Source organism: Nelumbo nucifera, chromosome 5 (assembly GCF_055504915.1).
Source record: "Nelumbo nucifera cultivar China Antique chromosome 5, China Antique-T2T, whole genome shotgun sequence".
Lineage (NCBI taxonomy): Eukaryota > Viridiplantae > Streptophyta > Magnoliopsida > Proteales > Nelumbonaceae > Nelumbo > Nelumbo nucifera.
The window spans coordinates 36,921,732-36,993,820 of record NC_142653.1 but is presented as its reverse complement, the minus strand read 5'-3'; the positions used below and the strand labels follow the sequence as shown (position 1 = coordinate 36,993,820).

General features: G+C 36.1%; 1 protein-coding gene, 1 long non-coding RNA gene and 1 pseudogene across 2 annotated transcripts in view; all 3 read left to right on the top strand.

Moving 5' to 3' along the window:
- LOC148791421 (uncharacterized) overlaps window positions 1-2,382 on the top strand; it is a 4,742-nt gene extending 2,360 nt beyond the window's left edge. The window contains exon 2 of the long non-coding RNA XR_016075907.1: window positions 1,798-2,382. This is a non-coding gene — a long non-coding RNA (uncharacterized LOC148791421). The remainder of the gene's footprint in view (window positions 1-1,797) is intronic.
- A 10,010-nt stretch (window positions 2,383-12,392) lies between these two features.
- On the top strand, window positions 12,393-18,752 carry LOC104606789 (receptor-like protein 14). The gene is made up of 8 exons (XM_088888714.1): window positions 12,393-12,856; window positions 13,073-13,231; window positions 13,315-13,500; window positions 13,636-13,800; window positions 13,907-14,080; window positions 14,186-14,344; window positions 14,467-14,613; window positions 16,701-18,752. The coding sequence occupies exons 1-8, from the start codon at window positions 12,733-12,735 to the stop codon at window positions 18,506-18,508; spliced, it is 2,922 nt and encodes a 973-aa protein (XP_088744840.1). The 5' UTR covers window positions 12,393-12,732; the 3' UTR covers window positions 18,509-18,752.
- A 41,882-nt stretch (window positions 18,753-60,634) lies between these two features.
- LOC148791420 (transcription termination factor MTERF8, chloroplastic-like) lies at window positions 60,635-62,350 on the top strand (annotated as a pseudogene).
- The last annotated feature ends 9,739 nt before the right edge of the window (window positions 62,351-72,089 follow it).

Sequence of the window (72,089 nt, the reverse complement as noted above, 5' to 3'; positions counted from 1 at the left end):
TCCATTATCTGAATTAATGTTCATTTCACTTTTCACCATCTATGCATATGATCTTCAAAGAATTTGGGAGATGCCATCACTTTTGACCATAAACTAGGTTTGGGGTAAAACAAAACCAGTTGTCTAGATGATTTTCAAGTTGAACAGTCCGATCGTTCGGGTCAACGGTGGATTGAAATCCATGTCCTAAACAATGAATAGAAGAAGATGAACAGGGAAAAGGGGAATCTGAACGTCACCATTTTTGTAAGGCCGCGCTTGGTAAGTCTTTTCATGTGGGCTTCGGGCTGCTTAGAAGCCTAGAAGCCTGAATTCTAGCTTTTTCCGTTTGGAATAATGAGATCTATTCAGGAAAAGCTCCAATCCATAAAAGAAGCTAGAAGCCCGAATTTAGGCTTTTTATAGAAGCTTCAAATGAAGCTTTTACTATCTTTTAGTAACTTGTCTTCTTCGAACGTGTGGTACGATGCACACACTTGGGAGAAAATTGGGTTATTTTTTCACAAAACGTATTTGAATGTGTAAGTGGGACTTATCAATTGTATGTCAGGTGCACCTTGTAAAATGTATGTGGGCCCCACATACATGGACCCTACATTTATCAATTGTGTTGACACTGTATCAAGAGTATATCAATTGTGTTGACACTGTATCAAGAGTATATAGCAACTCTGTTTCTGTTCCCTACTTTTATGCTTTGAGAATTTGAGAATGTATAGCACTTCTTAATGATTAAAACTATTACAACCCCAAATTCGATTCTTACCATATGATACACACTGATATGTTAGCTATTTTAAACTTTGCAAAATATCATATATCTTGTCAAAAAATAAAACAAAAATTGGAAAGATGAATTATAGAAAGGCACACAAATTACAGAAAAAAATGCAAGATATCAACCAAAGCAGTGACATAAAGATTTATTGTTGCACGTCACTGTTTCTTTTTCTAAGAATCTCAATTCCCAAGTAATCAATAGGGCCAGGATAACTTTCACTCGGACAGCTGACACCTGAGGAAACTTGGTGGGCTCTCAGAGAGAGAGAGAGAACAAGCATACTTAGAAATGAAGGCACTGTAAGTAAATAAATGCACAGATACAAGAATGTGGTATACTTCTACCTGATACATCAATAATATAAACAAAATAACTAATCCTATCTGTGCAGTTTTAATACTGGTTTACACCAACTGCTTGAAGGTATTTTTGTTGCTTATTCATTTCAAATGGTGTGCCACATTTTGTCTTTAATGTGTATAAGAAGTGGAGTCTGGAGCATTCCAGTTAGCTAGGGTAGACCATGTCATTCTGAATTTCATTCCATTCTCTCAGCAAAAAGGCCATTACCCACTGCTGGTCCTAGAGATACAGGGCCTTGGGAGGGATGGAACTAGGAGTAGGAACAGTCAATCCCAACCTCTAGTCATTTTTTTTGTTCTCTTCCTTCTTTTTCTCAGAAAGTGGCTGCCCTTTAATCTGGAACCCCCATTCTCATGCTTTTCAGCCCAATATTTTCCAATGTTTTACCATCAGATCAAGCAATAATCAATCCCAAAAATTCCTCAGAAAATAGCCAATGAACAAGGAAAGCTACCTTAAAGATTTGAAGACTTTTAACTTAAGGTACTGCTGTTAAAAGGATAAAATGATCTTCACTTGAATAAAATATAAAAAGTTTTAGGAAGAACTGATTTAACTGATACTAAAGCATTCATCTCTGTTTCGAGATCTGCATAGCATAGTTCAAGTAGGTCAAGTGATTGAACGGCTTATGCATGAAATTCATTTTGCAGTTGATCCTCATAGCAGCTCGAAGAAAGAGGTGACTATCTCTATGTTACTCTAATTTTCTTTTCAACCCCCCTCAGTGAAGAGAAACTGCGAAAACATTGCTCTAGCAAAACTAAAGAACTTGTTCACCGAAAAAGAAAAATCCCCTGAGCTGTGTATATGGTTTTAAATGGAACGGATTGGTGAAACTAGATTCATGTATCCAACTCCATAATTGGGATAAGGCATGGATGATGATGATGATGATGATGATGGTTTTTCCAGATAACATGGTAATTCATTCTGAACCTCATTTATCAATATCTTGCCTTTAACAGATTACCTAGCTGATGCTGATCTAAAAAGGAAAAAATGAAGACTATCCAGATGAAATGAGTAAATAGAAAATAATCCATTCCCAATTTATGGTTCTTTCTACTGGCAAAAAGATGTGTGTGTAAAATATGTGCAATTTGTATAATCTTTTAATGGTAGTTACTTCTCTCTTTTTGTTTATGTTCTTTTGTCTTGTCACCTTAGTCATTGTAAATCTGATATCTTATTTTTATACATATTTATTTATAAAAAAGCATGATTCTTTTCTTGTATTCCCACTGCCTTATTCTCAGACGCTCTGTAGCATAAAACCAACTGGGATGAATGATTTTCCCCCATCCAGATACACTTCTGGAACACCATTATTAAACAACACCACCACTATCCTAAAACTGATTACATCTAAGTTTCAAACATTTATGTAGTACTATATTTTCAACTAGGGGATGATGAGTAGAAAGTTTTATTTCTTTGTTTATTTATTTGTGAGCAGAAGCATTGTTAACCCATCAGAACATTACACCACAATCCTTGACGAGGGATTCTATTAAAGATAGGTGCATCCATCACTGTCAGCTTGCTTATGTGGTCTTATGGTTATGTTTATTTGTTTCATTTTTTTAATGAAACTATTTTCTGTCCCTGAGGATACTACATATTCCTTTTGGAGCTGGAGTTCTGGTACATTCGAATTATTGTATTTTTTCCAGATAACATGGTAACTCATGAATCCTCTTTTTTTGGGTTCACTGAGTTGGACTCCAAATTCCGACTTCATTATATTTCTAAGTTTTACTTGTCTTTTTCTATTTCATCATCTTTACTATATTTTACACTTATAGCAATCTTCCATAGGCCCTAGAAGTTATCCATGAAGTTTTCAGAAGCACTTCCCCATTATCCCCAATGAGACTACGGCTCATAGTACCAGAGAAGAACTTTTCATATACTTTGTCTAATAAAACCAAACCCAAAGAGACCAAGCAAATACAAAACAGTTGGAATGGATCTTAAGACATCGGCAGAGTTCAGCTTTCTTATTGCATGTATCTTGCTTGATTTGTAGTACCATGTCAATTAGCTTGATCTTGTGAACAGCATGTTACAAAACCAAATTCTCTGATGGCTTTTATATCCATAGACCCACAATTTTTTGGTAGACATATTGGCCCACAGTTGAAGTTACGTGGATGGTGGTAGAGCTGTAACTTGGATTGGGTGGGTTGAGGCCGTGCCTAACTCAACCTAACTCAAACGTGACTTAATTTTATATGTGTAAATAACTAAAGATTATGATAACATTTATTTATGTATGTAAGTACTTGCATACATGTATGTATACACAAAGCATATATATAATTATGTCTCTCCATTAATGTATTTATTTAAAGGAAAATTTTTTCAAAAACATGATAACTATGTCCATTTGCATATACTAATGCCAAAACTAAATTGACCTAAAAGTAAGAACATTTAGAAAAAAGGAAATAGAGAAATCAGGCCAACCCAAGCCCAACCTGAAAATTTAACATTGGATTAGGGTTAGAGTTGAGGGTTATACAGTTTGAGTTGGGTTGGGATAAACCTCAACCACCTGACCTAATCCATCCCAATTTGCACTTAGATGGTGAGACTTGTGTCTTTGGGAAATGACTTCACTGAAGAAGTCAAGATCAGAAGCAATTTCATCTCCAAGAACTAATTTTTACTTTTTAGGAAAACTTTATTTTCCAGTGTAACTAAATACCGTAAAATAATATATTCTAATTCTATGAAAAGGTTGCAATCAAATGGAGCCTAAACGGAATATATAAAACTTTTAAATATACAGATATAAAGATAGCTGCACGGATAATGAATTCTTGTTCTCAAGCCAGTTGGCTTGCAAATTCATTTACCTGTCACTTGCCAATTTCTGGGCCCAACAACCCCTACATCCTTGTCTCAACTGTCCCGAGTCTATCACCTGCCGATCACTATCCACAATACACTAACCCCGTAAATTGGGAACATCTCCCCCTTCATACAATGAGATGTTCTTCATCTGTGACTGCAATAAACATGGACATCAAGGATTGGATCCAAATATACAACCGGGGCAAGTCTAATTTGTGCATACCCTTTGGCTAAGTGTCCCGTGTTACTCCCCCTTCCCTCCATTTCAAAATAACAAAAGGATTTGTCTACGTCTAATGTTCTAAAATCCAACCCCAAACCAGAACAGCTTTGGCCATTGGTTTCTGGGTTCAGATGGCCCATCACATTTTAAAAACTAAAATAATAAAACATAATTTAAACAAAAAGGTTAAAAACTATTAGTTTGATTGCCTGGATCATCAGGTCATTGATGGAGTTAATGTTTTTTGACATAATACCGGGTTAGGGGTGATACAGAACTGATTGCCTCGATGGTTTTCGGCTAAATGGTGCAGCTATCCAAATCAAAGACTGTTCAAAAACTATGCCCAAATCACTTTCAAAAAAATAAATAAATACACCCTGGTAATTTATCATAATCATAATATTACATTTTCTTAATTAGTAAAAACAAAACCAAATAATAATTGAAGTATTAAAAAAAACCGGGTAACTATTTTCAAACCACCTAAGGCCATAATGGTAAATCAGTAAATCTTCATAGAAGCAATGAAACTTGAACCAAGGTCCAAAGAGAAAATCTAAGATTTAATTGAAGTACATGTTTGGCATGAATTCATTTCACCCATAGTCCATTTCATTCATTTATCATATAAGAAAACAAAATGGAAATAATATTTAACTGCATTTGGTGATTTGTTTTTCTATGGCTTGGATTTGGCGAGAGAAAAAATTCATTAAATCTTTAAAATAACAATAATGTTTCTTTTAATCATTTAATTTGCTAGATATTATGCCTTTGTTATAATAAAAGTATAGGCAAATTTGTTAAACTACCCTTATGGTGTAGTCAATTGACTAATTCTATCCTTATTGTTTACATATTGTCTTAAAGTAATCCGTTTCTAATAATTGATATTGTCATAAAGTATAAACAGAAAACAACAGAATGTCTAATTTATCTTTCACTATTCTTCAAACTTTCAAAATAAAACTGATCTGATGAAAATTTTAAGGAAATTAAGAAAATGAAACAAATGCACTCAAATTTTTATAAATGCAACCCATCCTTAGTCTTTCTTGAGCATGGGTGTAATTTGGGCATTTTATGTTGCTATATATATTAGTAAGCATTAATTGTTTATGGATGGAGGAGAGATATCTTCTTGAAAAGAGATTCAAGAAAGCTTATGTGGAAAAGCAGTTGTCTTTATCACTTTGGCCGACATTCCAATCATTCATTTTCGAACCTTAAAAGGAAACTGGGTTGTCTATTGTAGAGGTGTCAATGGACCGGTTTTGGGTTGGACCATTCCAATCACTCTCTGATTTGATGCCTCCCCCTGTTGATTGTGGCTAACCTTTGAAACTATTATATCCCCGATGTGATTGCTACTTCTCTTTTTTTAGTTTAGATGAGTTTCATTTTCATCCTTTAAAGATATGAATATCAATAGAGAAAAATAGGGAAATTCTTTTTTATTTCTCTTGTTATATCTTGGAGAAATCTTTTTTATTTATTTTCTTTTTCTTAAATATAAATTCCCACTATCTAAGATGACCAAGTTCACTTATTTCTATTGTTGGACAGGGGAAGGAAGAAAAAATAAATGGTAAGAAAGTAACTTTGAATTCTATTTGACTTTAAAAGACTGTTTGTTTCACTGTTTTCAAAATCGGACCAGACTAGAAAAACTGGGAACCGGTCACTTGATTGGTTCTGTTTCCTCCAAAACCGATTTTTGCCCCAAAACTGTTGATTTTGGTCAGCAAACCACTGAATCAGCTGGTTAATCATTCGAACGATATTAATTGTTTTCCAATTTTTTAGATTTTTTATTTTTTCGTTAGAATGTTCCAGCCATTCGGGTCAAATGGTCGGACCATTCGAACTAGTAGCCAGACCCCTAACCGGTTCGATCATCGGTTCACTTTTAAAAACCATGGTTTGTTTTGCTTGTTTGCCATCAAGGGAAGGAGGGAAATTCAAACATTGTGCACTCCAACGAGGACCTTGGAATTGTCCAAATAAAGCTTGAACGTATTATAAAAAAATGTGTGTGAGCAAGTTGAATTTGACATCTTTCTATGTCTCGGTACCCTTTGGGGTCTAAAAAAATTCCACTTACAAAGAGAAAAGGCTGTTAGTGAGGAAAATCCTGTTAAAGTTGAAGCAACTAAAGCAGCTTAGGAAGGAGAATATGGGCATAATGATACCCCATCTATCAATATGGATTACTTTTTTTGTTTTCATCTCTAATCTAAAATTCCCCATTTACTCATTCATCAAGCCAATATTCGAGTTTGAACATTAACCAAAAGACCCGCGACATAAATTCCCAAAATTCCAACACCCTTAAAACCATCAGACACTCCTGTTAGACCACAAATATTCAAATTGATGATCCTCATTGGCCATCATTCTCTGAATAAAGATCTTCATCACAATACTCCATTCACATGGTAGGCATATTCCCTTTAAAGTTGTAGAGTAGACCCTAGTGCAACCCTTAGATGCATGTATCTATGGCAGATGATTGACTAATTTGTTCCTTACATTGAAGGGTGAGGTTTCTTCACCGCTCAATGTAGTTAATGATGGACTCATCATTTCTTTGCCTTATAATGGAGAGTTCTAGAAATCCAACCATTCGACATGTACAATAGAAGATTAGTTAGGAATTCCCTCTCAAGCTGATCCCAACTATCAATAAAGGCTGGTTGGAGGTCAGTGTATCAATCAAACATTGTAGATTTGATGGAGTGAACAAACTACTTCATCATTTGGTCATCATAGGTTCTTGTGCTGTTGCAAGTCTCGATGAAGTGGGATATGTGCTACTTCATATTGCCCTTCCCATTGAACTATTGGAACTTAGGAGGTTGGTAACCAATTGGCATTTGCATCTCATCAACGTGACGAGTGTATGGTTTAGAATAAACTAGAGAGGTTTGTGGAATTCCTCTATATTGAACCCTTTATGGTGTTAGTGATCATGTATTGGAGCTATTGCAGTGTTAGAGAAGCGATAGAGATTTGGGGTGATGTCTTGCATCATGTTCTGCACGGTGACCCGATCATGCTCTTCTTGTTATTGCTTTCATTACTCATGGGGGTTTGGAGTCTTTGGAGGAGTGAATCCTAAAGGGTGGAAAGTTCATTGACAGGACTCTGCTTGGCAGTTTTGTATCTCCAGTTTGTTTATCAAGAAGGCAATTTGGTGATCCTTCTAAGCATTAGAGCTCTTAACGTTGTCAATGGCTTCAACCATCTTTCGGAGTCATTCTTCCATCATTGTGGCTTCTGTCATTATCATCAATACAATGCCACTAGAAATGGAGTAGGAGTTGTATAATGGAGAGGAGTAAGATTCTGTCCTTGACACATTATTGGATTAGTTATACGAGAGAAAGTGTTTTTTCCCCTTCAAATCAAAGTGCAAAGAGTTGAAGAGCCTGTACTTTTATAGAATAGTCGCCTTGGTGATTTTTTGTGTTGGAAGCTCATCTAGGGATGTTAGTTGCACTTTGATGGATTTCGCCATGGCAAGTGTGATAGGATGGTTGTAGGAAGAATTGAAAGTGCCAAAGGTCTTGTTTCTTGAATTTGGTGCATTGGATGTTTTCTGAATTGAAAGCGCCATTGAAGGAAGTTGCAACCTTCTTGGTAGCCATTGGATGACTATTATAGTTTTCGACTAAAAAGATGAGAGGAAGAGAGTGTCCCATTGGGTGTGCCAAAAATTTGTCAAAACAAATTTTGTGTATTTGATTAATGCAAAAGATAAACACAAATTACAAAAAATAAATTTGTAATAAACAAAAATACAGGGACTTGGGCCTTAGGTCCATATTAAATTGTGAAGACTACCGTTTAAATTAGTCCTACTTATTTGGCTTAAAAATTCACATGTCTATAGTCACATCATGTTGGAAGCATGTTTGGTTTTGTGGGGAACAAACCAAAGTGTTGAGTTTGGATCTATTCCTCACAAAGCATGCCTCATACCAACCTCAACACATTTTGGTTGTGCATCCAAAACATCTTCACATGAATAAAAATTTACAAACATGGAAATGTTCTAGATGTATGACAAAAACATGCTGTAAGGTTGGTGTGAAGTGTGCTATCTGAAAAGCAGGTCCAAGCTCTCTTGCTGTATGACTGCAATGATTGGGATCGTGTGTTGGGACTAAATCCAAACTTGATTTATAGTGGTCTAGTGGATGACTAGACATGTTCATAGGTCGAGTTAAGTTTGGGTTGGGCATTGCTCCTTTTAAATAGAAAATGACTAGGCCTGAGCCCAAGCTTGAGATCGAGCCCGACCATATATGAAGTTTGAAGACCAATTTGGATAGATATTTTGCATCATATTAGTTATATATTATTAATAATACATTATTAGTGGTGTTCAAGTTTAGGTTAACCGAACCATGGACAATTTTTTGAAACTGAACTGGTCCTATTGATTTTGCAATTTCTCCAAACCAAAACTGAACTGGTACCACTAGTTAACCCGTCCATCGGTTTCGATTTTTGACTGGATCAGTTCTTTGGTATTTTTGGTTTTTTATATTTATAATATATATTATAAATATATGCACAATATTATGTTATAAATAATAAATGATATATAATATATTATAAATGTTATAAAAATATATAATATGTATAATATATTTATAAATATATTATTATAAATGTAATTTTTGTATTTATTTATATATATAATGCATATATATTTATATATAATATATAAAAAATATGTGACATATATTTAAAATATATATAAATATATACCGGTCTATTGTTTAACCATCAGTTTTTTTCTAGGGTAACCAAAAAGCAAACCGATTGGTTCGGTTAACTGCATCTTCCAGTTTGATTTTCTTGGTTCAGTTCAGCTTTTGAGTTTTTCGGTTTTTCATGGATACCCCTATATATATTATAATAGATAATATTTTTTCACTACTACATATATATTAGACTAGGCTCGAGCTCAAGATGGTCTAATTTGGAAAATTCCGAGCTAAGCCGGAAAAATAGTTAGACCCATTGTTTAGAGCCCAAACTTGAGCCCACAGGCTTAAAGTCTTGTCAAAGATTGAATTAGAACAGTTCAGATCAAGCTAGCCCGTTGGGCTACTTGTATGAACAGGAATATGGATGAGTCAACCACACATCGATATTTGTCTTTTGTGGAGAATTTGATTCTGGATCCAACGTGAATTACACGTTGATATCACTAGTCAATAGTCATTGCGCTTTCATAGTTTATTTTCTATTATCACTCTCATCCCCTGGAATTCTTTGACCCAACGTGAATTGCACGGAATCAAATGCATTTTCCTGTGCTCTCATCCTTTCTCCTTTATGCATAAATAATAAAAAAGATATAAATTGAGCCAAAATTTGTAGAAATTATTAAAAATACAAGTTCATCAGAAAGAAATAATAAAGAAAGACAATATATTCTACAGTATTTTAACCTTGCAAGATACCATGTAGTTTTTGTTAGAAGTAGCAAAAATTAGAAAAAAAAAAAAACACAGGAATTGTATAAAAGCACACAAATTGAAGAAAAAATTCTAGAATTAATAAAAACTTTAATTTTCAGTCAAAAAAGTATAATATATTTTTTATAAAGATAGCTGAGGAATATAGAAATTATAGAAAAAAAAACAAAAGTAAATTAAGACTTGGAATTGGATTTACCGGCTTGACCTTGACCTCCCCAAAGTCATTTGGAGTGAGAATTGGCCTGCAATAATTAATCATGGAGTTGGATTTACCGGCTTGACCTTGACTTCCCCAAAGTCATTTGGAGTGAGAATCGGTCTGTAATAATTAATCATGGAGTTGGATTTACCGGCTTGACCTTGACCTCCCCAAAGTCATTGGGAGTGAGAATTGGTCTGCAATAATTAATCATGGAGTTGGATTTACCGGCTTGACCTTGACCTCCCCAAAGTCATTTCATTTGGAGTGAGCATCGGTGTGCATTAATTAATCATGGAGTTGGATTTACGGACTTGACTTTGACTTCCCCAAGGTCCCATGCACTCTTGAAGACTTGGAATTGTTAATTTCTTCCAAAAGTCATTTGGAATGAGCATCGGTCTGCATTAATTAATCATGGAGTTGGATTTACCGGCTTGACCTTGACCTCCCCAAAGTCATTTGGAGTGAGAATCGGTCTGCAATAATTAATCATGGATTTGGATTTACCGGCTTGACCTTGACCTCCCCAAAGTCATTTGGAGTGAGAATTGGTCTGCAATAATTAATCAAGGAGTTGGATTTACCGGCTTGACCTTGACCTCCCCAAAGTCATTTGGAGTGAGAATTGGTCTGCAATAATTAATCATGGAGTTGGATTTACCGGCTTGACCTTGACCCCCCCAAAGTCATTTCATTTGGAGTGAGCATCGGTGTGCATTAATTAATCATGGAGTTGGATTTACCGGCTTGACCTTGACCTCCCCAAAGTCATTTCATTTGGAGTGAGCATCGGTCTGCATTAATTAATCATGGAGTTCGATTTACGGACTTGACTTTGACCTCCCCAAGGTCCCATGCACTCTTGAAGACTTGGAATTGTTAATTTCTTCCAAAAGTCATTTCAAATGAGCATCGGTCTGCATTAATTAATTAGGGAGTTGGATTTACCGGCTTGACCTTGACCTCCCCAAAGTCATTTGGAGTGAGAATCGGTCTGCAATAATTAGCCATGGAGTTGGATTTACCGGCTTGACCTTGACCTCCCCAAAGTCATTTGGAGTGATAATTGGTCTGCAATAATTAATCATGGAGTTGGATTTACCGGCTTGACCTTGACCTCCCCAAAGTCATTTCATTTGAAGTGAGCATCGGTGTGCATTAATTAATCATAGAGTTGGATTTACGGACTTGACTTTGACCTCCCCAAGGTCCCATGCACTCTTGAAGACTTGGAATTGTTAATTTCTTCCAAAAGTCATTTGGAATGAGCATCGGTCTGCATTAATTAATCATGGAGTTGGATTTACCGGCTTGACCTTGACCTCCCCAAAGTCATTTGGAGTGAGAATTGGTCTGCAATAATTAATCATAGAGTTGGATTTACCAGCTTGACCTTGACCTCCCCAAAGTCATTTCATTTGGAGTGAGCATCGGTATGCATTAATTAATCATGGAGTTGGATTTACGGACTTGACTTTGACCTCCCCAAGGTCCCATGCACTCTTGAAGACTTGGAATTGTTAATTTCTTCCAAAAGTCATTTGGAATGAGCATCGGTATGCATTAATTAATCAAGGTCCCATGCACTCTTGATTATTTTTTCAATCAGAACGGGTTCTTGTTGTTCTGAACCGGTTATTGAGTTGACTAGTTTTTCTTTGTTATTTTTATCGTATTTTATGTTTAAAAAGAATAAATTGAATAAGTTATATATAAGATAATTTTGATTAAAATTAAAACACTTGATTTATTAACATAAAACAAAATTTTCAATCATTTTTTGTTAAGATTGTATTATTAAAAATGGAGTTTTAAGTTATTACCAAGACAGATAATTATAGGTTTCACAATTCCTGTAAAAATTGATTATAGCTAATAGGGTTCAGACCCAATTATCTCAATTAATAATTGGGATGAATCTGGATCCAACGTGAATTACACGTTGATATCACTAGTCAATAGTCATTGCGCTTTCATAGTTTATTTTCTATTGTCACTCTCATCCCCTGGAATTCTTTGACCCAACGTGAATTGCACGGCATCAAATGCATTTTCCTGGGCTCTCATCCTTTCTCCTCTATGCATAAATAATAAAAAAGATATAAATTGAGCCAAAATTAGTAGAAATTACTAAAAATAAAAATTCATCAGAACCAAAAGAAATAATGAAAAAACAAAAGACAATATATTTTACAGTATTTTAACCTTGCAAAATACCATGTATTTTTTGTTAAAAGTAGCAAAAAGTCCCATGCACTCTTGAAGACTTGGAATTGTTAATTTCTTTCCAAAAGTCATTTGGAGTGAGCATCGGTCTGCAATAATTAATCTTGGAGTTGGATTTATCCGCTTGACCTTGACCTCCCCAAAGTCATTTGGAGTGATCATCGGTCTGCAATAATTAATGTTGGGATTGGAATTATCCCCTTGAGTAGGCTAATTCCCTCCTTTTTAATTTAACTGAAAGTGAAGGCGATCATCGAGTATGGAGATGAGGTGTTGGTGTTGGTGTAAGAAGATGGTGAGGTTGTATTCTGTCACCCTCCTTCTTCTTCTTCTTCTCTCTAATTACTTTGGTGGTGGATTATTATGCCAAGGCCAAGGCCACGAAGGCTACTCCTACTGTTTGGAGGAGGAAAGGATGGCTCTCTTACAACTCAGAGACTCGCTACTCAATAATAACCATCCTACAAATCCATTCTCCAAAATGTAAACGTGGGTTGGAGACAATTGTTGTGAATGGGGAGGGGTGGAATGTGATGAATCCTCGGTCGTGATTCGAATTGATATTTCTGGTGAAATGGTATACGCTACAGGTGTAGTAGGAAAATGGTACCCAAATGCTACCATTTTCACTCACTTCCAACACCTGCAATTCCTAGATCTATCTTACAACGACATTGGAGGTTGGATTATGCCACAAGGTAATTACTAATTAATATTATTTTGCTTCTCCTACTCCCAGTAAGTAATAGAATTAAAGTATACAATACTCTTGTGGGTTTAATTAATGATCGAATTTTCCATTACTTAAATTTTTATGGAGGCCAACTGTTGGTGGATTAGATACATATTCCATATTCCAGAACAAATAACGCTTAATTGAAGGGTATTTATAAATATTTGCATGGCTTGCACAGCATTGTGTCAACTACGCAATCTTAAAGAATGGGATCTGATGTGGAACGATCTTGACCATGATGGACTCCCTGGCTGTCTAGGGCGTGCTCTCCCTTCTTTAGAAGCAGTATACGTATCAATTATGCAACGTAATATGTCTTCATCATCACCATTAACAGGTAATTAATTATGCATTAATTAAGTATTGATACGCTTAATTAATTATATTTAATTTGTTTTTGGTGCATGGTGTATGTCTTAGCATTATGTGGAGCCAGGAATCTCTCGCTACATCTTTATGTAATGGAACCAAGAGGTAACAGCTTACCCGTCTGCCTTCTATCGAACAAGAATGTTGGTTCACCATCATCATCATCATCAATTCAAATTCATCTCATTTTATATATCACTTCCAATTACACCCAGGGCTGGTCCGGTGTCCTAAACGGTATGTTTATATATTTATATGTATAAAGAGGAATTATATAAGAAAAACACAATGATAATTGATGATAATCACAATTAATTAATGCTTTTCTCATATATATATATATATATATATATATATATATATTGCTTGCAGGTGTATGCAAAACCACCAATGTCAAAGGATTGTCGCTATTGGGATATGATGATTATATGGAAAGTGTACTACTTCTACTAGCAGGGTGCCCGTTGTTCCATAATCTTGAATCAGTTGATTTAGCAGATCTCGATCTCAATGCCTGGTCACCTGTTGTAAGTAATGGTATGGTATAAATTAAAATTTATATATTAATTTGATCTTAATTGTGGGTTCATATATGCATTGCATTGGGATATAACACTACTACTACTCATGTCTTTTATTGCAGCACTATGCCAAGCAACCAATCTTAAAGAGTTGTACCTCTCTGAAAACAATTTGGGTGATGACGATGATATTAGAAGTAATAGCAAAGCATTACTATGCCTACGTAATTTGACGTCGTTGGAAATGCTTGATGTATCATACAATAATCTCAATGCTTCCTCAGCATTTCTAAAGGGTATAATTAATACACGAACAAGCATGCATTCCCCTTCTTTATATATCTTGGATCCTTAATTACATATGAATTTAAATTTACCGGTGCATTCATGCTATACATCAGCAATATGTCAAATCAGCAACCTTAAAGAATTGAGATTGTATTCCAACAATCTGGGCGGCAATGGAGAACTCCCAAGGTGCCTACTACATAATCTCTCTTCATTGGAGACGCTAGATTTATCATTTAATAATCTCAAAGGCTTACCGGCTATTCCCAAAGGTACGTAATTAAATTTTCGGATGTGGATTGTTAATAAATAAATCCACTTATTTAATTAAGCCCTGTTTACGTAGTTACAATAATTAATGTTTAATATATATGTGGTGCATTTACATTTGCAGGATTGGGTGGACTCAAGAATCTCAAGGAATTGGATCTACACGATAACTCTCTAACCAATGAAGGCCTACCCTCAGGCCTTTTGAATAACCTCTCTTCACTGGAAGTACTCGGCATGTCAGGGAACAAGCTTACAAGTTTACCAACAGGTACCAATTATATCAATCTTACCTACTCTTTATTTGAAAGTTTCTTTTATATATGCAAATTGGTTTGAGTGAGACCAAGTTCGACCCAACCATTATCCTTTGGTTATGTATTGTAGGTAAATTTAATTTAACTTTATTATTTTTATCACCTTCTATTAATTTTAGTAATTAGTGCTATTAGTTTTTAACTAGTCTTTGTTATTTTATAATTGATTTTTAATTTTATTATTTTAGTGGATTTTATTAAATATTTCTCAAATATATTTAATGTTATTAATTATCATTCTATTTTATATTATTATTTTTATTATTTCAAATGAAATTAACTGATTTGAAATTGTAAAAACTAATTTTCAAACAAATAATTCTTACAATTTCAATAATTTCTAATAATTTACCCATAATTAAAAATGATTTACTGTTAATTATTGGAAATAATATAATGATGATGATTTACTGATAAATATTATCGTAAATTTTACACATTTTGAAATTTCTGTAAAAATTGATTATAGCTAATAGGGTTCAGACCCAATTATCTCAATTAATAATTGGGATGATTCTGGGTCCAACGTGATTTACAAGTTGATATCAGTAGTCAATAGTCATAGCGCTTTCATTGTTTATTTTCCAGTATCACTCTCATCCGCTGGAATTCTTTGGCCCAATATGAATTACACGGCATCAAATGCATTTTCCTGGGCTCTCATCCTTTCTCCTCTATGCATAAATAATAAAAAAGATATAATTTGAGCCAAATTTTGTAGAAATTATTAAATATAGAAGTTCATCAGAACCAAAAGAAATAAAAAAATACAAAAGACAATATATTTTACAGTATTTTAACCTTGCAAGATACCATGTATTTTTTGTTAAAAGTAGCAAAAATTAGAAAAAAAAAACACAGGAATTGTATAAAAGCACACAAATTGAAGAAAAAATGCTAGCTCCCCAAAGCCAAAAAAAGGGTATCACACAGTCCCACGAGCTGGATTCTGGATGAAATAAATAGCTCAAGAAGTGGATAAATAGAAGGTGATAATAATTGTGGGGCTGAGAACACAAATACCGTCCCATGCACTCTTGAAGACTTGGAATTGTTAATTTCTTCCCAAAAGTCATTTGGAGTGAGCATCGGTCTGCAATAACTAATCTAGGAGAGAGACGTCATTCCATTTACAAACCTCTTTTTCCCACCGAGTAGATTACAAACCACAAAAGAGGATTTGATGTTGCGTAGTCAAGCTAGGTTTATGCTGCTTCGTCTTTTTTTCCATTTTGAAAAAATAGAAATAGAGTGGTGGTTGTTTTTGTTTTGAAAATTTAAGGAGAATTGAAGGGTAAAATAGTCTTTTCAAATTTCTTGTTAGTGATAACCGACGATTGCCAATTGTCCAAAAACTTGGGGATAGGGGTGGGTGAGTAAACTGTCTAGACCGCAAGGGATAGTCCGATCACAATTGAAGACTGGATTTGGTTTTCAGATCTAGATTAGATTGTACAAAACCCAAGCATTTAATTAAAACCTTCTTCTTTACCCACTTAAAAGCTATACTGGTTTGAAATTTGAATGACCAAGGGAAATCCTATATAAGAACCATTAAAGAATTACAATTTCACTAAAAGTTTTAACTTGTCTCTTCACTAAAGTCCACAAAACAACAATTTTCACCTGGGCCTTCTTTTTACAGACAACTTCAGAGATCTCCTGTTCACCTCTTTGTAAAGCACCTATTTGTTGCAAAGTTTAATATATTATGGTGTCAAGCATAGGAAGAAAGGGAAAATGGATTATTGATAACTATAAATTTCAGATAATATCCCTTTAACAAACATCCTTTCTAAAATAACTTCTTTTGTCTTTTAAACTAGAACTTCTTCTAGTTTCAGGTATATTATGGTATCATCTTTTTTTAAACAAAAACTTCTTCTAGGTTCAATTAATAGTACTCAGTAATGAATGCCATGCCATTTAGCGAAAGAAAAGATCTAACTCATAGTTGATTGAGAAATGCAAGCTTTTTATATGAAATATAGTATAATACATCTTCATACTTATGGATACGTCTCTTATATTCTCTTTACAGGGCTCTATCAATTGAGGAACTTACAAGAATTGGATCTTTCTTATAATCAAATTACAAGCAATATTGCTTCTTTGATTTTCGATAACCTAACTTCACTAGAGTCCCTTGTTCTTTCAAATAACCAGTTTTTTGGAGAGCTCTCCTTCTCTATCTTTGCTAATCTCTCCCAATTAACAGAAATTGATCTTTCCAACAATTATAACTTGGATGTTGATACTGAGTCACCATCTTGGATTCCATCTTTCCAACTAAATTATTTAAATCTAGACAATTGCAACCTCAATAGGAAGAGTCATAATGTCATTCCAAATTTCCTCTCCACTCAATATAACTTAAGGGTAGTGTCTTTAGTTCATACCTCTCTTCAAGGAATCATTTCTCCCTCATTGTTGTACAATAATACTTCACCAAAACACTTGTCCTTAAGGGGTAACCATTTAGTTGGCCAATTTCCAAAAATGCCTTTCCAAAATGAAACAACAAGATTGACCTTTCTTGACATTTCTGACAACCAAATTGAAGGGCAGCTTCCTACAAATATCGGTGACTTCTTTCCCAGCCTACATTTTCTTAACATGTCAATGAATGAACTTGAAGGCAAGATTCCGTCTTCGTTCAATAGGATGTGGCAATTAGGAGTTCTAGACTTGTCTAACAACTTCCTAATAGGAGAAGTGCCTAGTGGATTATCCCAAAACAAAACCCTCTTGTCACAAATAATCTTATCAAACAACAAGTTGCATGGTATGCCAATATTTACCAAAATGGATAGACTAGCCAATTTACGTCTTGAAGGAAACTGTTTCACAAAACCAATCATAATCAATGCGTCAAGTGTCCGATCTCTTTTCATGTTGGATCTAAGTGAAAACTATTTGCTTGGCTATCTTCCAAATCATCTGCCTATTCTTCCAAATTTGCGTGTTCTTCACTTAAGAGGAAACCATTTTTTTGGCCAAATACCAGAGTCATTATGCCAAATGACAAAGTTGCACACATTAGATCTTTCAAATAACCATTTGTCAGGGAGCATACCTTCTTGTCTCAACAGCATTACATCATGGAAGAAAAAATCTGAACTTCAAGAGTTTCTCCCTTATTTTGATCAAGGCTTTCGAAGGAGTAGTGAAGTCAAAATCAATTTTGCTACCAAGGGTCACATGCACACTTACAAGGGTGAGCCTCTGCGATACATGACTGGGATTGATTTGTCAAAGAACCAATTAACAGGTCAAATTCCAATAGAAATAGGAGACCTGAGAGAACTCCACTCATTGAACCTTTCTAATAATTTTTTGGTCGGCCATATCCCTGAATCCTTTCAAAATCTAGAACAATTGGAAAGTTTGGATCTTTCTCACAACAAACTTGAAGGAAGGATCCCACATCAAATAACCAAACTCAATTTTCTTTCTACCTTCAGCGTGGCCTTCAATAACCTCTCAGGCAGGATCCCTTATGAAGATCACTTCATTACTTTTGACAACAATAGTTATATTGGTAATGATGAACTCTGTGGACCACCGCTGCAAATGAATTGTTCTTTGTTTGAGAACCAGCCACCAAGGCCTAAAGGCAATGATTTTGGAGGTGGGAAGAAGAAATTGTTAGCCAAGGTCATGGACGAAGACTTGTTTTTCTATTCATACGTGGCTATTTGTTATGCATTGGGTTTTTGGGGTGTTATTATCCCGCTGATTTTGAGCAAGAATTGGCGCCGGAAGTACTACAGAATCATTAATGGGTGCATTGAGAGGTGTAGGGAGTGGTTGTTAGGATTTTCATTTTATGTACATAATTATTTTTAATTTCCAATGTAGATGTTTATGCTTTATTTGGTAGTAAGAAAGCATCCAAACAAAATGGATATATATATTCTTATTTCTTCCTTGAAGTAAAATTGTAGTAGTTTTTACATAATCAAATGTAAAAGAATCCTTGTTAAGAAGTCTTTTAAGCCTAAGTTTGACAAGTGTTGAGGCGGTCTTTGTTTACTAGCAAGGAAAGGTCATCTTTAAGTTTAATTTGCCAACAAAGTTTATGTATACCTAATCCAGGGAAAATCTCATAATGAGAAATTTGAAATGTTAGATTACCACAAAGCCTAATATGAGCATAGGTTCGAGTATAATACCAAAAAGAAATGCTTTTGGCTTTGTAATGACTTATAATTAGAAAGACATATTTTAAGGGATACGTTGTGCGGAGAAGACAGGGTAATTGGGTTCGGGGTTGGGAAGTTGTTGCAATTCCTACAAATAGGCAGTTGCTTACTTATGTGTCTTCCGTGTTTTTGCTACAATAACAATTTGAATTCTTTGGGATGATAAAAAAATGTGTAGGTGTATTGATCATCATCTCATCATTGTGATGGTCTTTTTAACCCATTATTGGTCCTAACAATTGATTTGTTTGAGCCATCACCAGGCCATGATTCCTTGTCCAATTCTCCTAAAATCTAGGGATTGGTAAAAAATCATTCAACTCGGCTAGTTGAACCATTGACCTATTCAATACAGCCATTAGGTCATGGGTTATACACTAAATGAATATAAAAATTTTTGGAGGCCATAACTTTATGCTCAGTTGCTAATTTATGATGGCTTAGTCAATGGGATCTTTGATTTATTAGAGACCTGGGATCAAATACCACTATAAATAAGGTTGGGGGTTAAGGGGATGGGGAATGGGCTAACCCTGTTAAGAAAAAACATAATTGTGTCGAATGTTAAATTTACATTATGGAATCAATAATGTTAATTTTATATTTATTAATATTTAAAATAATTATTAAAATTTCAAAAAATACTTATTTCAAAAAATAAAATTTCAAGAATTATTAAAATATGGATAATTTCTTTAGTTATGATACGTAAATGGTTAACGATTAACTTAGATTGATAAAATATAGGCAGAAGTGGTTGTGGATAACCACTTTGAATTTTCTACATTTTTAGAAATGGATTGAAAATGGTGGTAGTGGATTGTGGGCTTTAACAACAACTTCTTATAAAATGCTATGTGTCTAGTTTTCCAGAAAAATGAAAAGGCCATGTGTTTGAATGATGGGGGGTTGTAACTTGGTAGTGTATTGTAAGCTTTAGCAAGAATTTCTCAGAAACTGCCACATGTTTAGCTTTCTAGAAAGTGAAAAGTCCACTTATTTGAATAATGATAATGGGTTGTGGGCTTTAATAACAACTTCTCAAAAAATGCATAAATGGTGGGGATTGTAGCCTGGAAACCTTCCTTTAATATATATATATATATAGTAGTGAATGACCCTGTACTAAGTATGGGGAATTAGCAATGTTATTTTTACATCAATGGAATCAATACTGTTAAATTTATATTTATTAGTATTTTAAATAATTATTATAATTTCAAAAAATACATATTTCAAATAGTAGATTTTCAATAATTATTAGAATATGGATAATTTTCTTTTGTTATGATATGTAGAGGGCTAATGATTAAGTGAGATTGATAAAATGTAGGCAGAAGTGGTTGTGGATAACCACTTTTGCATTTTTTTAGGAATGGATTGAAAATGGTGGTAATGGGTTGTGGTTTTTAGTAGCAACTTCTCATAAAATGCTACATGTCTAGATTTTCTAGAAGAATGAAAAGGCCATGTGTTTGAATGGTGGTGAGTAGTAACCTGGTAGTGGGTTGTGGGTTTTAACATGAATTTCTCAGAAATTGTCACTTGTCTAGCTTTCTAGAAAATGAGAATGCCATTTGTTTGAATGGTGGTACTGGGTTGTGGGATTTAACAACTTCTGAGAAAATGACATGTGTATAGATTTGAAAAAACCACATGTATGAATGATGGGGGTGGTTTGTGCTTTTCTACCTCCACAAAACTATATCTAGACCATTGGAAAATTCCCCTAACCCCTGACCGCAATTGGCTATGTATGGAACAAGAACAACTACATGAAAGTTTACATATGGAGGTAGAAGCAAGGTTTTAAAAAGCTAAAGGTGTAGTTGAGGCATAGTGCCCCAAAAAGGTGAGGGAAGGTAAAAATAACAGGTAATATACCATGTTAGTATGATGGAAGGTTAAAATATCCATAAAACAGAAGTTTATAATCAATTAGTTTTAAGCTTTAAGCATTAAATAAAATAATAATTAATCATCTAACAATTATAAGTATTCTACATTTTATGTTTCAAAATGCAATCTGACAAAATTATTCTTATTATTCATATGAAGAATCATCTCTATATAATGGACATTGGAATTATGGTCATCCAACAGTTGTGAAGAAAAGAAACAAATTAGTTGATTTGATCTATGCAAAACAAAATTAATAAAATGAAAAACAAATCTATTTAGGAAACAAATGAGAAAAACAAAAAACTTGAGATGTTAAATTAGAATATTAAGAAAGAAATCCACTTGATTTATCCAAGAGAAACTAATAACTTGATGGGCCCTTTTTTTTGCATTGGTCTCTCTTAATTAAGGCTAAAATACTAAGAGAAACTAATAGAACCTGATTTGTCATATTGATTTTTCATTTTATTCTTTTTATTTGACTCATAGTTGTTAAAGTAGTGCTGCTTCTATATATTTGACTTATAAAAAGTACATGAAATATGTATTTTTTTGCATGAAATTAGTAATTAAATAATGTTGATATTTGAGGCTTATACTTTTTTACGCTTCATGCCTTGAGGCTTGAGGCTTACACTTCCTTTTGACAAAGGCTTAAGCCTCAAACCAAATTTGTGAGGCTTAGGCCATGATGCAAAACTTGAATGCCTCGTTTCAAGGCACACACCTCACGCCTCAAGGCTTAAGCCTTTCTAAACCAATGTTTTTAAAAAGGAGCCAGAACTAGAACTATTCTAACAACCGGTTTCTAGGTTGACAGTTCGATTGTATGGTCTAAACGGATGGCCCACTCTGACAAAAAATAAAAAATATTTAAAATTTAAAAACAAATAAAAATCATTGAACGGGTCAACAATTTGATCGCCTGAGTCAATAGATCATTGATCGATTCAACAGTTTTTGGCAACGAACTAGGTTTGGGGTAAAAAAAAAAACCAATTGCCTAGATGATTCCCAAGTTGAACAGTTTGACCCTCCAGGTCAATGGTGGTTCAAAAACCATGTCCTAAGCAATGAATAGAAGAAGATGAATAGGGAAAAAGGGAAACCTGAACATCACCATTTTTGTAAGGCCGCGTTTGGCAAGTCTTTCCATGTGGGCTTCGAGCTGTTTAGAATCCTAGGGTCTACACATGGACCCTACATGCATGTGCACTAATAGTATGTGGGCCCACCTTGCAAAATGTATGTGGACCTCACATACATGTCCACTCATGGACCTGACATGCATGACCACCAATGGTATGTCGGGCCAACCTTGTAAAATGTATGTGGGCCCTACATAGATGTCGACACATGAACCCACATGCATGTTAACCAATAGCATGTCGGACCCACCTTGTAAAATGTATGTGGAACCCACATACATGTCGACACATGGACCCCACATGCATCTCCACCAATTGTATGTTGGGCCCACCTTGTAAAAAGTACATGGGCCCTACATACATGTCCACCAATGGTATATGGGTTCTACCTTAGAAAATGTATGTGGGTCCCACATGTTAAATGAAAAGTTTATCGGCCCACATTCAAGACATTCACATTATCAAATGGTCTTCTAGCTTTTATTGTCTTTTGTGAGATCTATGCAAAATATTTCAATCAAACAGTTTTTGGTCTTCCAAGATCTATCTGCAAAATATTTCAATCAAACAGTTTTTGGTCTTCCAAGATCGATACTAATTTGTAATTTACCCTAAATTAAAATGTTTGAACAAATCAAATGACATTGAAATTTGACATTGAGGCTGAAGTAGCTTAGGTTCATGGTTCGACTAATTCAACAGAACAAATGCTTGGCATTCCAATTGGTACATTTACAAAATAAACGTGGAAGGGCTACCTCCAATGAGTAGATCACCATAAAAAGGGAAAAGATAAAAAAGGAAAAGATTGATTCAACCGGGATTCGTCTGGCTTGATTGTTGCATCAGCTTGCATGAATCCATGGATTAACTGATAAACCGGTATACATAAAAAGGGAAAAGATAAAAAAAAGAAAAGACTTATTCAACCGGGATTCATCTAGCTTGGTTGTTGCATCAGCTTGCATGAATCCATGGATTAACTGATAAACTGGTATACATAACTAAAAAGAGGCAGAAGACCAAGAGCTAGTTAAGTAAAATTAATTTAGAAACTTTATAGTACAATAATGGTGCATTTTTACTGAAGACAATGGTCATTGTATTCCATGCGATTCATATTTGTGAACCAAAAAGTGTCCAGTTGAACTGGTTGTACCAGGCAGCCGAATCCAGTTTTCACCTTTCAAAACACTGGATTGGATCGATGATTCTCAGAGGGTTTCGTAGAGGAAAGGGGGGATTCACTGGTTCAGATTTTTACCCTTGAAATCCAAAATACCGAGGTTCAAAATATCAATTGTGTTGACACTGTATCAAGAGTATACAGCAACTCTGTTGAGCCACAGATTCGAGAGAAAGAAAGAGAGAGAGAGAACAAGTATACTTAGAAATGAAGGCACTGTAAGTAAATAAATGGACAGTATTAGAGACTACACTAGCACCTCACAAAGTTAGTCACGATTAGCCAAGATTGGCTAACCAAAATTAGTTATGAGTTAGTTATAAGTTTGTTAGCATTTTCTTTTTTCTTTCTTCCTCCCTTTTGCTTCGCTGTATATAAACCCTTTCTGTATTACTCTTCAGATTAAAAAAGAGCATTATCTCTCTCTACAAATTCTAATATGGTATCAGAGCGTTCCTCAGCTTCTGCTATATCGTTTTCCGGCATCGCCATCGTCACAGACGCGTTCAAGAATATTTGATTTTGTTTCTTGGAGCTTGTTGCTGTTCGGCACCAGCAGACTCCTCTGTTCTTTTATTTCTCCTGCATGGCTCTCTATCATCTTGCTTGATTTTGATTCTTTCTTTGAACAGCTAAGTATCTTCTCTATTTTGATCTCTGGTTTCCTTTGTATTAGGTTTCGATTATTCAATTGATCTGTTGTGCTACTCATTTTTGTTTCATAGATCGACGGTTTATATTATTGACCACATATTGGTTGGGAAGTGGTTTGCCTGTATCTTTTGTTCGTTCTTTTTTTTTTTAAGAATTCTAGAGCGAACTATCAACATATATAGACTGTTCAAACAGAAATATCAAGACCAAATTGAACTCTCAACACCATCCAAAAATATGGGTTCAGAACCCAATTTAAAATTCTATCATTTAACAAAATGGGAAATCCTACAATCGATATAACAACTGAGGTAATTTTCTTTTGGCCTCTTACTTAGAACCTGAGTTTGGTAAAGAACCACCTGTTCTTCCCGGTCTTGAATCACTCCTCCAACCGAGCTTTGACCTCCTTCGCAGCCATGACCTTCTTGTCCGCGATTGGAGTGCGTCGAGGGTGACCACATCCTTGAGATCGGCATTATGTGGGTGTAATTCACAAGCTTGACGAAAGCCTTCACTCGGGACTTCTTCGCAGTCTTCTTAGCCGAGTCCTTGCGAATCACCTTCTAGTTCTCTTTGTGATTATTCTCACTTATGCTGGGGTCTCTGATTTCTTGAATCTGATATTAAGTCTTATATCAGCGTCATCAATCAAAGATACTTCCATTATTTACATCCCTCTTTTCTATTCATCCTTCCCTCGACAAATCTTCTTCTCTGCTCCTTTTTCTTTCTTTTCTTGCAGTCTCGCTCTCTCATGGCGTGATCTCCGACATTCTCTCCCCAAACTGAATTCTTCAACACACACAACCAATAATTCTCAGAATTGATTAACTTACGCTTTTCATCTTCCTGTGCAGGTTTTTACGCCTTATTGTGCCTGTTGTTCATTCTTTTGATTTCCTTGGTGCCTGATTTGCGATGTTTTCTTGAAATTTTATTTTTCCATGATTGACGATATACAGATGTTGATATTCTTTACAGTAAGAAAGAAAAGGATGAATCCTCGAGAAATTAATGGTTTCTTGGAATTCTAGACATTAATTCAGTTAATTTATATATTTGAGTTAATTATAATTGTTTCTGATATTGTGGTTCTTCCCGCGGTAATACAAGTTCCGAATTACTGTTACTGTATTTTTTTTTTCGTGCTCTATTTTGGAGTAAGCTATATTAAGAACTCCTTTGACTTTCTTCTTTTCCTGTATTTCTGAATGCAAGTGTATTTTCTGAGCACTTGGAGATAGTTGCAAGACAGTGTATTTTCTTTTGGTTGGATTTCATGCTGTTTACGTACAACTTCACTTGAGAAGTATGTTTCATTTATATGGATCATATCCTTGTTGATCTTGGGTGCGTAGCAGGTCCCTCTAGATCAAGATTCATTTGGATAATCTCGGCAAAGCTTTCTTGGCGTTGCATGTTTTGATTATCGGCACCCCTTCGATCTTCCACTTGCATACATCGGTGGAAGCTCTTGGACAGATTTTTCTTTTCTCAGAAAGTTTTCCTTTGGTCTTCCGCTTGCATACATCGATTTCACAAAAATTAGTTCAATTTGATCAACCTTTTCTGGTAAAGTCAACATGGCAAACAACAAGATTCCTCCTATTGATGATAATAAGTTTCATCAAACACACTGGATTCTTGATAGCGGTGCCACTGATCATATAACCAATAGCTTATCCAATTTTTCAACCTATACACCTGTCACAAATACACATGTAGTTTTACCCAATAATCAAAACGTTTATGTTTCTTACATAGGAACTGTTATATTCTCTTCCAATTTTATACTTCATAATGTTCTTTATATACCTCATTTTTCCTTTAATCTTATATCTACTAGCAAGCTTACTGATTCATATCCTTATTGTCTCATTTTTCAACACAATCTTTGTATCCTCCAAGATCATCAACGCTGGAAGATGATTGGACTAGCTAAAAAGGTTAATGGCCTCTACAGGCTTGTCCTACCTTCTGTTTCTTGTAATTCTTCCATTATTTGCAATTATGTTTCTATTCCCTTTTGTAATAAGCCTAATGCCACTGATATATGGCATTTTAGGATGGGGCATTTGTCCAATACTCGATTGAAACTTTTGAGAGAATTGGATCATTCTATATCACTACCATCTTCAGATTATTGCTCTATATGTCACTATGCCAAACAAAGAAAACTTTCATTCCCCATCAGTCAATCTACTTCTGCAAACTGTTTTGATTTGATTCACATTGATATATGGGGCCCTTTTTCTGCTCCTTCATTCTATGGACATAAATATTTTTTGACAATAGTTGATGACAAGAGTAGATATACATGGATATACCTTATGAAAACTAAATCTGAAGCTAGACAGTATATTCAAAACTTTTGTTTCTTGATTGAAACTCAGTTTTCTGCAAAAATAAAATGTATTAGATCTGATAATGCTTTAGAATTTAACATGCCTGATTTTTATGCTTCAAGAGGCAGTGTTCATCAAACTACATGTGTATATACTCCTCAACAAAACTCTATTGTTGAGAGAAAACACCAACATATTTTGAATATTGCCAGAGCTCTCAGGTTCCAATCGCATCTTCCCCTTTCCTTCCGGTCTGACTGTATTTCTCATGCAGTCTATCTAATAAATAGAACTCCTTCCCCAGTTATTTCAAACAAAACTCCATTTCAACTTCTTTACCATACTGTTCCTTCATTTGATTATTTGAAAGTTTTTGGATGCCTTTGCTTTGCCTCTACGCTTGATACAAATGGAAGCAAGTTTGACACTAGAGCTGATCCTTGTGTATTTCTTGGCTATCCTTCCGCAACTAAAGGTTTTCGTCTGTATAATTTCAGAACTAAAAAGGTCATTGTCTCAAGAGATGTTCATTTCCATGAATACTCTTTCCCTTTTTACTCTAATCCCCTTTTAACAGATAATTCAGACTTTGTTCTACCAACAGAATATGAAGTTCCTTTAGCAGAACCCTCTCCACCTTCCTTTACACATTCACCTACTAATCTGTCACCACCTCTTACCACTATAGATAATACTACCATTGATTCATCCCCTTCTACTAACATTTCGCCAGATGTCAGACAAAGTACACATCATGAAACTCAACCTAGAAGATCATCCAGACCTCATACACTTCTGTCATATTTCGACCAATATCACTGTCAAATACCAAATCTTAAAGCCAATTCTATTTTCAAAACCGCCAACCCTCACTCCATATCCTCTACCTATTCCACTCACAAATTATCTTCTTCTCATAGGATCTTTGCTACTAAAATCTCTCAAACCAAAGATCCTAGAACTTACAATGAGGCTATAAAATGGCAATGCTGGAAGGATGCAATGGCACTTGAAATCAAAGCATTAGAACAAAATAATACTTGGGTTTTAACCGACTTACCTACAGGAAAACATCCTATAGGCTGCAAATGGATTTTCAAAACCAAGTATCACGCCGATGGCAGCATTGAAAGGTATAAGGCCAGATTAGTTGCCAATGGCTATACTCAACAAAATGGCATTGATTATCTTGATACTTTTTCCCCAGTTGCAAAAATAACAACTATTAGAACTTTACTTGCCGTTGCAGCTATTAAAAATTGGCACCTGCATCAATTGGATATTAACAATGCCTTTTTAAAATTGGCACTTACATGAAGAAGTTTACATGACCCTTCCCCCAGGTTTTGAAACATCTGATCCTTCTAAAGTGTGCAGATTAACTAAGTCCCTCTATGGTCTTAAGCAGGCAAGTAGACAATGGAATCAAAAACTCACTGATGCCTTGTTGTCTCAAGGATTCACTCAGGCAGTTTTTGATACTTCTCTGTTCACAAAACAAACCGGTTCTCATTTTTTAGCTTTGTTAACTTATGTTGATGATATAATTTTGGCAAGTGATAACATTGATTTGATAAATAAAGTCAAAAAATTCTTACATGATACTTTTAAAATTAAAGACCTCGGCCAACTCAAATTCTTTCTTGGCTTAGAAGTTGCCAGATCCACAACTAGCATCAATCTAAGCCAAAGGAAGTATGTGATTGATCTCTTGGAGGAAACATGTTTTATAAACAGCAAGCCAGTATCTAATCCTATGATTACCTCTCAAAAGCTTGATAAAGATACTGGTACCCCTTTACCAGATGTTACCTCTTATAGAAAATTAGTTGGAAAATTAATTTATTTATGCAATACAAGGCCAGGCATTTGTTTTGCTGTCCAGCATCTTTCTCAATTTTTGGATTGCCCTACAGATCTTCATATACAAGCCGCGCATAGAATTCTTCGATACTTAAAAGCTTGTCCTGGCCAAGGAGTGTTCTTCTCTGCTTCATCATCTCTACAGTTGAAAGCCTTCTCAGATTCAGATTGGGCTTCATGCCCTGATACCAGGAGATCTATCACCGGCCACTGTGTTTTTCTGGGAGATAGTTTGATATCTTGGAAATCGAAGAAGCAACAAACTGTTTCCAAATCTTCCTCCGAAGCCGAGTATTGTGCACTTGCTGCTGTTACATGTGAAGTTCAATGGCTTACTTATTTATTCAAAGACTTGCATATTCCTCAAGTTGCCCCTGCTCTTGTGTTCTGTGACAATCGATCAGCTCTTCACATTGCTCATAACCCAGTTTTTCATGAGCGTACAAAACATATTGACATAGATTGCCACATTGTACGGGAAAAGTTGCAAGCTAGTTTGATTCACCTAATGCCTATAGCTTCTGAAGGCCAATTAGCTGACTGTTTCACTAAGCCCTTGCCACCTCACTCAATTAATAGTTCAATCCGCAAGCTGGGCATTCAAAATTTGTATGCTCCAGCTTGAGGGGGGCTATTAGAGACTACACCAGCACCTCACAAAGTTAGTCACGATTAGCCAAGATTGGCTGACCAAGATTAGTTATGAGTTAGTTATAAGTTTGTTAGCATTTTCTTTTTTCTTTCTTCCTCCCTTTTGTTAGAGCATTATCTCTCTCTACAAATTCTAATAGACAGATACAAGAATGTTGTATACTTCTACCTGATACATCAATAATATAAACAAAATAACTAATCCTACCTGTGCAGTTTTAATACTGGTTTATACCAACTCCTTGAAGGTATTTCTGTTGCTTATTCATTTCAAATGGTGTGCCACATTTTGTCTTTAATGTGTATAGTCTGGAGCATTCCAGTTGGCTAGGGTAGACCATGTCATTCTGAATTTCATTCCATTCTCTCAGCAAAAAGGCCATTACCCAGTGCTGGTCCTGGAGATACAGGGCCTTGGGAGGGATGGAACTAGGAGTAGGAACAGTCAATCCTAACCTCTAGTCATTTTTTTTTGTTCTCCTCCTTCTTTTTCTCACAAAGTGGCTGCCCTTAAATCTGGAACCCCCATTCTCATGCTTTTCAGCCCAATATTTTCCAATGTTTTACCATCAGATCAAGCAATAATCAATCCCAAAAATTCCCCAGAAAATAGCCAATGAACAAGGAAAGCTACCTTAAAAATTGAAGACTTTTAACTAAAGGTACTGCCTGTTATAAGGGTAAAATGATTTTCACTTGAATAAGATATAAAAAGTTTTATGAATAACTGATTTAACTGATACTAAAGCATTCATCTCTGTTTTGAGATCTGCACAGCATAGTTCAAGTAGGTCAAGTGATTGAACGGCTTATGCATGAAATTCATTTTGCAGTTGATCCTCATAGCAGCTCGAAGAAACAGGTGACTATCTCTATGTTACTCTAATTTTCTTTTTCACCCCTCGAAGAAACAGTTGATCCTCATAGCAACTCGAAACTAGATTCATGTATCCAACTCCCTAGTTGGGATAAGGCATGGATGTTGTGTGTAAAATATGTGTAATTTGTGTAATCTTTTAATGGTAGGTACTTCTCTGTTTTTGTTTATGTTCTTTTGTCTTGTCACCTTAGTCATTGTAAATCTGATATCTTATTTTTATACATATTTATTTATAAAAAAGCATGATTCTTTTCTTGTATTCCCACTGCCTTATTCTCAGACGCTCTGTAGCATAATACAAACTGGGATCAATCTTTTTCCCCCATCCAGATACACCTCTGGAACACCATTATTAAACAACACCACCACTATCCTAAAACTGATTATAGCTAAGTTCAAACATTTTTAAAGTAGTACTATATTTTCAACCAGGGGATGATGAGCAGAAAGTTTTATTTATTTATTTATTTACTTGTGAGCAGAAGCATTGTTAACCCACCAGAACATTACACCACAACCCTTGATGAGGGGTTCTATTAAAGATAGTTGCTTCCATCACTGTCAGTTTGCTTATTTGGTCTTATGGTTATGCTTATTTGTTTCATTTTTTTATGAAACTATTTTCTGTCCTTGAGGATACTGCATATTCCTTTTGGAGCTGGAGTTCTGGTACATAACATTAGAGAGAATATGCTTTGTGTGAAAGCCAAAGTCTACCAATGGTCTTGGTAAGGGTGAGGCTGTGGACGTAGCACAGTCTGTAGTTCTGCATATTCCTTTTTTGTGCTTTATTGTGGCCTTTGAGGCTTGGTCCACCTTTTGGACTTGGGTCATCCATTATTCCAATTTACACATAAACTTGTCAATGTGAAATGTGTCAATGAATCCTCTCTTGTTGGGTTCACTGTGTTGGACTCCAGTGCTAAGGCGCTGACCAAAAAGGGGCAAAGCTCTTGATTGATGATACTCAACTCAACTAAACCTTAATCGGAGGACATTTCCTTTAGTTGACCACCATATCTTCTACACTCTTACCAAGATCTGTTATGCATTGGGTTTTTGGGGTGTTATTGTTCCACTCTTTCTGAGTAAGAATTGGCGTCGAAAGTACTTTGGAGCCATTGATGGGTGCTTTAATAGATGTAGCGAGTGGTTCTTGGGATTTTCATTTTATGTATATAGTCATTTTTAATTTCAGTATATAGAGAAAGTATGCTTATAGATATATATTTTTGAACATGATGGATTTATATGACATGAAGGCTCTTATTTATTGCTTTTTATCCTTTAATTAGCCTAAGTTTGTCATACAAGTGAGGCAAATTCTTTATTAACTAGTAAGGAAAGGTCAATCTTTTAAATCTTGATTAGCCCAACAAAGTATACCTAATTAAGCTTCCTTTCTTCCAAAGGAAATCTGATTATCAGAAATTTAAAATATATTAGATTACCCTAGAGCCTGATAAGTGTATACTAGGGTCATTAATATGTTGGGTATATAATCTTGAGTCTTGATTCTTGACCAAACACAAATTATTTGATGACATTTACTACACCATTATGGTACAACACCTAGATATATATCAGGCATGAGTGAGCAGTTTAATGTTGGTTGTATATAATCAGAGGCTGTGATTCATGGTTTTATCCCAAGGTTAATACCACGTTGTAGGCAGGTTATCCTAACCTATCCTTCCTTTCCCTACCTTCAAACCAAACACAGCCTGAATAAATAAAAATGTTTGAACAAATCGGATGACCTGGAAAACTGGCATTGTGGCAGAAGGGTTCATGGTTCGATTGATTCAACCGGGATTCAACTGATTTGATAGTGGCATCAGTTTGCATGATAGTACCAGGTTTTAATACTCCAAGCGGCCAGATGAACTGGTTGAACCAGATATAGTCCAATCCAGCTTTCACTTTTTAAAACATTGGATTGGATAATTCCCATCCCATTTATGGCATTAAATTCAATCCCTCATATTTGGACCTTGAAATGGAAACTATTACTCAAATTCTAACCATATCATATACTTTGTCTAATAAAACCAAACCCAAAGAGACCAAGCAAATACAAAAACACTTGGAAAGGATCTTAAGACATCAGCAGACCTTGGCTAACTCAACCTAACTCAAACGTGACTTGATTTCTTATTATGATAACATTTATTTATGCAAGTACTCGCATAAATGTATGTATACACAAAGTATATATATATGTGTAATTATGTCTCTCTATTAATGTATTTATTTAAAGGAAATTTTTTTTCAAAAACATGATAACTATGTTCATTTGCATATAATAATGCCAAAACTAAATTGATATCAAATTAAGAACATTTAGAAAAAAGGAAATAGAGAAGTGAGGCCAACTCAAGCCCAACCTGAAAATTTAACATTGGATTAGGGTTAGGGTTGAGGGTTCCACAGCTTGAGTTGGGTTGGGATTAACCTCAACCATCTGACTGACTGAATCCATCCCAATTTGCACTCCTAGATGGTGAGATTTATGTCTTTGGGATGGTCAAAATCATGGGCTTCATCTATAATTATAGATTATGAGTACAAAATGTTTCTAAAACATTTCAAGATTTCATCTACAAGTGATTCTTGGCTCAAAACAGGCCCTTAAAATCAATCAATAGTTCAAAAGATTTAAAATAAAAGATCAAATCAGCCCCACACAACGTCCTACAGCACATCCCTACTATGTATTAGAAACATCATTTCTGTTATTATCATTGGGAGATGTTTCCAATACACAGTGGGAATATATTGTGGGATGTTGTGGGGGATTGATTTCATCTCTTCAAACAAAACAAATAAATACATAATTGAGTGAGGTGTCCAGTTAGTTTTATTAGCCAGTAACCTATTTACATAAAACAAAGGAGGTAACCTTCTAGTAATAATAGGTCTCCTCCATTTGGAAAATGACTTCACTTAAGAAGTCAATATCAGAAGCAATTTCATCTCCAAGAACTAATTTTTACTTTTTAGGAAAAGTTTATTTTCCACAGTGTAACTAAGTACCGTAAAATAATATCTTCTAATTCTATGAAAAGGTTGCAATCAAATGGAGCCTAAATGGAATAAATAAAACTTTTAAAGATACAGATATATAGCTAGCTGCACGGATAATGGATTCTTGTTCTCAAGCCAGTTGGCTTGCAAGTTCATTTACCTGTCACTTGCCAACAATTAGCAAGTACAATGGGCCTATACGTCGGTTCCAATCTCTGGGCCTACATAGCCCAACACCCCTTACATCCTTGTCTCAACTCTGTTCCGAGTCTAACCCAGTCCAGTTAGGAAATTGAGACACCCTAGCAATGGCTCTGGATCTCCTGCCCATCTCTATCCACAACACACTATCTCCCGTGAATTAGGAACATCTCCCCTTTCCATAAGATGAGATGTTCTTCATGTGTAACTGTAATAAATGTGGACATCAAGGATCGGATCCAAATATACAATCGAGGCAAGTCTAATTTGTAGGTGTCCCGTGTCGCTCCCCCCCTCCCTCCATTTCGAAATAACATAAGGATTTGTCTAAGTACAATGTTTTAAAAACCGACAACAAACCAGAACAGATTTGGCCATTGGTATTTGGATTTGGATGACCCATCACATTTTAAAAACTAAAAAAATAAAAATAATTAAAACAAAAAAAAGTTAAAAACTATTCATCGGGTGAATAGTTCGATTGCCTGGATCATTAGGTCATTGATGGAGTTAATGTTTTTTTGACATAATACTAGGTTAGGGGTGATACAGAATTGATTGACTGGATGCGTTTTGGGCTAAATGGCGCAACTATCCAAATCAAAGACGGTTCAAAAACTATGCCCAAATCACTTTCAGAAAAAATAAATAAATACAACCTGGTAATTTACCATAATCATAATATTACTTTTTATTAATTAGTAAAAACAAAACCAAATAATAATTGAAGTATTGAAAAAAAACCGGGTAACTATTTTCAAACCACCTACCCATAAGGCCATAATGGTAAATCAGCAAATCTTCATAAAAGCAATGAAATATGGGCCAAGGAAAGCTAAGATTTAATTGAAGTACGTGTTTGGCATGAATTCATTTCACCCACATTACATTTCATTCATTTATCACATAAGAAAAGAAAATGGAAATAAGATTTAGTTGCACTTGGCAAATTGTTATTTTATGGCTTGGGTTTGGTGAGAGGAAAAATTCATTAAATCATTAAATTAACAATAATATTTCTTTTAATCATTTAATCACCAGTTCATAGATTTGCTAGATATTACGCCTTTGTTATATAAAAGTATGGGCATATTTCTTAACCCTTGTGGTGTAGTCAATTGACTAATTCTATCCTTACTGTTTACATATTGTCTTAAAGTAATCCATTTTTTAATAATTGACATTGTCGTAAAGTATTAACGAAAAATAATGGAATGTCTAATTTATTTTTCACTATTCTTCAAACATTCAAAATAAACCTGATCTGATGAAAATTTTAAGGAAACTGAGAAAATGATACGAACACACGCCTCAACTCTTTATAAATGCAGCCCATCCTTAGTCTTTTAATTTATAAAAATATCCTCTCACTTCGTAGGTTTTATTGTCTGTCTTGAGCATGGGTGTAATTTGGGCTTTTTATGTTGCTATATATACCAGTAAAAATTAATTTTTCATGGATGGAAGAGAGATTTTTTCTTGAAAAGAGATTCAAGAAAACTTATGTGGAAAAGCAGTTCTCTTTATCACTTTGGCCGACATTCCAATCATATCTTTCGAACCTTAAAAGGAAACTGGGTTCTCTAATGTAGAGGTGTCAATGGACCAGTTTTGGGATGGACCATTCCAATCACTCTTTGATTTGACACCTCCCCTATTGATTATGGCTAACCTTTGAAACTATTATATCCCCGATGTGATTGCTACTTCTCTTTTTTTAGCTTACATGAATTTCATTTTCATCCTTTAAAGATGGGAATATCAATAGAGGAAAAAAGGGAAATTCTTTTCTAATTCTCTTGTTATATCTTGGAGAAATCTTTTTCATTTATTTATTTTTTCTTAAATATAAATTCCCACTATCTAAGATGACCAAGTTCACTTGTTTCTATGTTTTGGACAGGGGAAGGAAGAAAAAATAAATGATAAGAAAGTAATTTCGAATTCTATTTGACTTTAAAAGACTCTTTGTTTCACTATTTTCAAACTCAAACCGGACCAAAAAACCAAGAACCAGTCACCTGACCAGTTCCATTTTCCTCCAAAACCGCTTTTTCCCCCAAAACTGTTGATTTTGGTCAACAAACTGCTGAATCGACCGGTTAAACGTTTAAATGGTTTTGATTGTTTTTCAATTTTTAATTTTTTTAATTTTTTATTTTTTGTCAAAACGGGCCAACCGTTCAAGTCAAACGGTCAGACCATTCAAATCGGTAACCAGACCCTTGATCGGTTCAGTCACTAGTTCGTTTTTAAAAACCATGGTTTGTTTTTCTTGTCTGCCATCAGGGGAAAGAGGGAAATTCATACATTGTGCATTCCAACGAGGACTATGTGAGCGAGTTGAATTTGACATCTTTCTATGTCTCTGTACCCTTTGGGGTCTAAGAAAATTCCACTTACAAAGAGAAAAGGTTGTTAGTGAGGAAAATCCCGTTAAAGTTGAAGTAACTGAAGCGGCTTAGGAAGGAGAATATGGGCATAATGATACCCCATCTATCAATAAGGATTAATTTTCTGGTTTTCATCTCCAACCTAAAATTCCCCATTTACTCATCCATTAAGCCAAGATTCCAGTTTGAACATTCACATTAGCCAAAAGACCCATGACATAAATTCCCAAAATTTCAACACCCTTAAAACCATTAGACACTCCCGTTAGACCCCAAACATTCCAAGACATCCACTACCCAAATTTTAGATTCAAAAATCCCCATTTTTTCCTTCATACGTAAATATTCCAAATTGACCACTCTCATTGCTTGTTACACTCAAAATCTTAGATCTCAATCATGAGACCTCTCCTGAGACATTCAAAACATTCCCAAATCTTCAACAACCACTTGATTTACCACCCACCAAATTTTAGACCTCAAAATGTCCATTTTGCCCTTTACCCAAAAAATTTCAATTTGACGATCCTTATTAGCCACCACTCTCCCAATATGAGATCTTCATCAAGATACTCCATCGAAGACCCCATAATCTCCATCAACTTCCCGATTTACCATCCACCAGATTCAGACCTAAAAATGACCATTTCACCCCACATCCAAAAAGATTCTAAACCAACTGTTCTTATTGGTTTCCATTGTCAAAATCGAAGATCTTCATCGATACACTCCATCTAAGACCCTAAGATATTCATAAAACCTCCATCAGACCCCTGATCGACCATTTATCAAATTTCAAACCAAAAATGATTTTTTTGCCTCTTCATTAAAAAAGATTCTAAATTGACGATCCTCATTGGCCATCATTCTCCAAATAAAGATGATTGACATGCTAGGCATATTCCCTTTGAGGCTATAGTGTAGCCCCTAGTGCATCCCTTGGATGTACATTTATATAGCAGATGATTGACTAATTTGTTCCTTACACTAAAGGGCGAGGTTTCTTCACCACTCAATGTGGTCAATGACAGACTCATCATTTCTTTGCCTTGTAATGGAGAGTTCTAGAAATCTAACCGTTTGACATGTACAATAGAAGCAAGTGAGGAATTTCCTCTTAGGCTAATCCCAACTATCAATAAAGCCTGGTTGGAGGCCAGTGTATCAATCAAACATTGTAGACCTAAGGGAGTGAATAAACTGCTTCACAATTTGGTCATCGTAGGTTCTTGTGTTGTTGCAAGTCTCAATAAAGTGGGGTATGTGCTACTTCGGATTGCCCTTCCCGTTGAACTACTGGAACTTAGGAAGTTGATAACTGATTGGCATGCACATCTCATCAATGCGATGAGTTTATGGTTTGGAATATATTAGAGAGGTTTGTAGAACTCCATATTGAGCCTTTACGGTGTCAATGATCATGTATTGGAACTGTTGCACTGTTAGATAAATGATAGAGATTTGGGTGGTGTCTTACATCATGTTCTACATGGTGACCCGATCATGCTTTTTTTTGTTGTTGCTTCTACTACTTTTGGAGGTTGGGAGTCTTTGGAGGAGGGAATCCTAAAGGATGGAAATGTCATTGACTGGACTCTTCTTGGTGGTTTTGTACCTCCAGTTTGTTTATTAAGAAGGCAATATGGAGATCTTTCTCAGTGTTGGAGCTCTTGAGATTGTCAATAGCTTCAACCATCTTCTGAAATCATTCTTCCATCACTGCGACTTCTGTCATCATCATCAGTACGACACCACTAGAAGTAGAATAGGAGTTGTATGATGGAAAGGAGTAAGACTCTATCCTTAACACACTACTGGATTGGTCATATGAGAGAAAGTACTTTTTTCCCTTCAAATCAAAGTGCAAAGAGTTGAAGAGGCTCTACTTCTGTGGAATAGTCACCTTGGTAATTTTCCATGTTGGAAGCTCGAGTGGAGATGTTAGTTAAACTTTGTTGGATTTTGCCATGGCATGTGTGATGGGACAGTTGTAGGAAGAATTGAAAGCACCAAAAGTCTTGTTACTTGAATTTGGTGCATTGGATGTTTCTTGAATTGAAAGCGCCAATGAAAGAAGTTGCAGCCTTTTTTGTAGCCATTGGATGACTGTTACCATTTTCAACCAGAAAGATGAGAGGAAGAGAGTGTCCCACTAGGTGTGTCAGAAATTTGTCAACACAAATTTTGTGTATTTGACTAGCGCAAAATATAAAGACAAATTACAAAAAATAAATTTGTAATAAAAGAAAATACAAGGGATTTGAACTATCTTTGATTTCTCGTGCTTCTTGAAGTGTTGATGATTTTCTTGAATTTGGTGCTTCTGAAGAGTTGATGTAGATTTCTCCGCTCTATGCTTTGCATTTGACCAGTTGTAAAGGCTACTTCTCTAAGAAGGGCCCTTTTGTAGTGGCTTGACCTTCTTTGGAGAACTTGAATTCAAGTGTGTTGTAGAGAAGTAAGAAGCTTTCCCTTCTTTCTTCTCTTTTGATCTTGAAGTTGTTGGAGTTTGTAGGAGCTTGTGGTTACTGACAATTCTCAAGTATTGATGTATGAGAGCTTCTTGCAATGTGAATGTTATAAAAGAATGGCTCTTTCTCCCTAGGCAAGGATGTTTATAGTCAAGGATTAGAATTTCCACCTTAGCCCACTTTGCTAACCAATCCCATGTGAGTGGGGTAATGGGTTAGAGCCAACTTCCCAACATACACCATTATATAGGAGTGGGGCTGGATTAGAGCTGAATAGTACCAAGCATGAATTTGGCTTGAGGCTATTCTATGAAGCTCAAGATCGAGCTCAAGCTCAGTTCGAGCCAAAACCTTGAGCTTGAGCTTACAAATATTTTTATTTGATATTTAAAAAATTAAGAATTATAATATTTTTATTGTATATACATATATATATATATATATATATATATATATATATATATATATATATATATATATATATATTTCAGCTAGCCTGCGAGACTCACAAGCCGAGCTCTAGTACGCTCAAGCTCGGCTCATTTAATAATCGAGCGAGTGAATTGGGCTCAAACTCAAGCAGCTCATGAAAAGGTCAGTTCGCTGGCACCCCTATCTAGGAGTTAATGGACTTTCCAATGGGACCACCCTATTACAATAGGACATGGGCCATATTGTACTTTATACAGTTGGATCCTTGGGCCATTAAGTCATGTTTATGTAGACTTGGGCCTTAGGTCCATATTAAAATGTAAAGGCTACCATTTATATTAATCCTACTTATTTGGCTTAAAAATTCACATGCCTATAGTCACATCATGTTGGAAGCATGTTCGGACACATTTTGTAGGGAACAAACCAAAGTGTTGAATTTGGATCTACTGCTCACAAAGCATGCCTCATACCAACCTCAACACATTGGAGGAGGAAAGGACGGCTCTCTTACAACTCAGACACTCGCTACTCAATAATAACCAATCTCCAGATCCATCCTCCTATATGTATTGGTGGTTTGGAGAGAATTGTTGTGAATGGAGAGGGGTGGAATGTGATGAATCATCTTCTTCAACATCCCCGGTCGTGATTGGAATTTATATTTATGGTGAAAGGGAATACATTACAGGTATAGTAGGAAAATGGTACCCAGATGCTACCATTTTCACTCACTTCCAACACCTGCAATTCCTAATTAATATTATTTTGCTTCTCCTACTCCCAGTAAGTAATAGAATTAAAGCATAATGCTTTTGTGGGTTTAATTAATGATCGAATTTTCCATTATTTCAATTTTTATGGAGGCAAACTGATGGTGGATTAGATACATATTCCATATTCCAGAACAAATAATGCTTGGGTATTTATAAATATTTGCATGGCTTCCACAGCATTGTGTAAACTACACAATCTTAAAACATTGGATCTGATGGGGAACGATCTTGGCCATGATGGATTAATCAACGTAATATGTCTTCATCATCACTATTAACAGGTAAGTAATTATGCATTAATTAAGTATTGATTCACAATCATACTCGATTTGCTTAATTAATTATATTTAATTTGTTTTTGGTGCATGGTGTATGTCTTAGCATTATGTGGAGCCAGGAATCTATCGCTATATCTATATATAACCGAACCAAGTGATAACAGCTTACCCACTTGCACTCAGATGAATCTATCGCTATATCTAGATATAACCGAGCCAGGAATCTATCGCTATATCTAGATATTTAATTTGTTTTCTCAAATGATTTACTGTTAATCATTGGAAATAATATAATGATGATGATTTACTCATAAGTATTATCATAAATTTTACACATTTCGAAATTTGAATAATTCTTGAATAAAAAACTACTGTAATTACCAAAATTTCCAATAATTATCCAACTATTAAGTTGACAAAAATATTAAAAATTGCTATTGTTATTTTATAATTTTCAATAATTTTGAAATTATCAAGAATTTCTATGGAACCAGTAATTGTAGTATTATTATTAAATTACTAAAATAAAAAAGTATTGAATAACAAATTTTTTCATAGGCAAAAGATTATTTTAATAATTAATAATTGTTAATAATTATCAATATTTTTTTATTATAGCAATTATTTAATGATATGTATGGTAAATTAAATTAATTATTGTCAATTTTTGTTAACACCTGACACCACGTAACACATAATTTTTCAAAAACCCAATTTTACCCTTTGTCCCTCTCCCTCTCCCTACTTTGTCAAAACCCAATTTTGCTACAATGACAACAAGCGAATTTGTTGGTAAGACAACCGATTTGTGGCTCCTGGTGAGGAGCGTTTTCACATGACATCAAGGGAGACCACTAGAGACCGAGAAAGAGAAAGAAAGTGAGGAGGAGAAACCTTCATCTCTAAAGAACACTATCATTGCCTCTCAGTGCTCAAAGAAGAACAAAGCCTTGGATCATCATAGTCACAAGCGTCCAATCCCAACTTGCAACCGTCAAATTCAAATTAAAAACAGAAAGACTTGTCTCAGCTTTGTGACCATCTCTTAGAGAAGAACAAAACCTACCTAAAAAGCCTTATCTCAGCTTTGTGACCATTGTTTAGAGAAGAACAAAACTTTCTTCAAATGCCTTGTCTCAGCTTTGTGACCATTGTTCAGAGAAGAACAAAACCTTTCTCAAAAGCCTTGTCTCAGCTTTGTGACCAAATCCCAACCTACAACTCTCAAATTCAAATTAGAAACGAAAAGCCTTGTCTTAGCTTTATAACAAGTCTCACTGGTTAAAAGAAAACGATTCTATTTCGGATGATAAAAACCTAGGTCATCGTGCGGTTCTATTTTAGATTATAAAAGAAAAGGTTAACTGGCTAAAAGGAAACACATCAAGGGATTTGAGAGTATCTTATATACCAGCAACATTTTATTTCAGAAACAGTAGGGATAGTGTAAGACAATAGTTAAAATAATAAGATTTATAATTAGGGGTGAGAAAGAAAAACCAAAAACCAACCAAAATTGAACAAAATATTTGGTTAACCAAATTGGTTGGTTTGGTTTTGGTTTGGTATTTTTTAAAAACCAAAGGTACCGGTTCATTTACAGTTAACCAAAATAGAAAACCGAATCTGATCGATATATATATATATATATATATATGTATATTGCGTACATATAAGTATATTTTTATATATATATTATAAATTAATAAATCTCATTATATATGAATATATATTAATATATTACTTTATTATTTATATTGTAAATATAAAAACTAAAAAACTAATGAATCGAATTGGTCAATTGACAATTAGCAAACAGTGAGCACCCCTAGGTACAATTTGAAAATTAGGTAAATAGTAGGGGTAGTTTAAGAAATTAAACTACCATTAGTAGAAAGTAAAAAATAAAAGGAAGTTTTTTGAAACCCCCATTAAAGTTTTTGGTGTTGCTAAAACCTCCCTTGAAGTTTGGTAATTGCAATCACCTCCCTTGAACTTTTTGACACAATTATAAGTAGACCCCCATCATTAGAATCATCTAACAACAGGCACTAAAATGTCCAAAGTACCTATGCAATTACTATTGAGCATTATTTAGAAAATTAGATCGGATTGACCAGTTGGGCTGGTTGAACCATGACTTAGGCCCCTAACTAGTTTGTTCATACCCCCAAAACTATAATGTGTAAAAAGTCAGACAAAACCAATAACCTAGATTGTCAAATTGGAAAAACAGTAACCCAATCCCATTTTTAAAAAATTGGTCAGTTTTTTGAATCTTTTTAACACATAATTGCAAACTTCTAAAGGCCATATCTTTGCACTCAGATGTCCAATTGGGGTGATTTTTTTTCTATTTTGGGTAACTTTTTTTATATCTACGTGTTCTCAATGTGCAAATGGTGCCTTACCACACTATGTTTGTAAAAAAAATGCCTTTTTGTTTCAGATCTTAAAATTAATATAAAAAAATTGAACTAAAATAGAAAAAAATATATGTTATAGAAGAATATAATCATATATTTTCAATATATAATTATAATATGCAATTTATAATTTATTATATATTATATATATAAATTATACATACACACATAACCTTCCGCTTCACTCAGTAGGGACCTTCCCAGTTTGGTCCGAGTTTACCCACACCGGGCTTAGGTACCATAACCTTTCGAAGGACAAAGTCTCCAACATGAAAGTGTCTTTTTGACCCGGGTGTTATAGTACCGAGCTACCCTTTGCTGGTAAGTTGCAGTCTGAATATATGCAAGGTCCTGTACCTCTTCTACTAGGTCGAGGTTGGTATGGAGCTCATCATCGTTTGCTTCACTATCGTACGCCTCTAGGCGTAATGTAGGTACTTCTATTTTGAATAGAATTTCTACTTCCGTGCAGTAGGTGAGGTTAAAAGGTGTTTCACCTGTGGCGGTCTTGACGGTAGTTCGATAGGCCCATAGTACACTGGGCAGCTCATCCACCCAAAATCCTTTAGCTCGGGCTAAGCAAGCTTTTAGTCCTCAGAGTACAGCTCTGTTCGTGACTTCTACTTGCCCATTTTCTTAGGGGTGTGCTAGCAAGGTGAAGTTCTGTTGTATTCCCATCTTGGCACACCAATCTTGAAATTTGATATCTTCAAACTGCTTATTATTTTCGGAAATAAGGACTCTAGGTAGGCCGAAGTGACATACAATGCTCTTCCAAAAGAAGTTCTGTACATTTCGTGCTATGATTGTTACCAAGGGTTTCGCCTCTACCCACTTTGTTAAGTAATCCACTGCTACTACCAGAAATCTCCTCTGTCCTGTCGCTAGAGGGAATGGTCCAAGGATATCGATCCCCCACTATGCAAAGGGCCATGGGCTAATGAGGTATTTCAGGTCGGCAACAGGTTGGTGATGGATATTGGCATGCTTTTAGCATTTATCACATTTCATGATGAGCTCGAGTGCATCTACCTTCATTGTGAACTAGTAATATCCTTGCCGTAGCATTTTTTGGGTGAGAGCCCTACCCCCAAGTGTCCGCCGCATAGCCCTTCATAAGTATCGCAGAGAACAAGCTTGGCCTCTAAGGGTCGCAAACAGCACAAGTACGAAAGCGTATAGGATCTTCGGTACAGCTATCTGTCTATAATGACGTACTTGGCTTCTTATCGCTCTACCCTTCTGGCAACGTTGTGGTCTACAGGGAGGGTCTCATGAAGTAGGTAGCTTGCGAGTGGGTCGATCCAGGTCGGTGTTGTTTGTTCGACAGGTGCAACCTCTCCTGCCCCCTCGAGAATGTTGGGTCGAGGTAGGTTCTTTATATACACGGTTCTCATGGTATTGGCACTTGTGCTGGCTAACTGGGATAAAGCATCGACCTTAGAATTCTCAGACCTTGGAATCTACTTGATGAAGTAAGACTGGGAATCCTGTAGCACTTCCCTAACCTTGGCTAGATAAGCAGCCATGGTGGGGTCACAAGCTTCATAGTCACCAGTTACCTGGTTAACCACGAGCTGGGAGTCACTATAGATAATGAGGTGCTTTGCTTGTACTTATTTGCTAGCATGAGCCCGGCTATCAGTGCTTCGTACTTTGCTTTGTTGTTGGATGCCGCAAACTCGAATAGAAGTGTGTATTCCAGTTTTACCCCGCTTGGTGCATATAGGATGACTCCGGCTTTGCTTCCTTGCTGATTTGATGAACCGTCAAAATGAAGGATCCAAGGCTCCTCATCCCAATTCGATTTCATTCTAACCTGGGATGGGTGTCGCACTGGTTGAAGCTTCCTCCCCATGCTCGATCTCTATTAATCTAGGAATTACGGTGTTGAAAGTGCATTCTGCTACGAAATTAGCTAAGGTTTGGGCCTTGATAGTTGTCCAAGGTTCGTACTAGATGTCGTACTTGCTAAGTTCAATGGCCCACTTTGTCAACCTACCCGAAACCTCAGGTTTGAGCAAGACTTACCTCTAAGGTTTGTTGGTGAGGACAATGATAGTGTGGGCTTAGAAGTATGGCTAAAGATTTCGGGCTGCGATGACCAATGCATATGCCAGCTTTTTGATTTTCAGGTATCTTGTTTCTGCACCCTGCAAAACCTTACTGACATAGTAGATGGGTCGTTGGGCCCGATCTACTTCTTTTATTAGTACCGAGCTGACTATCCCGTCACTCACAGAGAGGTACAGATTCAAAACATCCCCCTCTTTGGGTCAGGTTAGAACTGGGATACTAGTTAGGTACTTCTTCAGCTCATCAAAAGCAAGCTGGCATTCCTTAGTCCATTCGAAGTCTTTATTTTTCTTTATTGCCTTGAAAAAGGGAAGGCAGCAATTTGCTGACTTGGACATGAAGCGTCTTAGCCCGGCTATGCAACTGTTTAGCCTCTGAACCTCTTTCAACTTACAAGGTGGCTCCATATCCAAGATGGCTTTTATTTTTTCGGGGTTGGCTTCGATGCCACATCGATTAACTATGTAACCCAAGAATTTACCCGAGGTGACATCGAAGACACATTTGTTAGGATTCAATTTCATATTATACTTGCGTAAAATTTCAAAAACACATTGCAAATCACTTAAGCAATTCAAAAATCAGGTTTTGATGACCATGTCGTCTACATAGCACTCAACCTTGTCGTCGATTAATGGCTCAAAAATTCAGATTACAAGTCTTTGGTAGGTTGCCCCAACATTTTTTAGTCCAAAGGGCATGACCTTGTAACAATACAGGCCTAACTCAGTGATAAAAGTCATTTTTTCTTCATCAGCAGGGTCCATCTTGATCTGATTGTAGCCCGAGTATGCATCCAGAAAACTCAACAACTCGTACTCTGAGGTCGGGTCTATCAAATGGTCGATCTTGGGGAGTGGGAAATAGTCCTTGGGGCAAACTCTATTCATGTCGGTATAGTCAACGCACATGTGTCGTTTATTGTTGGCCTTCTTTACCAGAACGGGGTTAGCTACCCAGCTCAGATAATGGACCTCCCTGATGAAATCAGCTACGAGAAGCTTCCCAACCTCCTCGTCGGCTATCCTCCAATGTTCTGGGGTGAGGCTGTGTTTCTTTTGCCTAACAGGCCTGACTATGGGATCAGTGTTTAATTTGTGAGTTATTACTTTTGAATCAATGTCGGGCATTTCTACCGTAGACCATGCAAATACATCTAAATTTTTTAGTAGAAAACTTACTAGCTAAGCTCGAATAGGTTCTTCGACTGCTGCCCTGATCTGGAGGGTCCTAGTTGGGTCTTCTTCCAAGGTGGGGATGTGGACCGTTTGCTTGGTTAACGTGGCTCACTCTTCAGGATAATCCACAGGCCACTCAAGCTCGATGTCTTTCGCCCACTAAGTTTTTCTCTTGAGAGCTGCAATATAACACTTTTGGGACTCGAGTTGGTCACCCCGGACTACCCCTACCCTGAAATCCATGGGGAACTTCATGGCCAGATAGTAGGTGGACACCACCGCGCGAAGTGCATGGGTGATGGGCTGCCCTATGATTTTATTGTATGGGGAGGGCGTTGTGACCACCAGGAAGGCATGCTCGAACCTTGCGATGTTGGGCCATGTCCCAACCTCCACGGGTACTGAAATTCGCCCGAGGGGCTTGACTTCGTCTCAACTAAAGCCCACTAGGAGAGTACTCATAGGCTGGAGGTCGCTCTTTCGGAGCTGACGTTTGTCGAAAGTGCCTTTGAACAAGATATCGGCTAAACTCCTTGAATCCACCAGAATGCGCCTGACCTTCATTAATCTTCATTCTTACAACTAGCGCGTCATCGTGGGGGTACTAGATGCCACGCGCATCATCCATAGTGAAGAATATAGGGTCCTCAGGTCGCAGCCACTTCTGGGGGTTCTGCTCTTCACGTTCCAATTCACAAGCTGATGCCCTTCCTATTGTTGGGGAACAACCCATGACAATTGACCCGCCGGTGATTGTATTGATGACCCCGTGGACTGGTCTTTCTTCAGGCAACTGCCTCTAGTCACTCTACTTGTTACTGTGCTCAGGAGCATCTTTCTTTTGCTCCCCTTGCCGATCTACTTTACCTTTATTATTTTTCTGCACAAAATTTTTCAAGTATCCGTGACAGATGAGCTCTTCGATCTTGTCGCGGAGAGTCTTATAGTTTTTAGTGTTATGACCGTGGTCTCTATGGAAGTGACAATATACATTTTTATTTCTGGTGGCTGGGTACCCTTTCATCCGGGGTGGCCACTTCACATATGAGGCGTCTTTGATCGCCATAAGAATTTCCCCTCGCTTTGCATTGAGGGGGGTGTAACTCGTTCTTTCGACCGGGGGAGTTCGAGAGCGCCAACTCAACTTGTTCCCTCCCCTGGTCGAGGACTTGCTTTTCTTCCTCTTGCCACCACCATGGTGCAACCTGTGGTCTTCCCTCTTCTTCTCTACTGGAGCTTCGGTTTTTTTATTCATTTCCTCTTTGATCTCGATGAATTGGTCAGCAAGCTTGAGGAATGTGTTGATGTCCTTGGGCTTGTTCACCACCACATGCCACTTGAACTCCCTATAAGTGATTCCCTTTTTTGTTGCCACGAGTCTTACGGCGGGGTCTAAGTTTGGGATTAACAAACATGTGCTGTTTGATGTAGATGTAGATGGACTCCCCTTCCCTCTAGACTATGCCAAGGAGGCTCTCTTGTGACCTTGGACACTTCTTACTAGTGATGAAGTGTGAGGTGAACATTTGCGTGAACTGTGCCCAACTCTTGATTGCTCCAGGTAGGAGGTTTGTGTACCATGTGCGTGCTACCCCCTTGAAGGTCATAGAGAAGGCAACACACATGCAAGCTTTGTTAGCCCCAAGAAGATACATCTGAGACTGAAAGGAGTCCACATGGTTATTTGGGTCAAAGGACCTGTCATATTTGTCCAAAGGAGGTACTTTAAAGTCCTTCAGCATCGAGGTGGCTAAGAGCTCAGAGGATAGAGGAGACAACATAGAGAGAAGTGGGGTGGCTTTTGCAACTTTCGAGCTTGCTCCCGCCTTGCCTTTGGGCTGCTTGGGTCAGCTAGGTCCGCAAACTATTCTGGAATTATCACACGGTACACCTTAGGACACCATCTTCGTTGCTTCTTGATCGGGTCCACATTGGTGGTGCTTGCTTCGGTATTATCATGTCGTGTCTTGGCCTGAAGTGAATTGGACTGCTGATACTGGCTTGCGCGAGCTGAAGGGTCTCGCCTAGAGTCAGTGGTTAGGGCTTCGAACCAGTTTCCTGTGAATGAAGCTTGTGGTTGCACGAGTTGGGGTAGGCTGGCTTTGGTGGGACGAATGTCTTCCGACCTGCCCTATTGCTGTGAGGTAGGGGGCTACTTTCTTCCCCTTTTGCTATGGGATGAAACCTAGGAAATCTCTCCTCTGAAAGGAGGACGGTTGCTCTGGCGGCGATTGAATTGTTGTTGGTTCCGCGGCATCACCGGACATTGTGGTGGAACTAGCTGTTGATTCTGTTGCAGTGGTAGAAACTGCTGCTGGTAGAAGTGATGCAGAACTTGCTATTGGTAGTGCTAGAATTGATGAATTTGTTGCATCTAGGCCTGAATAGCCTATACGCATTGCACCAGGTCATTCAGTTGGTTTCGTTCAACCGCTAGAGGAACCACAGAGGGTTCGGTGAAGGCAGCATTCACTGCAGGAGGAAGTGGGGCATTCACCTGCTCGGTGGTCTGGGGTAGGTTCATTGTAGGGACCCCGAATGCATTGAGGGGCATGGTTAACAGGCCAATACGTATAGTGGGGACCTGAGGCTTACCCCCAGATGTATTCATCTCATTGTTCTACCCGACGTTGCTAGAAGATGCCAATAACACAGTGATGGATGCTTAGTAGAGAAGGCTTTTTGAAGTGTTTCCCACAGACGGCACCAATTGATGAAGTACAAAGAGAATCAAAGAGCCCATAGTGGTTCACTCGGTAGGGTCACTCCGATGCTTAAGTTAGCACTTGGTTGCGAGCTAAAAATAATCTTAGATTGCAAGAGAGTGAGAGAGCTAGAAGGCAAAGATTACGCATGTACCCTAGCCTCTAGGCACTGAGGTCTTTATATACTGGTGTTCTGACGGGTTTGGTGGAGTTGGTCCTGAATCCTCATTGTGGCATGATCCGTTATCATGTGAGTTGGGAGTAACATCTCTCGCTTTACAGTTGGCCATCTCCATCTGAACCAAGGAGTGGGTGAACTAATGTAGCCGTTGCAAGGTACGATCCTGTGAGGTGTGGGATAGGGAGGTGTGACCCTCAGGGTTGCCATGCGGAATGGCCTATTTACGTAGCAAGCTCCTCACAAAGTATCGAGCTGCCTGGTAGTGAGCTGCTTGGTAGCAAGCTAACTGGTAGCAAGCTATCTAAGCTCGTGTTCTTCTGAATGCTAAGGTGATCTTGCCCCGAGGCAGGTCTGTCTTCAAGGTGGTTCATTTGCTTGGATTCGGTAACCTCTTTCCTTTGTCATGACCTAGTACCAAGGTGCTCTTAGCTCAAGGGGATCTCAACTCGAACCCAAGGTTACTCTGTAGCGAACCGATCATGCTGACCTATCACTCGTGCCAAGTCACTTCCACGTACCAGACTAGTTATGTCAAATTGTCACTTATGTCGAGTCACATCCACGTGTCTCCTTGTAATGAGGACGGGCCAAATCCCCCTTCATTAAATATCCATTAAAACATGGAACAGAACAACCAACATTGTTCAGAATAACAATGAATATGGTGCATGTATGCAAGTAAAAGCTTAAATTAACTACAATGAATGCTTTATGTGGCAAGGTATCAACCAGCTGGTTGGTAAGGTATATATAAGGAATATTTAGGGGTGTTCTTTTTTCGGATTTTGAGAGGGGGGAAAGTTGATAAATGGGATTTTGGTTTCCATTGACCGAGAATCTCATGTTCATTTTTTCAGATTTATGTGGGACCAAGGAAAATTTATTTTCCTGGGTATCACTTACCTACCCATCTCCTAGGTGGATAAATAACTTTTCCACCAAGGTGAAAATTTGTTAACACTTGAATGGGACAACAATGCCCCTTTTAATAATGGATTTTTATGACTAAAATGATTATTACCTTATTTACTTAGGAAATAAAAGAAAATGGGTAGATGAACTTACTCGGGTAAGTGTTTCCTAGGAAAGAGTTACCCACGTAATTACATTTACCTGGGTAAGTAACTTATGGAAAAGCAAACAAGGCCTTAATTATAACACTTCCTCTGCCACATGATAAAAAAAATCTCCTTTCTAGAAAAATAAAAAACTTCAATTGCTGAAACATGAGAAAATTGGATAGTGAATACAAAAAAAAAAAAAAAAAAGCTATGAATTCTACTGAATGTGTGTTTGAGAGAGAGATGGAGATATATATCACCTTAGACAAAGAGTGGATTAGAAAAAATATTGGCAATTTGAAATTATTTACCAAGGCTGTTCACATAAGAATTGTTGTACCAAGGACTTGAAAATTGGTTCTTCTCTTATATGGGCAAAAACTTTTAAACTAAGTTTTTCTCAATATAAGAATATGAAATTTTTCAATAGTCATCAATACATGTTATTTGATGAAAAAATTAACTCTAATTCTTAGTTGATTGACAAATGATTGTTATATGAAATGTAATATAATATATCATTATACTCATGCATATTTCTCTTAAATTTTCATTCAGGGCTTAGTGAACTATGGGATTTACAAAGATTGTATCTTTCTTACAATCAAATTACAATCAACATTGCTCCTTGGATTTTCAACAACCTAACTCCACCAGAGTTGTTTGATCTTTCAAATAACCAATTTTCTGGAGAGCTCTCCTTCTCTATCTTTGCTAATCTCTCCCAATTAACAGAAATTGATCTTTCCAACAATTATAACTTGGATGTTGATACTGAGTCACCATTTTGGATTCCATCTTTTCAAGTAAATTATTTAAATCTAGACAATTGCAACATCGATAGGAAGTCATAATGTCATTCCAAATTTCTTCTCCACTCAATACAAGTTAACAGCAATGTCTTTAGCTCATACCTCTCTTCAAGGAACCATTGCTCCTTGATTGTTGTACAATAATACTTCACCAAAGCACTTGTCCTTAAGGTGAAATCATTTAGTTGTCAATGAATAAACTTGAAGGCAAGATTCCGTCTTCATTCGGTAGGATGTGGCAATTAGGAGTGCTAGACTTATCTAACAATGCCCTAATAGGAGAAGTATCCAATGGATTATCCCAAAACAAAACCATGTTATCTCAATTAATCTTAACAAACAACAAGCTGCATGGTATGCAAATATTTTCCAAAATGGATAAATTAGTTGATTTACACCTTGGAGGAAATTGCTTCGCAAAGCCCATCATAATCAATGCATCAAGTGCCCTATCTCTTTACGTACTAGATCTAAGTGGAAACAATTTACTTGACTATCTTCCAAATTTTCTTCCACATTTGGGTGTACTTCTATTAAGAGGAAACCATTTTTTTGGCCAAATACCAAAGTCATTATGCCAAATGACAAAGTTGTACACACTAGATCTTTCAAATAACCATTTGTCAGGGAGCATACCTTCTTGTCTCAACAACATTACATCATGGAAAGAAAAATCTGCACTTCAAAATTTTGATCAAGGCTCCCACATTACGAGTGATGTCAAAATTAATTTTTTTCACAAAGGGTAACATGCTCACTTACGAAGGTGATCCTCTAAGGTACATGACCGGAATTGATTTGTCAAAGAACTAACTAACATGTCATATTCCAATTGAAATAGGAGACCTGAGGGAACTCCTCTCATTGGACCTTTCCAATAATTTTCTGATAGGATATATCCCTAAATCCTTTCAAAATCTAGTACAGTTGGGAAGTTTAGACCTTTTTCATAATAAACTAGAAGGAAGGATCCCACATCGATAAGCTGAATATAGACTGTGTGTTTTTAAATATGTGTCTATTTGGTATGCATTGGGTTTTTGGGTTGTTGTCGTTCCACTGCTTCTGAATAAGAATTGGCATCCGAAGTGCTATAGAGTCATTGATGAGTACACTGACAGGTGTAGGGAGTGGTTATTGGGTTTTTAATTTCCAATATAGACTGTGTGTTTTTAAATATATATTTTTGAACATGATAGAAATATGGTGGTTCTCATTTATCGTTGTCTATATTTTACTTGGTAGCTAGTAGAGCTGTCAACTGGACGGTTTGGACTTGGATCCAAACCGATTGAAATCTTATTAAATCGATTTTGGATAATCTATTAAATCGTTAGTGGTATTTGAAGACTGTGAGGAGAATTCAAGGCATTGTTTGAATCTAGCAGCGCCTTCGCCTTTCCGCGTGAGCTCGTCATATATGCAGCGGCCTTCTCCTCCATTGATGAGTTTGGGAGATTAAAAAATTATTTGAATGAGCAGCATCTACAACCATTGCACAGACTCATACATAAGGATTCGAATGTTCGAGGGTTTTGATTTTACAGCAGAATTTGTTTTACAAACCACAAATCAGGGCGGAAGAGGGAAGGCGCTGTGGTGAAATTTTGGAATTTAGTTCTGTAAAATTTTGTTTTACAGAGAAACTGAACCATGATGACATTCATGCGTCTATTATTGAGGTGTTGTACTGATATCCCTTACATAGAATTTACTTCTTGATCGCCTTACAGGAACCAGGCTTTCAGCTGCAATACTTTTGAAGCAAATAGGGTTTTCAAGAGGTTTGAAAGAAGAGCAAAATGCTTTGGTGGCAGCACTGATGTACCTTTATGATCAGGATGATCAGTGCCTTAGACTCTTATGTCTCGGTGGGATGATCTGCTGTCCCAAAGCACAGCCATGGCAATGAGTTTAATAGCGTTCTGATAGTATTTTGGAACAGGTGGTGGGACCCTCCTGCTATTAAAAATTTCAAATAGAATGGGGACTTATGCTCGCTTGCTTCTATACTCCTGTGCTTTGAGATTGAGATAGAGATATTCACATCAATCACTGCTAGAACTAAGTAGAATACTTGGTTTGCCAACTATTTGTTTCAAGAAATCATTTATCTAACTTTTTCACATTTTCTGGGTTTTTAAATATTTTTTTGAATTTTCATTTAGTTTGAATCGGGTTGGATTGGACCCAATCTAATCCATTTGCATTTCAATTGGACTGAATCCAATCCATTTGTATTTCAAATGGACAGGATCCAATCCAACTTGTATAGATTTGGATTGACTTTGATCCAGTCTATTTGTAGATGGACCCGTTGGATCGAATTGGGCTGGATCAAATCCAGTCCTATTAACACCCCTAGTAGTTAGTAAGAAAACTTCCAAAGAACATGGATACTTTTATTTCACCTTGTAGCAAAATCAAAGTTATCACATTATCAAATATGTAAATGTCCTTTGCAAGGAGTCTTTAAACCTAAGGTATGAAATTTAGGGTCCGTTTGGTCTAGTAGTTCGAATCGGAATTGGAATCAGAATGAGAATTTTTTAAAAACAGAATCGGAATGATCTATCTATATAGATTGTTTGGTTTAGACAGAAATGAAAATAAGAATTAAAATAAGCAGATATGAGATTTCATTCCTAAGGAAGGAATGGAAAATGGCCATTCTCTCAAAATCAGAATTGCTATATCCGATTCCACCCAATCATACAATTGAAATCGGAATAGCCCATTCTGATTCCAATTCCAGACATTTATTCCCACAAACCAAATAGGGCCTTAGTTATATTTTAAACATGAGCAGCTCAGTTTTGGAACTATATAATCATGCAAACCATTTTTGCAACGACATGGTTTTAATTTTTTTTTTTTTTTTTTTTTCGGGGGGGGGCGGGGGCGGATCTCTCGTCTTTTTCTGTATTCTGTATTGTATATATATTAAACCATTCAACGAATCTTAGGTGGTGGTAGATGGAGAGAAGCTTTGTAATTGGGGTAGAAATTGTGCTATGCAAAGTGTTAATTAGAAAATATTTATTCACTCAAATTCAACACTTCATTACCATTCCATTAACAACTTATATATATAGAAGGCAAAGATTTGAACTTGTGAAAGGCCAACAAATTGCACATTTAAAAAAGCCTTGTGTATAAAAGGCCCCTTTATATAAGTTGCCATGTATAAATGGGCGCATCTCTAGATATATACATAGTCTTATTGATATATAGGCAGAAAAGAGCTTGAAGTCCAACTGAAATTTATTGTGGGCAGTTCCACATAAATGAGAGAGAGAGGGAGAGAATCGAGTTAAGACTAAAGGCAACTAAAATGCCCACTAACAGAATTGCAACTACCGTTATCAATTATTAGGGTTGTTTATAAGAAGGCCCAATCCGATCAAACCGATTAATTCAGACCGATCCAAGTTTAGCCAGCCAGGTTATCTTCAGCATTGGTCGGTTTTGAGTTGTAAAACATTATAAACCAAACCAATGGTTTGGGTTGGTTTTCTTGTATGAAAATCGAAACCGATCCGAACCGAATCGGCTTAGCTAAAGAAGCATGTTATTATATACTTTTTTTAGTTGTTCATAATTATTTGTGCAGTGCATACAAGTTGATATAATGTTTGAAATTCATGATTTCAATTTTCGTAGTGAAACTAATTTCTAATCCTAAATGCTTATCAATTTGTTTTCTTTTTGCCATCTTCACTTCTACCGAGAATAAATTCTCAAACTTACACCACATAGGCACATGGGGGACATGATTGAACTTAAAGCCGAAATCGACCCAAACCGACCCAACTTGACTCAAACCGACCAAGTCAGTTTTGCTTAATACTAGGTCGGTTTCGGTTTCAAGTAAAGGTAATCCGATCAAGTCGGATCGGTTGGAAAAACCTCAATAAACTGACCCAACCTGACCCATGAACAGCCCTATCAATTATCATGCAATTGACACAACTAAATTAAGACTAAACATGTGTAGCCCATTGCGCTTGATTACTATTAAATCAAAGTTAAGCAGGGCCTAACCTCTATTATCCAATAAAGAGCAGTAAAAATAAAATAAAATAAATGTGAAAAAATGTAGAAACATCAAATGGGTTAGCATCAAATGTAGAAGAGAAAGACATACAGAATTAAGATTCACATTAGGGAATACGAAATCTGTTCTATGACAGAACCCTTCGTGACTTAAAACCTAATATTCCCATCAAATTTGGAAGCTGGTAAAATAAATTAACAAATGCATACCATGTAGAAGATTAAACCTCCGAGCACCACTTCCTTTCACGACATCGGATAAGCTGGCAAACCTGGGTAGCCACAAATAAGGAAATCCATTGTGAAGCTGAAGTTTAGAATGGTAAGAAGTAGACAAAATTAGAACTTTGGAGGACTTAATCAACTATACACAGTCACTATGAATCATAAAAGCTCTTTTCAAATCTTAGATAAATGGTCATTGATAATCCGATGAAACATAATCGGACCAAGAAGAGGGGAACTCATCACACAAAAAGAAAACAAAGCCACAAACATCCAACACCACCAAAAACACCTAGACAAAGATAAGAAAGCAACGTAGAGAGAAAGGCCCTCTCATAGTTTTCAAGACGCCAAGCCTAGGCGATTGGGGAGCACCTTGTTGCCTAGTTGCATAGGTGGGTGCCTAGGCGATGGATTTTTTAAGTTAAAAAACATAGATCCTAGGGTAGTTTCCTAGGTACCATAACCATATTTTTTTAATAATTATTCATGATTTTCATGAGCAAAGTATAAATTTCATATTAAAGTATAGAAAATTAACATATTCATGAGAAGAAAATGAAGAAGGAAAATAATTTTCAAAAAAAAAAAAATATAGGGGTTGAACCCTTATTTTTGTTATAAAAAAAGAAGAAAATAAAAAGTATTGATAGTAGAAGTAGAAGAGGAAAATTTGCTGATTAGATAAAATTTTTAGTTCTTCCTTCTTGGTTCAGGATTTAAAGTCTTTGAGGGTTCAATACTGTATTTAACAATGTTTGTGTTGATTTAACCCTAATAAATAAGAAAATAATAAAAAGAAATTAGTATATAAACACACAAGATGATTATTTTAATTTAATAATGTCTATTTTGTAATTATAATCTGAAAAAAAAAGAATAAATAAAAATGTATTTTATAATAGGAAGTAGAAAAATGTTAGGTGGTTAGACGAGGTGAGCCTCAAAGGGCACCTTACCGCCTAAGTGTCACCTAGGCACCTGCTTAGGCGTCACGTTGACAACTATGGGCCCTCTATCTATAAGAGGGAAAAAAAGAGGACAAATAATAGGTGGAGCCCCTGTTTCTGCCTTATGTTACATAAAAAGAAAAAAATGCGCACACACCTACATCTTCGACCTCTTAACCTCTTGAAACCATATCTGAAAAGGTCGATATGAGTTAGGGTTGAGGGCTTGAGCAACCTGATTTCATTTTTATATGTATAAATATTATGTAAACATTTTTTTTATATATGTAAGTATTTATCTATATATGTATATATGCATGTATGTGTGAAACTATGCTTTTATTAATATATTTATTTATTTATATACGCATGTATGTATACATATCAATGAAAAGGTAAAATTCTCAAAAGCATAAATAACTGTCGATAATGCTAAAACTGAATTAACCTTCAATAAATATAGAAAATAAGAACATTTGACAAAATGAAATAGAAAAATTAGACTAACATGAACCCAATCCTGAGGTTGGATTAGAGGTGACCGAGTCCAGCCCAACTTACACCCCTACACGTGACGTTCATGTCTTTAGAATGGTCAAAGTCATGGACTTCATATAGCTTATGAATACAAGGTGTTTAGCAATGGGTACCACACTAACTACCAAACAGGGCCCTTACAATCAATCAACAGTAGAAAAAGGTTCATAACAAAAGAAGTAAATACATAATTGAGTGAAGAGGTGGCTGCTTAGTTTTATTAGCTTTATTAATCCGTGAATTATTATTTACATAAAATAAAGAACGTAACCTTCTAGGTAGTAATGTCTGTCTCTGTCTAACTTCATCTGTATCTAAGAGTGCTTGGAATCAAATACATGTAAAATGGGTTGAAAAGGTCAAGATTAGAAGCAATGCCATTTCCAATAAATAATGTTCATCTTTTAGGAAAGGTTTATTTTCCATTAATGTAACTAAATACTGTAAAAATAATATCTTTACGAAATGGTTGCAATCAAATGGAGTTTAAATGGAATATATCATGGTTTTTAAAATTAGACTGGACTGGACGGTCGGGCCAGAAAAACTGGGAAATGGTCAGGTGATTGGTCTTATTTTTCCTCAAAATCAGATATTTGCAAAAAAAACATTGATTTATTTAGTAAACCGCTGACCTAGGCAATTGAACCGTTCGACGGTTTTGACCATTTTTTTATTTTTTATTAAAACAGATCAGATCGTTCAACCCAGAAACTGGACCCCTGACCAATTCGGTCTTCCAATTGATTATAAAACCCTTAGAATATATAACTTCTAGATATACAGATCTGAAGTTGAATGGATCCTTATCCTCAAGTTAATTGGTTTGCAGGCCCATTTACCTGTCCCTTGCAAACAATTCAGGAGCGGAATGGGCCTTTACGTCAGTTCCAATTTCTGGGCCTAGTGCACCTCTTACATCCTTGTGCCAACTCTGTCCTGTGTCTTACCCAGCTTTTCAAATTAACACACCCTAGCTAAAAGCCAAGCAGTAAGAGTGCAAATCAGGCACTGGATCTAAATAATTTCCACTGCATCAAGCTATGCCCCTCTCAAAATTTAACAAATATTCAACCGGGGCATACAAGTCCAATTAAACCAAAATAAATCAAACAAGACTCAAAATGAACTTCCATTAAAAATTGAAATGCAAAATAACCATTATAAATTAGATCATTCATTGTCTCCCAAAAAACAAAAAAAAACCATTCTCAGGAAATGAAACTAGAAGTGAACACAACTAGCGGGTGCAAACATGATTGTCATATTTTTGAGGTCATAAATGACCTGCATATTCTGGTGGAAGAGGTTTCCGAACACCGATAATCCATTTATCGGAGATGGCACAAACGCTATACATTTTGTTCCTCCTCCTTCCGTGACGTAGTTTTGCTCCGGCACTGTAAAGTCCACTCCTCCTAAAAAGTGAAGCGTCAGGCTGGGTGGGTTGTCGCTCCACCGGGACCGGAGCTGTTTATCGGCACAGAATCCTTTACTTCCTAAGAACACATTTCGATCCCGTGGCAGTATTTTCATGTCGTCTGCGATGTATGTCCACACAATATCCAAAACCTTCCCGTCTAACATATTGAGCCAGTTGGTGCAAAACAAAATAAATGAGTTTTCGCCTTAATGCAACCAATTTTAGTTTTATTGAAAAATTGCAGTTAAAGTAAGAACCCGGATTTCGTCGTCACAAATTTGGTCCTAGGGGTGCAAATGATATCCGATTATCCGATTTCGAATTCAATATTCAACGTAATTGGATCGAATTCAAATGGTTCGATAAATTTAGGGGTGTTCTGTAGTATAGATGATAAATTGGTGAATATGGACCAATCCACATCACATCACACCCTGTGACAAGGGACTAATTTATACCACACCACAGTTCACAATTGTTCTAAACTGTGGACAAACTGTGTGGATTAGACCAGTGCACATTCACAATGACATTCTGTAGGCATGGTGTGAAACAGTCCACACCACACTTTTTGATTCCATATATTTCATATACATTTTATGAATGACCTTATACAATTAATCATAAATATTTAATTTTTGCATTTAATATGATAAATATATTGAAAAATGCATCAATGAATTAATATTAACCAATAAATGTTAATTTTTTATAAAAACAATAGTAAAATAATTAAAAATTAATTTTTTTAAATATTAATTTATTGATAAAAACATTAAAATTTTATAAAAATTAAAAAAATAAGTAAAATAATTAATATTTTATTGACAAAATAATTAATATCAATAGGTGGACAGGTGGTGGAGAGTTGCAGTGGTGGAGAGCTTCAACGGGCAAGTGGCAGAGACCTCCAATGGTAAAATGTGAAATAAACAATATAAGATTTCAGCCTTTCAGAGAGTGAAGAAGGAGATCAAAACTAGACTACGAACGAGCCATATCCACGAATTTTTTCTATTGACACTAAATTGGGGTGTATCCACAACCAGTCGAACGGATATTCATCCCGTAGACGGCCGCATCCATGGGATGAACACGGTGTTTAACACCGCCTTAATGGTGGAATTCCAATAATATATCATACCGATTAATTTATTGAATTCGAATTTATATTCATCCGATTTGAATAAAATTCAAACTTGATTATTATATAAATTTAATATGTTTTAATAATAAATATGATATAATATATATTAATTTAAATTTAATAGTGGTCAGATGCCCATCATAAAGTGACATTTCAGCCAAAAAGGCTGCAATGATGTCACCTACTCGAGTACTCCTCAATAACCCCCTTCAATTTCATTTCTCTTGCTCCTTCCCTCTTCCTCTCTCCCTTCGTCTTTTCTATTCTCAAGTTAGGGCACCAAGCAACCACTGTTCAATATCTTCTATTTCAGGCCTTTATTCAATATCTTCTATTTTAATGTCTTTTCTATTCTCAAGTTCCAAACACCAAACATCAAGCAACAACAAATGATCCATCTTAGCGCCTTTGTTAAACTTTTGTTTAGGTTTTTTAGTTTACTTGGTTTTTTTTTGAAACCCCCATTAAAGTTTTTGGTGTTGCTAAAACCTCCCTTGAAGTTTGGTAATTGCAATCACCTCCCTTGAACTTTTTGACACAATTATAAGTAGACCCCCATCATTAGAATCATCTAACAACAGGCACTAAAATGTCCAAAGTACCTATGCAATTACTATTGAGCATTATTTAGAAAATTAGATCGGATTGACCAGTTGGGCTGGTTGAACCATGACTTAGGCCCCTGACTAGTTTGTTCATACCCCCAAAACTATAATGTGTAAAAAGTCAGCCAAAACCAATAACCTAGATTGTCAAATTGGAAAAACAGTAACCCAATCCCATTTTTTAAAAATTGGTCAGTTTTTTGAATCATTTTAACACATAATTGCAAACTTCTAAAGGCCATATCTTTGCACTCAGATGTCCAATTGGGGTGATTTTTTTTCTATTTTGGGTAACTTTTTTTATATCTACGTGTTCTCAATGTGCAAATGGTGCCTTGCCACACTATGTTTGTAAAAAAAATGCCTTTTTGTTTCAGATCTTAAAATTAATATAAAAAAATTGAACTAAAATAGAAAAAAATATATGTTATAGAAGAATATAATCATATATTTTCAATATATAATTAAAATATGCAATTTATAATTTATTATATATTATATATATAAATTATACATACACACATAACCTTCCGCTTCACTCAGTAGGGACCTTCCTAGTTTGGTCCGAGTTTACCCACACCGGGCTTAGGTACCATAACCTTTCGAAGGACAAAGTCTCCAACATGAAAGTGTCTTTTTGACCCGGGTGTTATAGTACCGAGCTACCCTTTGCTGGTAAGTTGCAGTCTGAATATATGCAAGGTCCTGTACCTCTTCTACTAGGTCGAGGTTGGTATGGAGCTCATCATCGTTTGCTTCACTGTCGTACACCTCTAGCCGTAATGTAGGTACTTCTATTTTGAATAGAATTTCTACTTCCGTGCAGTAGGTGAGGTTAAAAGGTGTTTCACCTGTGGCGGTCTTGACGGTAGTTCGATAAGCCCATAGTACACTGGGCAGCTCATCCACCCAAAATCCTTTAGCTCGGGCTAAGCAAGCTTTTAGTCCTCAGAGTACAGCTCTGTTCATGACTTCTACTTGCCCATTTTCTTAGGGGTGTGCTAACAAGGTGAAGTTCTGTTGTATTCCCATCTTGGCACACCAATCTTGAAATTTGATATCTTCAAACTGCTTACTATTTTCGGAAATAAGGACTCTAGGTAGGCCGAAGTGACATACAATGCTCTTCCAAAAGAAGTTCTGTACATTTCGTGCTATGATTGTTACCAAGGGTTTCGCCTCTACCCACTTTGTTAAGTAATCCACTGCTACAACCAGAAATCTCCTCTGTCCTGTCGCTAGAGGGAATGGTCCAAGGATATCGATCCCCCACTATGCAAAGGGCCATGGGCTAATGAGGTATTTCAGGTCGGCAACAGGTTGGTGATGGATATTGGCATGCTTCTAGCATTTATCACATTTCTTGATGAGCTCGAGTGCATCTACCTTCATCGTGAACTAGTAATATCCTTGCCGTAGCATTTTTTGGGCGAGAGCCCTACCCTCAAGTGTCCGCCGCATAGCCCTTCATAAGTATCGCAGAGAACAAGCTTGGCCTCTAAGGGTCGCAAACAGCACAAGTACGAAAGCGTATAGGATCTTCGGTACAGCTATCTGTCTATAATGACGTACTTGGCTTCTTATCGCTCTACCCTTCTGGCAACGTTGTGGTCTACAGGGAGGGTCTCATGAAGTAGGTAGCTCGCGAGTGGGTCGATCCAGGTCGGTGTTGTTTGTTCGACAGGTGCAACCTCTCCTGCCCCCTCGAGAATGTTGGGTCGAGGTAGGTTCTTTATATACACGGTTCTCATGGTATTGGCACTTGTGCTGGCTAACTGGGATAAAGCATCGACCTTAGAATTCTCAGACCTTGGAATCTACTTGATGAAGTAAGACTGGGAACCCTGTAGCACTTCCCTAACCTTGCCTAGATAAGCAGCCATGGTGGGGTCACAAGCTTCATAGTCACCAGTTACCTGGTTGACCACGAGCTGGGAGTCACTATAGATAATGAGGTGCTTTGCTTGTACTTATTTGCTAGCATGAGCCCGGCTATCAGTGCTTCGTACTTTGCTTTGTTTTTGGATGCCGCAAACTCGAATAGAAGTGTATATTCCAGTTTTACCCCGCTTGGTGCGTATAGGATGACTCCGACTTTGCTTCCTTGCTGATTTGATGAACCGTCAAAATGAAGGATCCAGGGCTCCTCATCCCAATTCGATTTCATTCTAACCTGGGATGGGTGTCGCACTGGTTGAAGCTTCCTCCCCATGCTCGATCTCTATTAATCTAGGAATTACGGTGTTGAAAGTGCATTCTGCTACGAAATTACCTAAGGTTTGGGCCTTGATAGTTGTCCAAGGTTCGTACTGGATGTCATACTTGCTAAGTTCAATGGCCCACTTTGTCAACCTACCCGAAACCAATTGGCATTTGCATCTCTTCTTCAGCCGTTTACATTTTTTCAAGGAGTTTAGAGAAGCAAATCCTCCCTATGCTAGATTTTCTCAAGACTTTACTTCGTACAGAGAAAAACATCGCCGTAGTCATTAATCGTTTCACTTGGATTTTCCAATATAATGTCCTAGAAGCATTAAAACCCAAAATTTCGATCTTGCGTGATCATGGTGTCCCCGAATCCAATATCTCAAAAAATGTTCATGTTGTTGCCTCGTATAATAACTCTGAGTAGCGATCGGTTTAAAGAGTTGGTCAAGGATATCAGTGAAATGGGTTTCGACCCCTCAAGTACAATGTTTATCAAAGCAGTATAATGTCAAAGCAGGGATGAATAAAGCTAAATGGGAATCTAAATTTGATGTCTATAGGAGCTTTGGTTGGTCTGATGGTGATATTCTTTTGATGTTCAAAAGGAACCCCTACTGCTTTGCTATCTCGGAGAAGAATATCAGGAGTAAGTTGGATTACTTCATGAACAAATTGAACCTGGACCCGGCAGTTCTTTCTAGAAACGTGCCGCTATTTGGGCTTAGCTTGGAGAACAGGGTTATTCCAAGGTTGTCTGTAATTCAGGTTCTGCTCTCCAAGGGATTGATCAAGGAGTATTTAAGCAACTGTCTTAATACTACCTGATGTCAAAGTTTTTAGAGAAGTTTGTGATGAAGTACCTGGATGAGGCTAATGATCTATTGAAGGTGTACCGAGGTAAAATAAGATTTTTGTGGTTCCAAAAATGTTTCCACGGAAAATTTGTAGAATGTTAATTCACAAATGAAGCAGGGTCTATGATCTTTTATTCGCAGCTTTTTTTTTTTGTAACTTACTGTATATTTTGTTTTGGTAGAGCTTGCTTTTTAGATACAGCTAATAGTCTAGTACTGATATTCATGAGTGATATTCTTAGAAGAATTCCAGAAAATGCATTAACAAGAAGACAAAAATATCAAAAGATTTAAGATAGTTAGCTACAATTTAAATATTTTCTTTCATTATTTACCAATTTCATGACTATCATCTTGAGATGTCTGAAGGTGGAGTGATCACATCAATTTGTCAGAGGCAAAATTCACTTTTTTTGGTCAAGAAGTCTGCATTGTTTGGACCAGTATTGCATGAACTCTCCTAAATGGATGAGCCATTGGTGTCAACCATGTCGGAGACACCAACACTCCATGGATTGTTGAGGGGCACTTCTATGTGGCACTTCTCATTCTTTCATTGCTTATTTAATATAAATGAACTGGTAGTGTATGCATTGAATGCCACTTTTCCTATGAAATATTATCAAGTAACAAAGGTAAGCTTTTGATATTTTTTCCTGTGGGATTATAATGTTAAATTCAACAAAAGTTGAAATATATAATGTTAGAATTCAACAAAATATGGAGTATTTTAATAGTTTATACTTGCCCATGTCCATGCAACACTTATTTGGACCAACTGGCTCTCTAGATGCTCCTTTATCCATTATCTGAATTAATGTTCATTTCACTTTTCACCATCTATGCATATGATCTTCAAGGAATTTGGGAGATGCCATCACTTTTGACCACAAACTAGGTTTGGGGTAAAACAAAACCAGTTGTCTAGATGATTTTCAAGTTGAACAGTCCAATCGTTCGGGTCAACAGTGGTTCGAAATCCATGTCCTAAACAATGAATAGAAGAAGATGAACAGGGAAAAGGGGAATCTGAACGTCACCATTTTTGTAAGGCTGCATTTGGTAAGTCTTTTCATGTGGGCTTCGGGCTGCTTAGAAGCCTAGAAGCCTGAATTCTAGGCTTTTTCCGTTTGGAATAATGAGATCTATTCGGGAAAAGCTTCAATCCATAAAAGAAGCTAGAAGCCCGAATTTAGGCTTTTTCTAGAAGCTTCAAATGAAGCTTTTACTATCTTTTAGTAATTTGTCTTCTTCGAACGTGTGGTACGATGCACACACTTGGGAGAAAATTGGGTTATTTTTTCACAAAACGTATTTGAATGTCTAAGTGGGACTTATCAATTGTATGTCAGGTGCACCTTGTAAAATGTATGTGGGCCCCACATACATGTCCACACATGGACCCTACATGCATGTGCCCCAATGGTATGTGGAGCCTACATTGAAAAATGTATGTGGGCCCCACATACATGTCCACACATGGACTTGACATGCATGGCCACCAATGATATGTTTGGCCTACCTTGTAAAATGTACATAGACCCCACATACATGTCGACAAATGGACCTACATGCATCACCCCCAATAGTATGTTGGGCCCACCTTGTAAAATGTAGGTGGGCCCTACATACATGTTGACACATGGACACCACATGCATGCATGTCTACCAATGATATGTTGGGCCCACCTTGTAAAATGTACATGGACCCTAAATACATGTCCACTAATGGTATTAGGGTCCCACCTTAAAAAATGTATGTGGGTCCCATATGTTAAATGAAAAGTTTATTAGTCCACGCACAAGACATTCACATATGTTAACAGATTACCTAGCTGATGCTGATCTAAAAAGGAAAAAATGAAGACTATCCAGATGAAATGAGTAAATAGAAAATAATCCATTCCCAATTTATGGTTCTTTCTACTGGCAAAAAGATGTTGTGTGTGTAAAATATGTGCAATTTGTATAATCTTTTAATGGTAGTTACTTCTCTGTTTTTATTTATGTTCTTTTGTCTTGTCACCTTAGTCATTGTAAATCTGATATCTTATTTTTATACATATTTATTTATAAAAAAGCATGATTCTTTTCTTGTATTCCCACTGCCTTATTCTCAGACGCTCTGTAGCATAAAACCAACTGGGATGAATCATTTTCCCCCATCCAGATACACTTCTGGAACACCATTATTAAACAACACCACCACTATCCTAAAACTGATTACAGCTAAAGTTTCAAACATTTATGTAGTACTATATTTTCAACTAGGGGATGATGAGTAGAAAGTTTTATTTCTTTGTTTATTTATTTGTGAGCAGAAGCATTGTTAACCCATCAGAACATTACACCACAATCCTTGACGAGGGATTCTATTAAAGATAGGTGCATCCATCACTGTCAGCTTGCTTATGTGGTCTTATGGTTATGTTTATTTGTTTCATTTTTTTAATGAAACTATTTTCTGTCCCTGAGGATACTGCATATTCCTTTTGGAACTGGAGTTCTGGTACATTCGAATTATTGTATTTTTTCCAGATAACATGGTAACTCATGAATCCTCTTTTTTTGGGTTCACTGAGTTGGACTCCAAATTCCGACTTCATTATATTTCTAAGTTTTACTTGTCTTTTTCTACTTCATCATCTTTACTATTTTTTACACTTATAGCAATCTTCCGTAGGCCCTAGAAGTTATCCATGAAGTTTTCAGAAGCATTTCCCTATTATCCCCAATGAGACTACGGCTCATAGTACCAGAGAAGAACTTTTCATATACTTTGTCTAATAAAACCAAACCCAAAGAGACCAAGCAAATACAAAACAGTTGGAATGGATCTTAAGACATCGGCAGAGTTCAGCTTTCTTATTGCATGTATCTTGCTTGATTTGTAGTACCATGTCAGTTAGCTTGATCTTGTGAACAGCATGTTACAAAACCAAATTCTCTGATGGCTTTTATATCCATAGACCCACAATTTTTTGGTAGACATATTGGCCCACAGTTGAAGTTACGTGGATGGTGGTAGAGCTGTAACTTGGATTGGGTGGGTTGAGGCCGTGCCTAACTCAACCTAACTCAAACGTGACTTAATTTTATATCTGTGTAAATAACTAAAGATTATGATAACATTTGTTTATGTATGTAAGTACTTGCATACATGTATGTATACACAAAGCATATATATAATTATGTCTCTCCATTAATGTATTTATTTAAAGGAAAATTTTTTCAAAAACATGATAACTATGTCCATTTGCATATACTAATGCCAAAACTAAATTGACCTAAAAGTAAGAACATTTAGAAAAAAGGAAATAGAGAAATCAGGCCAATCCAAGCCCAACCTGAAAATTTAACATTGGATTAGGGTTAGGGTTGAGGGTTATACAGTTTGAGTTAGGTTGGGATAAACCTCAACCACCTGACCTAATCCATCCCAATTTGCACTTAGATGGTGAGACTTATGTCTTTGGGAAATGACTTCACTGAAGAAGTCAAGATCAGAAGCAATTTCATCTCCAAGAACTAATTTTTACTTTTTAGGAAAACTTTATTTTCCAGTGTAACTAAATACCGTAAAATAATATCTTCTAATTCTATGAAAAGGTTGCAATCAAATGGAGCCTAAACGGAATATATAAAACTTTTAAATATACAGATATAAAGATAGCTGCACGGATAATGGATTCTTGTTCTCAAGCCAGTTGGCTTGCAAATTCATTTACCTGTCACTTTCCAATTTCTGGGCCCAACAACCCCTACATCCTTGTCTCAACTGTCCCGAGTCTATCACCTGCCCATCACTATCCACAATACACTAACCCCGTAAATTGGGAACATCTCCCCCTTCATACAATGAAATGTTCTTCATCTGTGACTGCAATAAACATGGACATCAAGGATTGGATCCAAATATACAACCGGGGCAAGTCTAATTTGTGCATACTCTTTGGCCAAGTGTCCCGTGTCCCTCCCCCTTCCCTCCATTTCAAAATAACAAAAGGATTTGTCTACGTCCAATGTTCTAAAATCCAACCCCAAACTAGAACAGCTTTGGCCATTGGTTTCTGGGTTCAGATGGCCCATCACATTTTAAAAACTAAAATAATAAAACATAATTTAAACAAAAAAGGTTAAAATCTATGCCCAAATCACTTTCAAAAAAATAAATAAATACACCCTGGTAATTTATCATAATCATAATATTACATTTTCTTAATTAGTAAAAACAAAACCAAATAATAATTGAAGTATTAAAAAAAACCGGGTAACTATTTTCAAACCACCTAAGGCCATAATGGTAAATCAGTAAATCTTCATAGAAGCAATGAAACTTGAACCAAGGTCCAAAGAGAAAAGCTAAGATTTAATTGAAGTACATGTTTGGCATGAATTCATTTCACCCACAGTCCATTTCATTCATTTATCATATAAGAAAAGAAAATGGAAATAATATTTAACTGCATTTGGTGATTTGTTTTTCTATGGCTTGGGTTTGGTGAGAGGAAAAATTCATTAAATCTTTAAAATAACAATAATGTTTCTTTTAATCATTTAATTTGCTAGATATTATGCCTTTGTTATAATAAAAGTATAGGCAAATTTGTTAAACTACCCTTATGGTGTAGTCAATTGACTAATTCTATCCTTATTGTTTACATATTCTCTTAAAATAATCCGTTTCTAATAATTGATATTGTCATAAAGTATAAACAGAAAACAACAGAATGTCTAATTTATCTTTCACTATTCTTCAAACTTTCAAAATAAAACTGATCGGATGAAAATTTTAAGGAAATTAAGAAAATGAAACAAATGCACTCCTCAAATTTTTATAAATGCAATCCATCCTTAGTCTTTCTTGAGCATGGGTGTAATTTGGGCCTTTTATGTTGCTATATATATTAGTAAGCATTAATTGTTTATGGATGGAGGAGAGATATCTTATTGAAAAGAGATTCAAGAAAGCTTATGTGGAAAAGCAATTGTCTTTATCACTTTGGCCGACATTCCAATCATACATTTTCGAACCTTAAAAGGAAACTGGGTTCTCTATTGTGGAGGTGTCAATGGACCAGTTTTGGGTTGGACCATTCCAATCACTCTCTGATTTGATGCCTCCCCCTGTTGATTGTGGCTAACCTTTGAAACTATTATATCCTGATGTGATTGCTACTTCTCTTTTTTTAGTTTAGATGAGTTTCATTTTCATCCTTTAAAGATATGAATATCAATAGAGAAAAATAGGGAAATTCTTTTTTATTTCTCTTGTTATATCTTGGAGAAATCTTTTTTATTTATTTTCTTTTTCTTAAATATAAATTTCCACTATCTAAGATGACCAAGTTCACTTATTTCTATTGTTGAACAGGGGAAGGAAGAAAAAATAAATGGTAAGAAAGTAACTTTGAATTCTATTCGACTTTAAAAGACTGTTTGTTTCACTGTTTTCAAAATCGGACCAGACTAGAAAAACTGGGAACCGGTCACCTGATTGGTTCTGTTTCCTCCAAAACCGATTTTTGCCCCAAAACTGTTGATTTTGGTCAGCAAACCACTGAATCAGCTGGTTAATCATTCGAACGATATTAATTGTTTTCCAATTTTTTAGATTTTTTATTTTTTCGTTAGAATGTTCCAGCCATTCGGGTCAAATGGTCGGACCATTCGAACTAGTAACCAGACCCCTAACCGGTTCGATCATCGGTTCACTTTTAAAAACCATGGTTTGTTTTGCTTGTCTGCCATCAAGGGAAGGAGGGAAATTCAAACATTGTGCACTCCAACGAGGACCTTGGAATTGTCCAAATAAAGCTGGAACGTATTATAAAAAAATGTGTGTGAGCAAGTTGAATTTGACATCTTTCTTTGTCTCGGTACCCTTTGGGGTCTAAAAAAATTCCACTTACAAAGAGAAAAGGCTGTTAGTGAGGAAAATCCTATTAAAGTTGAAGCAACTAAAGCAGCTTAGGAAGGAGAATATGGCCATAATGATACCCCATCTATCAATAAGGATTACTTTTTTTGTTTTCATCTCAAACCTAAAATTCCCCATTTACTCATCCATCAAGCCAATATTCGAGTTTGAACATTAACCAAAAGACCCGTGACATAAATTCCCAAAATTCCAACACCCTTAAAACCATCAGACACTCCCGTTAGACCACAAATATTCAAATTGATGATCCTCATTGGCCATCATTCTCTGAATAAAGATCTTCATCACGATACTCCATCCACATGGTAGGCATATTCCCTTTAAAGTTGTAGAGTAGACCCTAGTGCAACCCTTGGATGCATGTATCTATGGCAGATGATTGACTAATTTGTTCCTTACATTGAAGGGTGAGGTTTCTTCACCGCTCAATGTAGTTAACGATGGACTCATCCTTTCTTTGCCTTATAATGGAGAGTTCTAGAAATCCAACCATTCGACATGTACAATAGAAGATTAGTTAGGAATTCCCTCTCAAGCTGATCCCAACTATCAATGAAGCCTGGTTGGAAGTTAGTGTATCAATCAAACATTGTAGACTTGATGGAGTGAACAAACTACTTCATCATTTGGTCATCATAGGTTCTTGCGTTGTTGCAAGTCTCGATGAAGTGGGCTATGTGCTACTTCATATTGCCCTTCCCATTGAACTACTGAAACTTAGGAGGTTGGTAACCAATTGGCATTTGCATCTCATCAACGTGACGAGTGTATGGTTTAGAATAAACTAGAGAGGTTTGTGGAATTCCTCTATATTGAACCCTTTATGGTGTTAGTGATCATGTATTGGAGCTATTGCAGTGTTAGAGAAGTGATAGAGATTTGGGGTGATGTCTTGCATCATGTTCTGCACGGTGACCCGATCATGCTCTTCTTGTTATTGCTTTCATTACTCTTGGAGGTTTGGAGTCTTTGGAGGAGTGAATCCTAAAGGGTGGAAAGTTCATTGACAGAACTCTGCTTGGCAGTTTTGTATCTCCAGTTTGTTTATCAAGAAGGCAATTTGGTGATCCTTCTCAGCATTAGAGCTCTTAACGTTGTCAATGGCTTCAACCATCTTTCGGAGTCATTCTTCCATCATTGTGGCTTCCGTCATTATCATCAATACAATGCCACTAGAAGTGGAATAGGAGTTGTATAATGAAGAGGAGTAAGATTCTGTCCTTGACACATTATTGGATTAGTTATACGAGAGAAAGTGTTTTTTCCCCTTCAAATCAAAGTGCAAAGAGTTGAAGAGCCTATACTTTTATAGAATAGTCGCCTTGGTGATTTTTTGTGTTGGAAGCTCATCTAGGGATGTTAGTTGCACTTTGATGGATTTCGCCATGGCAAGTGTGATAGGATTGTTGTAGGAAGAATTGAAAGTGCCAAAAGTCTTGTTTCTTGAATTTGGTGCATTGGATGTTTTTTGAATTGAAAGCGCCATTGAAGGAAGTTGCAACCTTCTTGGTAGCCATTGGATGACTATTATATTTTTTGACTAAAAAGATGAGAGGAAGAGAGTGTCCCATTGGGTGTGCCAAAAATTTGTCAAAACAAATTTTGTGTATTTGATTAATGCAAAAGATAAACACAAATTACAAAAAATAAATTTGTAATAAACAAAAATACAAGGACTTGGGCCTTAGGTCCATATTAAATTGTGAAGACTACCATTTAAATTAGTCCTACTTATTTGGCTTAAAAATTCACATGTCTATAGTCACGTCATGGTGGAAGCATGTTTGGTTTTGTGGGGAACAAACCAAAGTGTTGAGTTTGGATCTATTCCTCACAAAGCATGCCTCATACCAACCTCGACACATTTTGGTTGTGCATCCAAAACATCTTCACATGAATAAAAATTTACAAACATGGAAATGTTCTAGATGTATGACAAAAACATGCTGTAAGGTTGGTGTGAAGTGTGCTATCTGAAAAGCAGGTCCAAGCTCTCTTGATGTATGACTGCAATGATTGTAGGGATTGTGTGTTGGGACTAAATCCAAACTTGATTTATAGTGGTCTAGTGGATGACTAGACATGTTCATAGGTCGAGTTAAGTTTGGGTTGGGCATTGCTCCTTTTTAAATAGAAAATGACTAGGCCTGAGCCCAAGCTTGAGATCGAGCCCGACCATATATGAAGTTTGAAGACCAATTTGGATAGATATTTTGCATCATATTAGTTATATATTATTAATAATACATTATTAGTGGTGTTCAAGTTTAGGTTAACCAAACCATGGACAATTTTTTGAAACTGAACTGGTCCTATTGATTTTGCAATTTCTCCAAACCAAAACTGAACTGGTACCACTAGTTAACCCGTCCATCGGTTTCGATTTTTGACTGGAACAGTTCTTTGGTATTTTTGGTTTTTTATATTTATAATATATATTATAAATATATGCACAATATTATGTTATAAGTAATAAATGATATATAATATATTATAAATGTTATAAAAATATATAATATGTATAATATATTTATAAATAGATTATTATAAATGTAATTTTTGTATTTATTTATATATATAATGCATATATATTTATATATAATATATAAAAAATATGTGACATATATTTAAAATATATATAAATATATACCGGTCTATTGTTTAACCATCAGTTTTTTTCTAGGGTAACCAAAAAGCAAACCGATTGGTTCGGTTAACTGCATCTTCCAGTTTGATTTTCTTGGTTCAGTTCAGCTTTTGAGTTTTTCGATTTTTCATGGATACCCCTATATATATTATAATAGATAATATTTTTTCACTACTACATATATATTAGACTAGGCTCGAGCTCAACATGGTCTAATTTGGAAAATTCCGAGCTAAGCCGGAAAAATAGTTAGACCCATTGTTTAGAGCCCAAACTTGAGCCCACAGGCTTAAAGTCTTGTCAAAGATTGAATTAGAACAGTTCAGATCAAGCTAGCCCGGAATATGGATGAGTCAACCACACATCGATATTTGTCTTTTGTGGAGAATTTGAGCACCTTTCGACTCTTCTCACGGGATTTTATAGGCCATTGCTCGACTATTAGCAAGGATCCAATGCTGAAAAAGAAGTGGAAGAAAATGAAACAACGACTTGTGGATATATATGGTCTTCTCATTATTCATAATATTCATTTTTGATCAAATTCTGTGATTATTTCTTCAACCAGAACGAGTTTATGTTGTTCTGAACCAGTTATTTAGTTGACTAGTTTTTCTTTGTTATTTTTATCGTATTTTGTTTTAAAAAGAATAAATTATATATAAAATAATTTAGGTTAAAATTAAAACACTTGATTTATTAACATCAAACAAAAATTTTCAATCATTTTTATTAAATCACTATTTCTGTAAATATTGATTATAGCCAATAAGGTTCAGACCCAATTATCTCAATTAATAATTGGGATGATTCTGGATCCAACGTGAATTACACGTTGATATCACTAGTCAATAGTCATAGCGCTTTCATAGTTTATTTTCTATTATCACTCTCATCCCCTGGAATTCTTTGACCCAACGTGAATTGCACGGAATCAAATGCATTTTCCTGTGCTCTCTCATCCTTTCTCCTTTATGCAAAAATAATAAAAAAGATATAAATTGAGTCAAAATTAGTAGAAATTATTAAAAATACAAGTTCATCAGAAAGAAATAATAAAAAAAAGACAATATATTCTACAGTATTTTAACATACCATGTATTTTTTGTTAGAAGTAGCAAAAATTAGAAAAAAAAAACACAGGAATTGTATAAAAGCACACAAATTGAAGAAAAAATTCTAGAATTAATAAAAACTTTTATTTTCAGTCAAAAAAGTATAATATATTTTTGATAAAGATAGCTGAGGAATATAGAAATTATAGAAAAAAAAACAAAAGTAAATTAAGACTTGGAATTTTCAGTCGCAGGAGCTGGGTTGTGGGGCTGAGAACACAAACACGGTCCCATGCACTCTTGAAGACTTGGAATTGTTAATTTCTTCCACAAAGTCATTTGGAGTGAGAATCGGTCAATAATTAATCTTGGAATTGGATTTACCGGCTTGACCTTGACCTCCCCAAAGTCATTTGGAGTGAGAATCGGTCTGCAATAATTAATCTTGGAGTTGGATTTACCGGCTTGACCTTGACCTCCCCAAAGTCATTTGGAGTGAGAATCGGTCTGCAATAATTAATCTTGGAGTTGGATTTACCGGCTTGACCTTGACCTCCCCAAAGTCATTTGGAGTGAGAATCGGTCTGCAATAATTAATCTTGGAGTTGGATTTACCGGCTTGACCTTGACCTCCCCAAAGTCATTTGGAGTGAGAATCGGTCTGCAATAATTAATCATGGAGTTGAATTTACCGGCTAGACCTTGACCTCCCCAAAGTCATTTGGAGTGAGAATTGGTCTGCAATAATTAATCATGGAGTTGGATTTACCGGCTTGCCTTCACCTCCCCAAAGTCATTTCATTTGGAGTGAGCATCGGTGTGCATTAATTAATCATGGAGTTGGATTTACGGACTTGACTTTGACCTCCCCAAGGTCCCAAGCACTCTTGAAGACTTGGAATTGTTAATTTCTTCCAAAAGTCATTTG

What these genes read in the sequence shown, in the direction of transcription:
- LOC104606789 (XM_088888714.1), top strand. Translation starts at nt 12,733, where the DNA reads ATGGTATACGCTACAGGTGTAGTAGGAAAATGGTACCCAAATGCTACC. An exon ending in AGGTTGGATTATGCCACAAG is followed by an intron (nt 12,857 to 13,072) that starts GTAATTACTAAT and finishes TGGCTTGCACAG; the next exon opens with CATTGTGTCAACTACGCAAT. An exon ending in TTCATCATCACCATTAACAG is followed by an intron (nt 13,232 to 13,314) that starts GTAATTAATTAT and finishes TGTATGTCTTAG; the next exon opens with CATTATGTGGAGCCAGGAAT.